Source organism: Manihot esculenta, chromosome 14 (assembly GCF_001659605.2).
Source record: "Manihot esculenta cultivar AM560-2 chromosome 14, M.esculenta_v8, whole genome shotgun sequence".
NCBI classification, from domain to species: Eukaryota; Viridiplantae; Streptophyta; class Magnoliopsida; order Malpighiales; family Euphorbiaceae; genus Manihot; species Manihot esculenta.
The window spans coordinates 24567354-24639442 of NC_035174.2; the positions used below are offsets into that span (position 1 = coordinate 24567354).

The 72089-nt window shown below is 35.1% G+C and overlaps 2 protein-coding genes across 12 annotated transcripts; both read left to right on the plus strand.

Moving 5' to 3' along the window:
- The first annotated feature begins 3841 nt into the window (after positions 1-3841).
- On the plus strand, positions 3842-34216 carry LOC110600192 (ankyrin repeat-containing protein At5g02620). 8 transcript variants are annotated; one of them, XM_043950620.1, is made up of 8 exons: positions 3842-3998; positions 4262-4289; positions 4376-4486; positions 6253-6341; positions 8323-9756; positions 10229-10387; positions 10593-11020; positions 11249-12071. In XM_043950620.1, exons 4-8 carry the CDS (start codon positions 6314-6316, stop codon positions 11903-11905), a joined length of 2706 nt encoding a protein of 901 aa, XP_043806555.1. In that variant the 5' UTR covers positions 3842-3998; positions 4262-4289; positions 4376-4486; positions 6253-6313; the 3' UTR covers positions 11906-12071. The 8 variants fall into 8 exon arrangements, 7 of the variants coding, with proteins under 7 accessions (XP_043806555.1, XP_043806551.1, XP_043806554.1 ...); XM_043950619.1 differs by having other exon boundaries at positions 3843-4167; XM_043950616.1 differs by having other exon boundaries at positions 4262-4486.
- Positions 25093-34216, plus strand: LOC110600193. 4 transcript variants are annotated; one of them, XM_021736986.2, is made up of 8 exons: positions 25111-25231; positions 25822-25849; positions 25936-26046; positions 27741-27829; positions 30541-31896; positions 32388-32546; positions 32752-33179; positions 33408-34216. In XM_021736986.2, the coding sequence occupies exons 4-8, from the start codon at positions 27802-27804 to the stop codon at positions 34062-34064; spliced, it is 2628 nt and encodes an 875-aa protein (XP_021592678.2). In that variant the 5' UTR covers positions 25111-25231; positions 25822-25849; positions 25936-26046; positions 27741-27801; the 3' UTR covers positions 34065-34216. The 4 variants fall into 4 exon arrangements, with proteins under 4 accessions (XP_021592677.2, XP_021592674.2, XP_021592678.2 ...); XM_021736985.2 differs by having other exon boundaries at positions 25093-25231; positions 25822-26089; XM_021736982.2 differs by having other exon boundaries at positions 25093-25231; positions 25822-26046.
- Positions 34217-72089: the final 37873 nt, after the last annotated feature.

Sequence of the window (72089 nt, forward strand, 5' to 3'; positions counted from 1 at the left end):
ATACCAGTGCTAAATGAATCTTAAGAAGTATACCTAAAATTTTATAGAAGACGCTTAAGCTTGAAGTTATATGAAAATACATGAATCTAATATGTTTTGTGATACTATAAACAAGTACTAATACTGGACTGATTAAGACCTTATTGAGCAACTTGTAAAGAAAAATACATAACATAAGATAGAGTGATCAGATTTGCATGAATTATACCTTGTTGGAAAAATAAGACATAAATGTACATTCGTTATGAAGAAACTGAAGTCAAATTATAACTCTAAACTGCTTGAAAAGTTTATGCAATACATGGTAGAATGTAGTTCTCTCAAATTGGAATGCATAAAAATTGATATGCTTGCTTAATCGGTAAGAATTATGCACGTGCTTGCTTATCGTACTTGATTTTTGCACGTACTTACTTGATAATAAAACCTATTTGTGCATGATGATTTGAGTAAAATTGTCATTCTTTATTTGTTAATATGATGAAATACAAGAAGTGAGTTGACTTGACGCAATATCAGAATGCTAAGTCAACAAAGTTTTGCACTATTTGCCATGAGTTCCTCATCTTGTTAACCTTGGCATATGATATATGTACTTTGGAAATGATTTCAAGTAGCTTCAAATGACATGCATTTACGTTGAACAATTGATACATTGAATTAATGATACTTGGCCCTGATAAACTTAATAGGAGTCAAGGTTAGCTTAACGGCATGACATGCCATATAAACATACAGAGTTCAAAATACTACTACCGATACATGATCTATATTTGAGATTACATATCAGGTACCTCATAAGCATGGCCATAGAGCCCTGCTATCATAATTTTGGCCTCTGAGCCTACCATTTAGCGCCCTGTGCCTACTGTTATAACTCCTTATCTACCTAGTTGACCCTACTATGTGTTTATAAGGGCTAAAAACCTAATTAAGATTGATACTTGATTTTGTGAAATTATCAGTGAATATTAACATGTCTGCATCTATTGCATGCACTAAGCTATGATTATTTGTTATAAATATAAAATGTGCAATAAAAAGGCAAAAGAAGATATTTTTATTGAATGTAAAGGAAATTCTTATTGTGCATAAGAATACATATGGCACTCATATTTTATACCAAAAGTTTGACAAGTATGCTTTGTATCATGTCAACTATATTTGACAAACTTGTAATTGTTTACTTAATTATTTATATACATGAATATGTTTACTCTTTTTTATTATTTGTTTGCAATCACTAACTGAGCATTAGCTCAGCGTGTTGGTTTTTACCTCACGCAGGTTGTGGATAAAGTAGGCACAGCGGAAGTCATCAGAGGTCTACATTAGACATCAAGGCCATTATCATAGCTGGATCTTTTTAGTCTCTAAGTCATAGTATAGTTATATTTTGGCATGCACATATTAAATAAAGTGGGTTATGATGCTTATATAAATTAATAATGTAATTATGTTTAGATAAAGAAAAAGAGCTAAGCGTTTGCAGGAGATAATGTTCATGAAAAAATAAGTGGTGATGTTGTTGTGAAATGTGTGCTAAATTAAAGAATAGTGAGATATCAAATGACAGTTCATAATATAATTATAAGAGTGATTTTCATATGTACTGCAGGTTAAAATACTGATAAAATAGAGGAAATTCTGCTAAAATTTTGGTTTAAAATCTTATATTTACTTTAATTACTTTATGAAATTTACTTGAACTACCTAATAACTTGGTAATTACAGATAAAAAAATTGTTTAGTTTTGATATATCTAAAAAAGTATAGTTTGTGACAGTTCTTGCTATATCTACACTTTGATAGGGTAAGGGGTGTTACATATTTAGCTCTCAAAGGAGGACAAAGAGGTTTGAGACCTCAAAATAATTATTCAGCTCTGAGATGACAGAAGGTTCTTCAGTTCATACCCATGGTTTGAAGATGATTAGGTACATAGAGAAATTGGCCTGATTAGATTTTGTCATAGGCCATGAGTTAAGTGTTGACTTGGTATTGCAATCACTACCATCTAGTTTTGCTCAGTTTATTATGAATTTTAACATGCACAAGCTAGATGCTGAACTACCTGAGTTGGTGAGTATGCTTGTAACTGCTGAGAAATCCTTTAAGCAGGAAAAAATATCAACTCTTTTAATTAAATCTTCTAAGCTAAAAAAAAGCCCAAGGAGAAGCAGAACAAGAAGAAAGCAAATATAGCATTAAAGCCCACTGGAGGTGTCAAGAAATATAATGGTACCTGCCATCATTGTGGCATAGAGGGACATTGGAGAAGAAACTGTAAGGAGTATCTTGCTACTGTGAAGGCAAGGAAGCTTGGTGAAACTTCTACTTCAGGTATATTTATGATTGAAATTAAATCTTTTTACATTTAATTCCTATACTTGGGTATTTAATATCGAATGTGCATTTAATTCCTGTACTTGGATATTTGATATCGAATGTGATTTTCACATTTACAACAATGTGTAGGAACTAAAGAGTAGTAAAAAGTTGAGGAAATGAGAAGAGGACCTATGAGTGGCAAATGGAGCAAAGGGTTGCTGCATTAACCGTGGGAACTTATCATCTGCCTTTATCCTTAGACTTAGTATTAGAATTAAATAAATTGTTATTTTATTTCAATACTTAGCAGAAACATTATTTCAGTTTCATACTTAGGTTTGAATAATGGATTTAAATTTATTATTAAGAATAATATTTGCTCTTTTTAATAAAGACATTTGTTATAGAACTGAAGTTTATATTGATGGTCTATATAATATTTCTTCTGAAAGTCTATTTTTAACATAAATAATAATAAACTCAAAATGAATAATCAATTTTTATTTTATTTTTGGCATTGTAGACTTGGTCACATAAATGAAACAAGAATCACTAAGTTACACAAAGATAGATATCTCGATTCATCTGATTATGAATCATATAAATTTTGTGAAGTTTGTTTAATGGATAAAATGACCTAAATACTTTTTAAAAGAAAAGGTAAACCATCACAATAATTATTAGGTTTATACATACAGATGTATTTTAATCGCTTTGTATTTTCTCATTTAAACGTGATTCATATTAAAAAAAATTATTTTTCTATTTTTTACAGCGTTCAGCCTGATTAAAATTCAACCCACTGTCAATAAAAGTATTTATTTTTTTATTTGTGTGTTTAGAGTAATCAATAAGTTCTATTACACGATTCCAAATTATGCTCCAAATTAGTTCTAATAAAGTAACATTTCTTTTTCGAGTAACATGTCTTACTTCAAAGAAGAAAAGTTAATTAAAAATAAAGTTTACATTTTTAACTTCTTTTTAAAATGGATTCCGATTTTCAAAATACGGCAAAAATTTAAATTTTATTTTATTTATTTAATTTTAAAATGTCAATATTATCTTATTTATTTAATTTTAAAATGTTAATGTTATTTTCATCTTTAATTCTTCAAACTTTAATTTTCAATAATTTTAAATTTCAAATATTCAAGGTTGAATTTTTAAATTTAAGCAATCTTTTAATTTTCTTTTGCAAAATTTATTTTTAAAATTACTTTTATTTTTCACTTCAAATTGCTGTTATTTTCTCTCAAAATTTGCCCGTCTATCAAACTTGTAAGCTTTTTTTTAAAAAACATTCTTACACATTTTTTAAATAAAAATAAAGCAAATGGAATCAAATATTTTTAAATTTGACTTAGTTGACTGAATTTATCGGGATATGAATTTTAAAAGTAAGTTTATTTTAGGAATAGGGAAGCTGTTTAAGTGGGGTCTGTCTGTTGACCCTTGACTTTGAAACATAACATGTTCACATTTCTATTTAATTGATTGAGCTTATCATAACTCTATTTCCTTTTCATGAGATCATTTCCTGCCTTTTTCTTCAACCGCATATCTGTCTCTAAATCTGGCAACAAATTTCTGTCCACCAGCTGAAAACCCCTTCCAAACCCCATCGAATATCTGGCAAACAGTTTAGCAAATCTTGGAAAGTGTAGGTAAGGATAACAATGAAATGAAAATCACCAAAAACTGAGTTGAGGTATGGGTATGATTTAAGCTTTCCCAATGACATCGCCTTTGTTGACATTTATTGATAATTTGAATGCTAAACCAGTCCAGCTTCACATATTCTCGAGTGTTTTTATGATTGGGAGGAAATCAATAGTAAGACGTAGATTTGTTTCAATTTTATGGGTTTTAGCGTGTTCATTTGATAAAAGGAAAGATTAGATTCGCATCCTCATTGCTGGTTTTGCAGGAGAGTGAATGATTGGAAGAGGAAAGAGGTAGTGAATTTTGATAAAAGGGAAGATTAGATTTGTGCTTCCAGTAGCATTCGGCTACCTCAGGTCTTCTCTCTCGATTTTGGCAGCTGTCTAAGTGAACTGAGAAGATCAGCTGCGTGAAGTAAGCTTGTTCGGTTCGCTGAACGAAGCCTGTGAACTGGGTTGCTCGGTCCATCGCTCTGCTCTCAACTTGTTCGGTAAAATGTCGACAAAGTTTTTCTAATTCTCTCAATATGCCAGGTTGAGATGTGAATTATTGATTTAGAGTTTTTAGTTTTTTTTTTTTTTTTAACCGGCAAATCATTAAATTATAAATTACATGACTGCCTAAAAAAATTCCTAAAAAAAATTCAAAAAATTATAAAATTATCCTTTACTTTGTCGTCCTTTCGTCCCACTACTGGACCTGTTCTTATCTATCACTTTTGACTTAATTCCCTCCCCCATGTTTCCGCCATGTCGCCACCGCCAACCTCTTTAGAGTTTCTAGTTGATTACTGGATTCTTTTATTATATGTTCAATTTCTTTTTCTTGCCTTTTGGATTAAGGGCGTCAATTATACTCTTTTAAGAATCAGAGCCAATTTTTATTCCTTTATACTCTTTTGAGAATCAGAGCTAATTTTTTTTTTCAAAGAAAAAATAGAACCAAAATTAACTCTTCATTTCAAATCGGAATCATAATAAAAATTTTGTTTAATTTTAAGAATTTTATTTAATTTCATTTTTAACATTTCAATATAGGTTTATGTCTCTATTTAAAATTATAATAATGTTATTGTAATTTTTTAAAAAGAATAAAAATATTATGTTTAATATTAAAAAATAATAAAATTATATATTGTTAGCAGTACAAAAATAACAATACTAAAGGTGAGAAATATATTATACTTGTAAAATTAAAAGTGATATGGTAAAAAAGGAAATGAAAATGCTCTTACACTCTGTAAATGTAAATAAGAGAAAATAAGATGGTTGGTGCTTATGAGCAACTATTGCGAAATTCAAATTAGTAAATTATTAAAGAAGGTGAATGTATGTAGATTGCTTAAGGTTAAGATGAGCATAAGAATGCGTATTTTGAATCCTGTGTGTATTTTATTTTTTATACTGTAAAAAAACAGAATTAGTTAGTAATTTTTATAGAAATTTAACTAGTACTGGCTAATGAATAAAATATCCTACAATCGTGCGTAAGAAAATCTATTGTATAATATTTTTTAACGGTAATTTAGATGTCATGAGAGGTTCGACTTTTTGGGCGAGTCTTTTACTGTTTCGAATGTTGACCATATGAATGACCGAATCTCTTTTTTTATAGGTAAAATTTGTATGATCGAGTGCCATGAGATATTAGGATTTTATTACTTGGCTCTGTTGTATGATGACAACACATGACACACTTTGAAAAATAATGTATAATATCAAAAAATTTATTTAGATGTCTAATTAAATATTATAAAATTATTTAAAATATTGATAATTAAAGAAATTAGAAAATAAAGAATAAAAGATAATATTGCCGCTAGTTGGTGTAAAACATTAAAGTCTCAAGATTGAATTACCTTCTAATTCTATGGTGCATCAATTACTGTCTAGCTCATCATACTTTTATTAAATTATTATAAAATTAAAATTTGAAATTATTTTCAATTTGATCCTGATATAAATCAGAACATATTCAAAATAGAAAATATAAATTTAAATGGTAAAAAAGTGTGTGAATTGTGACTATTGGATTGAAATTTATGTTTTAGGGTTGAAGTTTATGACGAGAAATATTGAATTCTTTTTAATAATTTTTTTTTATAATTTTATTCTAGTCGAATTATTGATGAACTAAATTCAGTTTGCTAAGAAAAAACACATTAAGTTTTTATTTTAATAAAGTTAAATTTTATTTTATATATATGTATAATATTTAGATCAAGAATACTTATTATAGGAGTATTGATCATTGCAGGATAGGAATATCGATCATTGAAGGCTTTCTTATTTATAACAGCTTAAATTGGGCAATCGACATGGCTACTAATGAAGGAAACAGAAATGGTATGACTTATTTACTTGTCTATAATATTGTGCAAATTTTATTGGACTTTTAGAATGAAATTATTTTATTTTTAATGTTTATTTACAATTTTTTATAATTTCATTATTCAATTTAGTCATTGTGTCTCTTCTTATGTCTTTTATCTCTTAAAATGTAACTAATAATAATTACTTGGTGATTATTGTTAAGAATTTGGTCTTTTTTATAACAACTATTTATAATAAATCATTTTATTGGTAATTGACTTTTTTTATTTTTCATACCAACTCATTTTAAGCGTTTAGTAATTATTTATATGCAATAGCAGCCTCCTTCGCCCAAACTTATCAAGCCAAAGGAAAAAGCAATAGGAAACAAAACAACAAAGCATTCTACCAGTCAATCAAGCATCAAATAAACCCCCATCACAGCAAGCAAGGTGTCATAATATCAGAGAAAAAAACTAAGAATTGAAAGAGATGGGAGATTTGATGAGATTGTGGTGAGAAGAGACTACAAGAAGTAGGAGATGAGAAAGAGATAGAGCTGAGAGAGAGAATTAGAAAATCAGACGTCAGACCAAATTGTCACAATAACATTATTCAGCTGGCTGGAGAAATGCTTCCAGCTGGTATTTATACAATAATTATTGTAACTGATTTCTTAACAACCAAAGCTATCGGAGCCTATTTCCCTCCAAAACTCAAATCATAGTTTTCCCACCACTCTGTTTTTATCAATTCCCTTTTTCTTCTTTCTATAATATGTGACACAAGGCTAGTGCAGGAACCCAAACTCCTTGTCATCAATAACCTCTTTATAGAATATCAAACCAACGCATAAATTGCAGGCCTCATTACCATCACAGTTGTCATGGCTTATTCTGTACTACACCCACCCAAATCATTCCCAAATATAGGCACCACAAAAGTCAAACTCCATTTCAGCAATCACACAGAATTTCACAACATCAATAAATAACATCCCTTTCAACAACAATAACCATAAAACACCCAAAAGACATTCCAACATCAGACATACAAGCAAATGGGAAAACACATCATTTAAAACCTGAGCTTGCAGCATTTCACCATTTATCTGCATAATATGGTGACCCAGCCTCAATCCAAAAAAATACAGCACATCAAACTATTCCAAAGTTACCCTTCAGAATAAAAGCCCAAGAGAGATCGTCCACTCTTATGTCCACCTGCTCCAGTCAATTACACTACTGCTTGCCCCATCCTCTGTCATTAACTTAATTTCACTACACTTGCTACTTTCTTTACAACTGATCCTGCATCAGCTACTAATGGTTAAAAACAACCTTATTCTTCTCCCACCAACCACATTACATAGTGGCAGTAAACACAATTCTTCTTATAGCAGCTAGCAGGGATTTCCCAGTAGCTCTTCGTGTAGGCCAATTAATTTCCTTTCTCCACCTCATAGGGCCCCTCCTAATCTCACCTCTCTATAGCACTTCCTTCCAAACCCTATTAGAGAAATTACAATCAAAGAATAAATGCTCCACTGTCTCCTCATGAACATTGCAAAAGCGGCATTTATCATCAGACACCAACGTCCATTTAACTAGTTTATTATACAATTTGCATGAAAGACAATTCATGGACCCGTGTCGATGTAAATTGGCATTAATGGAGATTATATAAATTAAATGTAACAGCTCATAAATTGTTCTCAATTTACTATGAAAAATTTATACACATGAACTCTGCATTTTATTTTGCTGGAAAGTATTTTTGAAGCAATTCAGAAATATGTATTGTGGAATATAATAATTCAACACATTTAAAATTATTCAGAGAATAAGTTTAATTTTGTTGTCTACAAATTACTTTGAAAAAGAAAATAATAATTAATTTATAAAATTTTAATTTAAATACGCATCTGTTGTTGCATGGTATAATTTAACAATTTTCTCATTTTTGTTACTTTCCTTATCATGATTTGCATTTTCTTTTCAATTCAACTTGATAGATGAAGGAATTAAATTGGCACTGTATAAAGCTGCGATAAGTGGTGACTGGGAGAAGGCTGCATCCTTACAACCAACTAAAAGAACGCTCAATAAGCGAGGGGAGACTGCTCTCCATATTGCAACGGCAGCAAGCCACACTCGTTTTGTGGAAAAGCTTGTTGGTATGATACCCGAAAGTGATAAAGAGTTTTTAGCTATTCGAACTATACCAACTGCAATTGCTCCTCAAACTTCATCTCTAGCTCAAGCCGTAGTAGCAGCTCCAACTGCATTCGAAATAAGAGAGGACCTAACCACAAGCAGAAGATCAATTGTAGCCGCATTGGAATCTGCAAATGCAAAAGCGCATGCAGCTCAACAAGGAAATGCCCAAGCCACAACCTTAGTAAGAATAGAGCGACAAGTAGGGTCCCCAGTCCAAGCTGCCAACACAGCAACAACTTCCAAGGCAATTGCCCCTCAAGCTTCATCTCCAAGTGAAGCCATACCAGCAGCCCCAACTTTATCCACCATTGAAGAGGACCCATCCACAAGCGAAGCTCAAGCTGAATCTGCAACCACAAACACAAATGCAGCTCAACAAGAAAATGCCCAAGCCACAACCTTAGTAACAATAGAGCGACAAGTAGGGTCCCCAGTCCAAGCTGCCAACACAGCAACAACTTCCAAGGCAATTGCCCCTCAAGCTTCATCTCCAAGTGAAGCCATACCAGCAGCCCCAACTTTATCCACCATTGAAGAGGACCCATCCACAAGCGAAGCTCAAGCTGAACCTCCAACCACAAACACAAATGCAGCTCAACAAGAAAATGCCCAAGCCACAACCTTAGTAACAATAGAGCGACAAGTAGGGTCCCCAGTCCAAGCTGCCAACACAGCAACAACTTCCAAGGCAATTGCCCCTCAAGCTTCATCTCCGAGTGAAGCCATACCAGCAGCCCCAACTTTATCCACCATTGAAGAGGACCCATCCACAAGCGAAGCTCAAGCTGAATCTGCAACCACAAACACAAATGCAGCTCAACAAGAAAATGCCCAAGCCACAACTGTAGTAACAGTAGCGCAACAAGTAAGGGTCCCAATCCAAGCCGCAACCTCAGCAACAACTTCAACAGCAATTGCATCTCAAGCATCAACTCTAGGTGGAGCCGGAGCAGTAGCCTCAGAATCAGAGGATCAGGGAAATACAGCCTTTTGCTATGCTGCTATATCTGGAAATGTGAAAATTGCTCAAATTATGAGGGAGAAGAAAACTGATTTGCCAAAGGTCCGAGGTGGGAAAGGTTTCTTACCTATTTATATGGCAGCTTTGGCTGGCCATGCAGAAATGGTGCGGCAACTGTACAAGCTTCATCGTGACGACAACCAACTAAAACTAGAAGATGGCGATCTCGTTAGTTTACTTATCGCTTTGGTGGAGTCTGATATATACGGTAAGGAACTTCACACAAAAATAATGCGATTAATCTCTAAAAAATTTATTGATGGTAAACCAACTGAAACTAAATGCTTTTATTAATATAAATTGAAATTAGCTACTGGGTTCAATAAATATGGATGAAATTAGTACATTTTCGATTTTGTGCTTAATTAATCATAATTGTGTTTTTAAATGCAAGACATTATATTTGAAAACTTGTTTTTACGACTGAAAACTAAAATTTCTCGTTCCAAATATTCAGTTGACAATTAAAATAACAATATATTTTAGTACTAATTTTAAAATAGTAAAAATTAATCGCAAGTTATCTCTGGTGCTCCATGTTTTGTTTGTCTTTAACATTAATGTTAAAACTGCCTTTTTTTTCCTTTAGTTTTGTCTAATTTTAATTCAACTGAATAATTTGAAAATTCTAAAAAGAGTAAAATTATAAAGTCAGGCTAACATTAGTAATTTGTTTTTAGATATTGCACTTGAGATGATAGAAGATCGCCCTGAGTTGGCCACTAAGAGGGATGAAAAGAATAGACAGGGAGAGACAGCACTGCATGCGTTTGCTCGAAAACCTTGTATACCTTCAATTCAAACATCTACAGGGATCTGGAGCTACTGCAGAAACTTCTGTTAGTATTCTATCTTTTAAACTTAACTGCTGTGATTGTATCTGGTACTATTCATTTGATACATTAGTTGATACATGACTGTTAATCATTAATGGTATTAATCATATGATGCTATGAAATTCTTTTTATTTTATATATTAAAGTTTTGAATCACCTGAAAAAGCAAACCCAATTAAATTTAGTAGATTTGTTATCTCAATTGCAGTTTCTGACAGACGTAAGCATGAACAAGGTCTTAGGCTAGTCCAAAAGCTTTGGGAGAAAGTAATATTACTGAAGGAGCATGAAGTTTCTGATCTTATGATTCTACCTTCTGGGAAACGACTAATATTTATTGCAGCTGAAAATGGAAACGTGGAGTTCTTAACCATACTTATACGTCAATATCCAGATTTAGTATTGAAGGTGGATGATAACCAATATACCATTTTTCATATAGCTGTTTTGAATCGACATGAGAAAATCTTCCGGCTCATCCTTCAGTTGGGTATGATGAAAAATTTGATAAACTTGCATGAAGATGCGAACGGGAATAACATATTGCACTTGGCTGGAAAGTTGCCACCACCGAGTCGACTAAATATTATACGAGGAGCAGCTCTCCAACTGCAGCATGAACTACTGTGGTTTGAGGTAACCTATTATTAGTTCTTTCTGCGTGGATAACACTCATAGGCATCATACTCACTGATGATAAATAATATTTTCATTAGAAAAATGTGTAGACACATCTTATAATAACAAGCATAATATTATAATTGTTATTAATAAATATATTGATTTTAGAAGCCTAAAAAATTATCTATTAGGATCTAACTCTTTATGCCTCTCAAACATGATATCCATATGCGAAAATTCTAGGAAGTGAAGAAGGTTGTTAGACCAGGGCAAATTGCTGAGAAAAATCTAGCTGGCAAGACTGCAAGGGAGGTATTCATGGATGCTCACGAGGATCTACGGAAAAAAGCAGAGAAATGGATGATAAATACAGCAAATTCATGCATGCTTGTGGCAACCCTGATTGCCACTGTTGTTTTTGCAGCAGCTTTTACAGTCCCTGGTGGCAATGGACAAGGTACTGGAATTCCTATTTTTGTTCGTGATACCTTGTTTAAAATCTTTGCCATAGCAGATGCAGTGTCTTTAGCTTCCTCAACCTCTTCTATCCTCTCCTTCTTGTCCATTCTTACTTCTCGATTCTCCATGGATGATTTTCTCAAATCATTGCCGAGGAAGTTAATCTGTGGACTCTTATTCCTTTTCGTAGCAATAATAACAATGATGGTTGCCTTTGTTCTAGCCTTTTTCTTTATTTTCAAACATGGATTGATCCAATTTGCTATTTCTATTTCTGCACTTGCTTCTATCCCAATCGTTTTGTTCATTTGGCAGCTCTTTCTTGTTTATGAGATGATTCGTTCTACCTACATGTGCTCCTTCGTCTTCTGTAGCAATAACGAAACTCTCTTTCCTACAAAATCAAAATTTCCGAGAAAGCTATGTTGTTCCTTCAATTAGCTCCATTTTTATTCTTCTAGCCTATCTTCAGTTGTGCGCTTGTCTCTTTTCCTACTTGTTTGAGTGTGCAAAATAAAATCATTCTTGTATTATATTCTTCTTGTATAATGAACGTTAAATGGAATAATATGTTTTTCATAATAATAATCTCCCCTATTTTTAATTATTTTAATTAATCTTTTTCTGGCAGCTAACGTATTATACACTCAGTTTGAATGATGTTTTTCTTTTACTTGATAATGATATTTCATAGGCTAATAATTTTCATTACTTTCAATTTTAATAAAAATATATCATTATGCTTGACGATAGAAAACGGTATAGAAAATCGTTAAAACAAGATGACTAGCTTAAGCATGAAAACCACTCTTGTATACAATAGCTATTTCCATTTCGTCAAACTTTTGGTTGTTTCATGCAACTTGATCTAAATGTAACAGTTCCTTTTTTTTTTCTAAGAAAAATTTACGGTCATTACAGTACTCGGAATAAAATTAAAAATTTTTTCTCGAAATATATGCGTGTTGATATCTTAATTGTAACGTACTCAAATTAAAATTGTTATTAATGCTGGAGTTAAAATCAATTTAACGTTATCGTCATCGGAGCATATAGTAAGTTTATCATAATTTTTATATACCTAATTTTGTTTCATATTCTCAAAAGATTAAATACTTATATAGAAATCTTTAAACATTTACTCCATCAAATAATGTATATGTATGATGGAGTTTAAAATTCAATACACAAATTTCAATATACCCTTGGAGATCAATTTATAAAATCAATATAAAATTTCATGGTGTCAAGCACGGTTACTCTAAATCTCCTTATACAATTACATGTCTAACTATTACAATAAGAAACCAGAATAATACTATATAACTTAAATCTAATGTGCACCGTCAGATTTGGCTTCTTTTCCTTGTATTTGGATTCCTGAGTTAAAAGGGAAAGGTTAAGCTAGTATTTAACTAATTAAATTTAACTTGCATGCATCATAAATGTTGAACACACCACAAATTCAAAAAAGACAATGAATATATTATATTCATGAATCTAAATGTATACAACACAAATATTATAATAATATACTAAATTCTAGTTTATAATTTAAATAAATGAGTTTAATTCTGCTCTTCTGTTGTAGATAACGAGACACCTTGCTGATTAAGTTTAAGCATCTTACTTTTGACCTGTCGAATCTTTTTAAGTTTGATTATGGACTTGAATGATAAACTAATTCAAATTACTCCTAAACTATTTCTAAGAAACCTTTAAAATATTGGGGAAACTTATAAACAAGCACGTGTAAAAATTGAACAAAAAAAAAATTTAGTGGTATATTTTGACGGCTTAAAATTTTAACATCGAGCAAAAATTTATTTTTTAGCAACCACGTCTTTGGCTATTAAATCTGCCTTCTTAAGGAGAATTTTTGGTGGCTGAAACTATATTTTGATTGGAAATCAAACCTAACATGAAGAAAATAATATGCCTCAAAATCAAAGCTTTTTGCCTTTTGAAGGCAAAGAAAATATATTATTCCAAGGTAATATATTATTAGTTTGAATACTTGAAGTTCATAATTGCTTAGGTTATCAATAATAAGTAACAATTATTGTAATTTACTAAGAAATTGCATTATCTAACTTAAACTCACAATGCAGTTTGGTTTGTTGGTTAGCATTGGATCTCTCTAATTTTTAAGGCACTTGATAAATAAAATTTTAAAAACGTTCTTTGAGTGATTTATTGGGTAGAGTTAATTAGCGAACATTTCTTAATTAATTTAAACCTACAGAGAGATTGGTTATGTGGAGCGTCTTCCATAACTATAACTAATTTATTGAAACGAATAAATATATTTTTGTTTTTATGATCAATTCCCAAACTGAAATGAATTCTAAACTTCAACTAGAACTTGTTTAGATTAATTTTATTCTCTTTTGATTACCGCTTTCTTTAATTGTTTTAATCTTTATTTTAACTCATTATCAAAACCCCCATTTATTTTTATTTTTTATTTTTCTAGTCATTATTTGAAAATTTTTAGTGTCAATTCCCTGTAAATTCGATCATATTCTCCCTATACGCAATTCATATTTATTGGTTTTAAATATATTATTTTTTATAGTTTTAACACCCATAAAAAATTAGCGCCGTTGCCAAGGAATTGATTTAAACTAACTTATTCTTTTAATGACCAAGTTGGGATGTAAAGAAAATATCCTTTACGATCCAAAAATTGAACGTACTGCCAATAACTTGAGAAGACGAGCAAATTCGAAGAACTAAGCCTCAAAACCATCTTCATCCACAATCAATGAGGAGATAGTAACAGTTTTGGATCCTGCTGCACAACCAGTTGCAGAGGTCCTAGGTCCTACCGTGGCTGGCACAACAGTTGCTGCACTAGAAGTACCCCACTAAATACCTGCAGTAGCAATTGAGTTTGAAATTGAACACTGACTGTCGGTTGTCGAAGCCGGTCAAAAATAATATTTTTAGTTATCAACAATATTACAACTGCAGATAGTGGTGAAAGGATCGAATCCACAGGGAATTAATACTTATCTATCTTTCCTATCAAGACCAAGAAAATAGACTGAAAGTAAACAAACTGAAATCAAAATAAAAATAAAGTGCAAGTAAAGTAAAAAAGGGGGGGTTTGAGATTGATTCAATTGAACTAAGACTGAAGGCAATAAAATAAGCGAATAATTAAAATAAAGACAATCAAATATGATAAAGGTCTAGTTGAAGAATTAGATCCACTTCAGTTGTTGGGATTGATCATTGATACTTAGGTTCTTTTGTTTGATTCAATAAATTAGTTATGAAGGTGGAAGACGCTTCTCATCACCATATCTCTCCTTAGGCATAAACCAATTAAGGAACGTCCTCTAATTAATTACTAATCAACAAGTTGCCAAGGAACGTCCTTGGGCCTTAGGCATCAAAACAACTGTCAATTGCATTAAGAAATAGAGAGACCTAATTCTAGCTACCCAAACGCATGGTGATATTGCTAGATTATGCAACTTCCTTAGTTTTTACACCAAGTGTTCTTGTGTTTGAACAATCCAAGCAATTACGGACTCAAAATTATTCAAACTAACAATATATTACCTTGCAATCAAGAATCAAGTGGCCACATTGATCAAAATAACAAAGCAATAATGGAATCAAGTATGAAATTGCATAAATATTGAATAACCAAAAGATAAACAACTTATGTTTAGATCTCCCAATCCATAAAATAACCAAAGTATCACCTAATCGTCAACTAGAATAAAAGGTTTTAGCCACTCATGGCTGAAACAAAAACCAAAAACAAGAAAAGAAGAAGAAGAGAAGGAACCGAAGCCCTTGGAGAAGAAGCCTTGTGCGCCGGATGCAGAGAAGATGGGGAGAGAGTTTCTGGAGAGAGATCCGGCGCCTTTGAAGAGAGGCTTATATAGCCTTTGAGTGTTGCCCTAGTTGCTGCCCAAGTTGCTGTCCAAGTCTCTCTCCTTGCCGCCCATATCCTTGCATTGATGAGGTGGAGCCTCTCTTTTGCATTTTGAATTTTGAATGTGCAAGACTTGAGGTGGCATGTGTGTCTTCTTTGGCTTCCTTGACAAGCTGAATTTGAATTTTAAATTTGAATGTGCATGTTCTAGAGACTTGGCTTCTTCAATAAGGAAAAGAGGTTCTTGAAGATTTGAATTTCAAATTACTCTTGCACTTTCCTTGTTTGCCACTTTTCTTATTTAGCACTTTCCTTAATAAGCCGAATCTTGGATTTTGAATGCTCTTGGAGATTTGAAATTTGAATTTCAAATTACTTTCCTTATTTGTCTCCTCTTCTGGTGCAACTTGGCATGCTTGCTCTCCTTTGTTCTATTTTAGACAGTTTTAGAGGCATTTTCTCCAAATCGCCTCTTTACACCGTTTTCTGCAGAATAAGATCAAAATCACAAAATTAGGTAGAAAAAGTGTAAATTAACACCAATAACATCATGATAAAGTGGTCTAATTTTGGACTGATCAAATACCCCCACACCTAGCCTTTTGCTTATCCTCAAGCAAATAAACTTAGTCAAATAAGCTCTCTTTGCTAATTGATCCTTTATTTCCACTTAAGCTCTCCCTCTAGATACCTACTTTGAAGCATTGCAGTGCAGAATGTATACACTAAGGTTACTCACCTTCTTTCCTTGTCTCCCTTTACCTACCATGGCTAGTATTTGTTTTCCTCAAGCAATTACGGACTCAAAATTATTCAAACTAACAATATATTACCTTGCAATCAAGAATCAAGTGGCCACATTGATCAAAATAACAAAGCAATAATGGAATCAAGTATGAAATTGCATAAATATTGAATAACCAAAAGATAAACAACTTATGTTTAGATCTCCCAATCCATAAAATAACCAAAGTATCACCTAATCGTCAACTAGAATAAAAGGTTTTAGCTACTCATGGCTGAAACAAAAACCAAAAACAAGAAAAGAAGAAGAAGAGAAGGAACCGAAGCCCTTGGAGAAGAAGCCTTGTGCGCCGGATGCAGAGAAGATGGGGAGAGAGTTTCTGGAGAGAGATCCGGCGCCTTTGAAGAGAGGCTTATATAGCCTTTGAGTGTTGCCCTAGTTGCTGCCCAAGTTGCTGTCCAAGTCTCTCTCCTTGCCGCCCATATCCTTGCATTGATGAGGTGGAGCCTCTCTTTTGCATTTTGAATTTTGAATGTGCAAGACTTGAGGTGGCATGTGTGTCTTCTTTGGCTTCCTTGACAAGCTGAATTTGAATTTTAAATTTGAATGTGCATGTTCTAGAGACTTGGCTTCTTCAATAAGGAAAAGAGGTTCTTGAAGATTTGAATTTCAAATTACTCTTGCACTTTCCTTGTTTGCCACTTTTCTTATTTAGCACTTTCCTTAATAAGCCGAATCTTGGATTTTGAATGCTCTTGGAGATTTGAAATTTGAATTTCAAATTACTTTCCTTATTTGTCTCCTCTTCTGGTGCAACTTGGCATGCTTGCTCTCCTTTGTTCTATTTTAGACAGTTTTAGAGGCATTTTCTCCAAATCGCCTCTTTACACCGTTTTCTGCAGAATAAGATCAAAATCACAAAATTAGGTAGAAAAAGTGTAAATTAACACCAATAACATCATGATAAAGTGGTCTAATTTTGGACTGATCAAATACCCCCACACCTAGCCTTTTGCTTATCCTCAAGCAAATAAACTTAGTCAAATAAGCTCTCTTTGCTAATTGATCCTTTATTTCCACTTAAGCTCTCCCTCTAGATACCTACTTTGAAGCATTGCAGTGCAGAATGTATACACTAAGGTTACTCACCTTCTTTCCTTGTCTCCCTTTACCTACCATGGCTAGTATTTGTTTTCCTCAAGCAATTACGGACTCAAAATTATTCAAACTAACAATATATTACCTTGCAATCAAGAATCAAGTGGCCACATTGATCAAAATAACAAAGCAATAATGGAATCAAGTATGAAATTGCATAAATATTGAATAACCAAAAGATAAACAACTTATGTTTAGATCTCCCAATCCATAAAATAACCAAAGTATCACCTAATCGTCAACTAGAATAAAAGGTTTTAGCCACTCATGGCTGAAACAAAAACCAAAAACAAGAAAAGAAGAAGAAGAGAAGGAACCGAAGCCCTTGGAGAAGAAGCCTTGTGCGCCGGATGCAGAGAAGATGGGGAGAGAGTTTCTGGAGAGAGATCCGGCGCCTTTGAAGAGAGGCTTATATAGCCTTTGAGTGTTGCCCTAGTTGCTGCCCAAGTTGTTGTCCAAGTCTCTCTCCTTGCCGCCCATATCCTTGCATTGATGAGGTGGAGCCTCTCTTTTGCATTTTGAATTTTGAATGTGCAAGACTTGAGGTGGCATGTGTGTCTTCTTTGGCTTCCTTGACAAGCTGAATTTGAATTTTAAATTTGAATGTGCATGTTCTAGAGACTTGGCTTCTTCAATAAGGAAAAGAGGTTCTTGAAGATTTGAATTTCAAATTACTCTTGCACTTTCCTTGTTTGCCACTTTTCTTATTTAGCACTTTCCTTAATAAGCCGAATCTTGGATTTTGAATGCTCTTGGAGATTTGAAATTTGAATTTCAAATTACTTTCCTTATTTGTCTCCTCTTCTGGTGCAACTTGGCATGCTTGCTCTCCTTTGTTCTATTTTAGACAGTTTTAGAGGCATTTTCTCCAAATCGCCTCTTTACACCGTTTTCTGCAGAATAAGATCAAAATCACAAAATTAGGTAGAAAAAGTGTAAATTAACACCAATAACATCATGATAAAGTGGTCTAATTTTGGACTGATCAAATACCCCCACACCTAGCCTTTTGCTTATCCTCAAGCAAATAAACTTAGTCAAATAAGCTCTCTTTGCTAATTGATCCTTTATTTCCACTTAAGCTCTCCCTCTAGATACCTACTTTGAAGCATTGCAGTGCAGAATGTATACACTAAGGTTACTCACCTTCTTTCCTTGTCTCCCTTTACCTACCATGGCTAGTATTTGTTTTCCTCAAGCAATTACGGACTCAAAATTATTCAAACTAACAATATATTACCTTGCAATCAAGAATCAAGTGGCCACATTGATCAAAATAACAAAGCAATAATGGAATCAAGTATGAAATTGCATAAATATTGAATAACCAAAAGATAAACAACTTATGTTTAGATCTCCCAATCCATAAAATAACCAAAGTATCACCTAATCGTCAACTAGAATAAAAGGTTTTAGCCACTCATGGCTGAAACAAAAACCAAAAACAAGAAAAGAAGAAGAAGAGAAGGAACCGAAGCCCTTAGAGAAGAAGCCTTGTGCGCCGGATGCAGAGAAGATGGGGAGAGAGTTTCTGGAGAGAGATCCGGCGCCTTTGAAGAGAGGCTTATATAGCCTTTGAGTGTTGCCCTAGTTGCTGCCCAAGTTGCTGCCCAAGTCTCTCTCCTTGCCGCCCATATCCTTACATTGATGAGGTGGAGCCTCTCTTTTGCATTTTGAATTTTGAATGTGCAAGTGGCACGTGTGTCTTCTTTGGCTTCCTTGACAAGCTGAATTTGAATTTTAAATTTGAATGTGCATGTTCTAGAGACTTGGCTTCTTCAATAAGGAAAAGAGGTTCTTGAAGATTTGAATTTCAAATTGCTCTGCACTTTCCTTGTTTGCCACTTTTCTTGTTTAGCACTTTCCTTAATAAGCCGAATCTTGGATTTTGAATGCTCTTGGAGATTTGAAATTTGAATTTCAAATTACTTTCTTTATTTGTCTCCTCTTCTGGTGCAACTTGGCATGCTTGCTCTCCTTTGTTATATTTTAGACAGTTTTAGAGGCATTTTCTCCAAATCGCCTCTTTACACCGTTTTCTGCAGAATAAGATCAAAATCACAAAATTAGGTAGAAAAAGTGTAAATTAACACCAATAACATCATGATAAAGTGGTCTAATTTTGGACTGATCAAATACCCCCACACCTAGCCTTTTGCTTATCCTCAAGCAAATAAACTTAGTCAAATAAGCTCTCTTTGCTAATTGATCCTTTATTTCCACTTAAGCTCTCCCTCTAGATACCTACTTTGAAGCATTGCAATGAAGAATGTATACACTAAGGTTACTCACCTTCTTTCCTTGTCTCCCTTTACCTACCATGGCTAGTATTTGTTTTCCTCAAGAGAGAGATTGCACATGCACATATTATTTGTTCAATTAAGACTTCTTTCTAGCTTTCAGAGTGATTTTCCCTTATCTTGAAGTACTCTATTCGGCCTTTTGCACTAAAATCTTGCTTGAAAAAATCACCAACCTTTTGATGTGAAGGTATATATTTTCAGTTGGTCATATGTGCAAGTGGCTACTAGCTCTGTTCATAGCCTTTTGACCATTGGAACAGTTTAAAATTTGTGCTTTGAAGTCTAAGCCTTTGCCAAATTTCCTATCTCAATGGATTTGGGCAAACCATCACCAATTGCTAAAACAAGTTATGTTAAGTTCATTCACACATCTTTCAATTTATTCTCTCTAATGAGCAATATATATTTTTCTCCATGGAAAGTTCAAAGATTCAATTCAAAAGGAAATTTCCAAAAATGAATACAACTCACTGCAATTGATTCAACATAGGTTTAAAGAGTCATCACATCAATGGGGTCATGGAAAGAAAGCTCATCCAACATAGTCTATGTGTTTGAGTAAAGCAAACCAAAACAGAAAAAAGAAAAGAAAAACTGTGGCTACATGTGTGTGTATTGAAAGCAAAAATAACAAAAATGAAAAAAAAAATTCAAACTGTGGCTATTCAGACTAAAAATTAAAGCAAAAATGGACTGAAAAGGTATGCACCCCCACACCTAAATCATGCATTGTCCTCAATGTATTGGAAATATTAAAATGCAAAAGAAACTGAGTACTCCCCTAGTGTGGTGTGCATGGTGCGATTACCTAGGCAGACTGAGAGACGAACAGATGTTCGTCTGGGAAGTCTTTCTTAACTGGACATGGTGCAGAGCTAGAGGGAAGCCGGCTTAGGTGATCAACCACTAGATTCTCCTTCCCTTTCTTGTCTCTTATCTCCAGATCGTACTCTTGTAATAGCAGAATCCACCGAATGAGTCTCGGTTTTGCCTCCTTTTTCTTGATCAGATATCGTAAGGCTGCATGGTCAGAATAAATGATGACTTTAATCCCTAGGAGGTATGGTCTAAATTTCTCCAAGGCAAATACAACAGCCAAGAGCTCCTTTTCTGTTATTGAGTAGTTGCTTTGGGCAGCATTTAATGTGCGAGATGCGTAGTGAATCACGTGGGGTGAATTCCCCACATGTTGCCCCAAGACTGCCCCCACTGCATAGTTGCTTGCATCACACATGATTTCAAAGGGCAAGTTCCAGTCAGGTGCTTGAATGATTGGGGCAGTCACAAGCAATTCCTTCATCAGATCAAATGCTATCTTGCAATCTACATCAAAATCAAATATTACATCCTGTTGGAGCAATCTGCATAATGGCAGTGTGACTTTGGAGAAGTCTTTTATGAATCTTCTGTAGAATCCTGCATGGCCAAGGAAAGAACGGACCTCTCTAACATTTGTGGGATAAGGTAGATTTTTGATGGTATCCACCTTGGCTTTGTCCACTTCAATTCCTTTAGCTGAAACAACATGGCCTAAGATCAAACCTTGGTTAACCATAAAGTGGTATTTTTCATAATTGAGTACAAGATTTGATTCAAGGCATCTTTGTAGGATCTTTTCAGATTGGCTAGGCATTCTTCAAAGGAGTTACCATATACTGTGAAATCATCCATGAAGACCTCAATGATTTTTTCTATATTTTTAAAACATTATTGATGATTCTTCTTTAAAAAACAAAAGAATTGTATCACTTGGAATGGTTGTGTACTGCCATTTACTCACAGATATTGCCTGCAGTAATAAGATTTATTAGAGAAAACCAAATAATCTTAAGGAATTAAGAGCAAAGGTATTAAATTTTGAAGATTGATTTTAAATTAGCACATGTTAACATTAGTCTGATTTAGTTTTTGTTAGTCGTTTTCTATTCAAATTTTTTAGTTTCATTTCCTTTTATAATAAGCCGCATTCATAGGGTAATTATCTTCTCATTTTTATTTTAATATTTTATCTTCTCATTTTTATTTTAATATTTTATTAATTTTTTTATAATATCTATTTAAAAAGTACTAAATTACTAAATTAGCATTGTAATGGAGAACAAATTAGACTATTATATACTATCAAATATATTTCATTATCTTAATAAAGTCGTCGGTTTTCAAATTTAATATATTAATTTCAGTTAGTTATATTTTTTAGTTATATTGTATGTTAATTAATTTTATTATCTGTCAAATTTGGATAATTAACTTTATTATGGGACCATAATGTCTTCTATGGAAACATCATGTTTCATGCAGATGAAACATATGTTTTAATAAAATGATCAAATTGTTTGATTTTATCATTAAACTGTTTGATTTTATCATGGATGAACCTTGTATACAAGAAGGTTAATGGAAGTGGAGTTGTATTTCTTATTTTATATGTAGGTGACATATTAATAATAGGAAATAATATTCCATTACTACAATATGTAAAGACTTGATTGTTCAAGAATTTCTTCAAGAAGGATTTGGGAGAAGCCGTTTATATTCTACGAAATAAGATCTATAGAGATAGATTTAAAAGGTTGCATGGCTTATCTAAATCTACTTACATTGACAAAATGCTAAAATGGTTTAGCATGGAGGAATTCAAGAAGGGATTCCTGGCTTTGTTACTTGAAGGGACTAATGAACTCAAAGTTCACGAATATTTGGATGCGAATTTTCAATCAGATTTTGATGATAACAAATCTCAATCTGGTTACAATTTTACTCTAAATAGTGGAGCAGTGAGTTGGAAAAGTTTCAAACTAGAGTTTGCTGTAGATTTTATAACAAAAGCCAAGTACACTTCTGTATCGTAGGCAACAAAGGAGACAGTTTTGGATCAAGAAGTTTATTTCTGAACTTGGTACGGTTTCTAGCATTATTAATCTAGTTACAATGAACTGTGATAGCATTGGAGCCATTGTATAAGCAGGGGAACCCAGGTCTCATTAAAGATCCAAGTATATACTTAAGTGATTCCAAATGATCACATAAATCATTGAAAGGAAAGATGTGGAGATAAAACAAGTTTCACTAATAACAATCTTAAAGATTCTCTTACTAAGGCATTATTCCAATAGAAACATAATTACTTCCTTTGTACTTATGTGATAAGTCATATAGGTGATTGGTTTTAGTGTAAGAGGAAGACTGTTAGTAATATGCCATATAGCCAATCTATTGTTGTAGTTGAATATTATTATTTGTGTATTTTAAGTATTTAAATATAATTTTACAAAGGCAGTTATTTATCTTTAGTGTTAATTTAATTGAATCTCGAATAAAGATAAAGTCCATGGGACTATTTATTGTGCAAAGGAAATTATAATGTGGTTATAATTGTGAGATTCCTATTGCATTTAAGTAATATATCCAAATGTTCTTGGCCGATATTCTTATCATGATTGGACAATGATTAGAGCTGTTGAGACTGATACATATTATGTTTTTTCTTTTAGAGGAAGTAATTGATCTCATAGATTGAGATATCTAGAATTAATATGTAGGTACTTATTTTATGAATAAGTGCACTGAACTGACCTGGCTGAGAAATCTATATGGAAAATAATGTGTGTCTATGAATTATTTAAGTGATGATTGTGTAAGTGATCATTTAACTTGAAATCAATAAATAATCTTATATACGGATTGTTATGTTTTGATTTATCTTACACGTTACTTGGTTCATGAGTAACAAATAGGGATGAATTGAATATATTAGAAACTATATAAATGTATTTATATAATTGAAATAAGATTCATCATTCTATGTTAAATTAGGGATGTTTCATTTGTTCTCTACTAGCATTGATCATGAAATCTTTGCACAAGGTGGAATTAAATTAGCAAATGATATTTGAAATTTCATTCAATAGGTCAATGGCTATTAAATGAGAACTAATATGATTTAATATTGCAGACACGTTTCATGCATCAAATGTTAAATTGAAATATTTGTGATGAAGGAATATTAATTACACTGACAAACTATGCACTGAAAGGTTAAGTCAAATTACTTTTGACATTCCGAATATTTGGATAGTCTTGACATGTTGCTAGACGATATTCTTGACATTTAAATTAATTAATTAGTTAATTATATTTATTGTTAATATATTTAAAACGTAATGGGTCACACACATAAATAATTAGATGACAAAATAAAATGAAAAATTAAATCAAGTAGGATTTAATTGTATATAAATTGGCATTGAGATAAAATTATAATTTGAAAAATTTACGATTTTGATCTAATTAATTAAATAGAAACTTAATTAAAACTGTTTAAAATTTATATGACTTACTTATTGAAGTTCTGGACTGTAGTTATAATTTATTTATTTAATTAGTTAAATAAATAAATAAATATTATTACAGTGAAAGTCTAGAGTTTTAGTATAAAAAGGCACTCTCGTGAGAAATCCTTTTGAGAGTCTCTAAAATTTGTAGGAAGGCATAATTAGCACTCAAAACCTCTCTCTTCTTAATCTTTAAAAACTGTTCTAAGATTTTGTGAGTATTCTGTATGGAGATGAATAGAGATCGGATACTTGAACTGTTTGTGGTTTGTAACAATTCAACTAAAATGACCAATCTTATGTTTTGCTGCAAAGAAAATAAAAGATATTTATTTTCTATTTAATCACTTGAACGGTTTGTGATTTGTGACAATCCGATCAAAATGATGGATTTCATGGTTTGTCGTAAAAAAATATTTATTTTCTATTTAGTTATTATTGTTTTTCTTATTTAATGTAATATATTTTGGAGAGAAATTTTATTTTATTTTATTTTTTATATTGCATTTAATTAGATTAAAATCTAACCTATAATCAGTAAAAACATTTATTTTTTTATTTGTGTGTTTAGAGTAAAGAATAAGTTTAGCACCACAAATATAATACCTTAATTATTTAGATTTCAAGAAAGTTAGACATTTTTCACTGCCTGTCAGAATCTGTAGGGATTGAATCACACCCCTCTATAACGGTGTTTGCGATTTTAGAGAATGGGAAATGATGGAGTACCAATTGTTTATGTCTTTACTGCATGTTTAGATTTTATATTAATAATTTTTTTTTTGCTATTATGTTGCATCCTTCAATAATAAATAAAAAGTGAATAAATAAATATATATATAGTACTCAATTCCAAATTGTTATTTTATTTATTTAATTTTAAAATGTTAATGTTATTTTCATCTTTAATCCTTCAAACTTTAATTTTCAATAGTTTTAAATTTCAAATATTCCAGGTTGGATTTTTAAATTTAAGCAAAATTACTTTTATTTTTCACGTTCTCTCAAAATTTGCCCATCTATCAAACTTGTAAGGCTTTTTTTAAATAACATTCTTACACTTTTTAAAATAAAAATAAAGCAAATGGAATCAAATATTTTTAAATTTGACTTAGTTGACTGAATTTATCGCGATAAGAGTTTTAAAAGTAAGTTTATTTTAGGAATAGGGAAGCTGTTTAAGTGGGGTCTGTCTGTTGACCCTTGACTTTGAAACATAACATGTTCACATCTCTATTTACTCTGCAGCCGGCAGCCCTCGCCTATGAGATTATTCTGTTCACAATTAGGGGTCTGCTGTATCCGAGAGTTCTCTTTCATTTCCAGCTTTTGGTAAGTGTCCATTTCTGGCTTCATCTCCTCTTTATTTCTGGGATATTAATATTCCCTCCGAATTTTCACTTCCCTTTTTTCCTTAAAACTTTAATTTTGGGTTCTTTCATTATGTGAATCTAATGAATCTCCTTGAGCATTGACTTCAATTGATTGAGCTTATCATAACTCTATTTCCTTTTCATGAGATCATTTCCTGCCTTTTTCTTCAACCCCATATCTGTCTCTAAATCTGGCAACAAATTTCTATCCACTAGCTGAAAACCCCTTCCAAACCCCATCGAATATATGGCAAAACAGTTTAGCAAATCTTGGAAAGTGTAGTGGTAAGGATAACAATGAAATGAAAATCACCAAAAAACTGAGTTGAGGTATGGGTATGATTTAAGCTTTCCCAATGACATCGCCTTTGTTGACATTTATTGATAATTTGAATGCTAAACCAGTCCAGCTTCACATATTCTCGAGTGTTTTTATGATTGGGAGGAAATCAATAGTAAGATGTAGATTTGTTTCAATTTTATGGGTTTTAGCGTGTTCATTTGATAAAAGGAAAGATTAGATTCGCATCCTTATTGCTGGTTTTGCAGGAGAGTGAATGACTGGAAGAGGAAAGAGGTGGTGAATTTTGATAAAAGGGAAGATTAGATTTGTGCTTCCAGTAGCATTCGGCTAACTCAGGTCTTCTCTCTCGATTTTGGCAGCTGTCTAAGTGAACTGAGAAGATCAGCTGCGTGAAGTAAGCTTGTTCGGTTCGCTGAACGAAGCCTATGAACTGGGTTGCTCGGTCCATCGCTCTGCTCTCAACTTGTTCGGTAAAATGTCGACAAAGTTTTTCTAATTCTCTCAATATGCCAGGTTGAGATGTGAATTATTGATTTCGAATTGCCATCTAATTCATTTTTCTGCTTTTTTAAGTTGAAAATGATTTAGAGTTTTTAGTTTTTTTTTTTTTAACCGGCAAATCATTAAATTATAAATTACATGACTGCCTAAATAAAATTCCTAAAAAAATTCAAAAAATTATAAAATAGATGCTAGTTCTTGAGGATTAGACACAACCCAATCAAAAGTTAAACTATTCCACAAACAAAATTTAGCTATCATATTAGTAACTCTGTTATCTTGCTGATACATACATAAACCAAAATTAATTTTTCTTTTCAAATCGGAATCATAATAAAAATTTTGTTTAAATTTTAGTTTAATTTTAAGAATTTTATTTAATTTCATTTTTAACATTTCAATATAGGTTTATGTCTCTATTTAAAATTATAATAATATTCTTGTAAATTTTTTTAAAAAATAAAAATATTATGTTTAATATTAGAAAATAATAAAATTATATGTTGTTAGCATTACAAAAATAACAATACTAAAGGTGAGAAATACATTATATATGTAACATTCTAAATAAATATGTTGTATTTTCTTCTACTTGTAAAATTAAAAGTGATATGGTCGAGAAGGAAATGAAAATGTTTTGACACTCTGTAGATCATAGAAATGGTTGGTGCCTATGGACAGCCACCGCGAAACAGTAAGTTATCAAAAAGGACAAATGTATGTAGATTGCTTAAGTTTAAGAAGAGGCAAGAATGCGTACTTTGACTTCTGTGTATATTTTGTTTTTGTACTATAACATGATAGAATTATTTAGTAATTTTTATAGAAATTTGGCTAATAACGGCTAGTGAATAAGAGCCTAATGGGAAATCTATTGTATAATATTTTTTAATGGTAATTTAAATGTCATGAGAGGTTTGACTCTTTGGACGAATTTACTATTTTTTCGAATGTTGACCATCATGAATGACCGGATCTCCTTTCCTATAATTAAGATTTGTATGATAAAGTGTTACGGGATATTAGAATTTTACTATGTGATTCTGTTGTATCCACTGTATGATGACAACGTATAACACACTGTAAACACATAATGTATCGTATTAAAAAATTTGATTTAGTTGTCTAATTAAATTTTATAAAATTATTTAAAATATTGATAATTAAAGAAAATAGAAAATAAAGAATAAAAGATACTATTGCCGCTAGGTGGTGTAAAACATTAAAGTCTCAAGATTGAATTACCTTCTAATTCTATGGTGCATCAATTACTGTCTAGCTCATCATACTTTTATTAAACTATTATAAAATTAAAATTTAAAATTATTTTCAATTTGATCCTGATATAAATCTTGACAAAAATCAGAACATAATCAAAATAGAAAATATGAATTTAAATGATAAAAAAGTGTGTGAATTGTGAATATTGGATTGAAATTTATGTTTTAGAGTTGAAGTTTATGACGAGAAATATTGAATTCTTTTTAATAATTTTATTCTAATCGAATTATTGATGAACTAAATCCAGTTTGTTAAAGTAAATTTAGTTATAAAAGAAAAAATGCATTAAGTTTTTATTTCAATAAAGTTAAGTTTTGTTATATATATATATAAATAATATTTAGATCAAGAATACTTATTATAGGAGTATTGATCATTGCAGGATAGGAATATCGATCATTGAAGGCTTTCTTATTTATAACAGCTTAAATTGGGTAATCGACATGGCTACCAATGAAGGAAACAGTAATGGTATGACTTATTTACTTGTCTATAATATTGTGCAAATTTTATTGGACTTTTAGAATGAAATTATTTTATTTTTAGAATGAAATTATGTTGATTCAAATTAATTTTAGGTTCTTGTATCTTTTAGTTTTTGAAACTTGAAGCTAGGGAAAAATGAAATTGACCTTTCAATTTACTTATATGTAGAAAATATTTTTTATAAAAAATACCTTTTAAGAAAATAATTTATTTTTAGTGTTTATTTACAATTTTTTATAATTCCATAATTCAATTTGGTCATTGTTTATCCATTCCCCTTCCCTTGTCTCCTTCAATTCTCTCCTTGTGTCTTTTATCTCCATCACAGCAAGCAAGGTGTCATAATATCAGAGAAAAGAACTAAGAATTGAAAGAGATGGGAGATTTGATGAGATTGTGGTGAGAAGAGACTACAAGAAGTAGGAGATGAGAAAGAGATAGAGCTGAGAGAGAGAATTAGAAAATCAGACGTCAGACCAAATTGTCACAATAACAGATAAAAGAATTATGAATTGAAAGAGATGAGACAGTGATGAGATTGGGGTGAGAAGAGACTCAGAAGAAATAGGAGATGAGAAAGAGATAGAGCTAGGTAAGGGAGAATTAGAATTGTAGAGGGAGGGGTTGTTGTAAACATTATTCAGCTGGCTGGAGAAATGCTTCCAGCTGGTATTTATACAGTAATTATTGTAACTGATTTCTTAACAACCAAAGCTATCGGAGCCTATTTCCCTCCACTCTGTTTTTATCAATTCCCTTTTTCTTCTTTCAATAATATGTGACACAAGGCTAGTGCAGGAACCCAAACTCCTTGTCATCAACAACCTCTTTATAGAATATCAAAACAATGCATCACCAACGCATAAATTGCAGGCCTCATTACTATCACAGTCGTCATGGCTTATTCTGTACACCCACCCAAATCATTCCCAAATATAGGCACCACAAAAGTCAAACTCCATCTCAGCAATCACACAGAATTTCACAACATCAATAAATAACATCCCTTTCAACAACAATAACCATAAAACACCCAAAAGACATTCCAACATCAGACATACAAGCAAATGGGAAAACACATCATTTAAAACCTGAGCTTGCAGCATTTCACCATTTATCTGCATAATATGGCAACCCAGCCCCAATCCAAAAAAATTCAGCACTTGCTACTCTCTTTACAACTGATCCTGCATCAGCTACTAATGGTTAAAAACAACCTTATTCTTTTCCCACCAACCACATTACATAGTGGCAGTAAACACAATTCTCCTTATAGCAGCTAGCAGGGATTTCCCAGTAGCCCTTCGTGTAGGCCAACAAATTTCCTTTCTCCACCTCATACGGCCCCTCCTAATCTCACCTCTCTATAGCACTTCCTTCCAAACCCTATTAGAGAAATTACAATCAAAGAATAAATGCTCCACTGTCTCCTCATGAACATTGCAAAATCTGCATTTATCATCAGACACCAATCTCCATTTAACTAGTTTAATTTTACGAGCTAACCTGTTTAGAATATCCATCCACACAATAAAGTCATGTCTAGGCAACCCATGCCTATCCCATACCAGTTTCCACAAATTAACTTTGCCAGTTTTATTCCTCACACATCCTAAATACATGCTATTGTATAACTGCCAGAGTTAATTAGTCTCCATTCAATTTTATCTTCCTGGTTTTCCCACATCCTATATCTCTTCTCCCCATTTAATGCTTTCTTCGTCATTCTGCCTAAAGGGTTAGGTAATCTCCACTACCTTTCTTTTTAGAGTTCGTTCACCGTTGTCTTTGGAGGAATATCAATGTACTCAATTTTAATGGAAGGGAATCTATCAAAAATACTATATTCATCCGTCCAGGGTCAAACCAGAAGAAGTCACCCTTCCCTAACGTGTACCTATAATAACGATACCAACCAAGTGCCTCTAAGCCCAACTTGCGTCCATTAGCTTAATTATCCCCCAGTAGCTCAGTTGCTTCAGCTTATTCTATACTACCCACTTTGCCCATAAATCTCTTTGAGGTCAACAATTTCCATATTTGTTTTCCAACAGCTGCAACGTTCAATGTCCCAGTCTTTTTAACCCTGAATCCTCCTTTGACACATATAAAGTCCTAGGCTACTGCTCCTTTTTTATCCCTTTCCAAAGCCACAGTCCAAAAAAGTTTTCTACATCTCTGTCAATTTCCTGAATAACAACTTTAGGAGTAATTAATTTTTTTGTTCTTTCTTGTTGAATAAAATATTCTATATATAAAAAAATTCCTTCATCTATGTTTCCTTTACTTAAAATTTATTACACAATTTGCATGAAAGACAATTTATGGACCCGTGTCTATGTAAATTGGCATTAATGGAGATTATATAAATTAAATGTAACAGCTCATAAATTGTTCTCAATTTACTATGAAAAATTTATACACATGAACTCTGCATTTTATTTTGCTGGAAAGTATTTTTGGAGCAATCAGAAGTATATATTTTGGAATATAATAATTCAACACATTTAAAATCATTCAGAGAATAAGTTTAATTTTGTTGTCTACAAATTGCTTTGAAAAAAAAAAAAATAATTAATTTATAAAATTTTAATTTAAATACGCATCTGTTGTTGCATGGTATAATTTAACAATTTTCTCATTTTTGTTACTTTCATTATCATCACTTGCATTTTCTCTTCAATTCAACTTGATAGATGAAGGAATTAAATTGGCATTGTATAAAGCTGCGATAAGTGGTGACTGGGAGAAGGCTGCATCCTTACAACCAACTACAAGAAGGCTCAATAAGCGAGGGGAGACTGCTCTCCATATTGCAACGGCAGCAAACCACACTCGTTTTGTGGAAAAGCTTGTTGGTATGATTCGCGACAGTGATAAAGAGGTTTTAGCTATTCGAACTATACCACCCAAAGCCATAGAAACAACTGCGACTGCAATTGCTCCTCAAACTTCATCTCTAGCTCAAGCCGTAGTAGCAGCTCCAACTGCATTCAGAATAGGAGAGGACCCAACCATAAGCAGAACATCAATTGCAGCCGCATTGGCATCTGCAAATGCAAACGTTATACCACCCAAAGCCATAGAAACAACTGCGACTGCAATTGCTCCTCAAACTTCATCTCTAGCTCATGCCGTAGTAGCAGCTCCAACTGCATTCAGAATAGGAGAGGACCCAACCATAAGCAGAACATCAATTGCAGCCGCATTGGCATCTGCAAATGCAAACGTTATACCACCCAAAGCCATAGAAACAACTGCGACTGCAATTGCTCCTCAAACTTCATCTCTAGCTCAAGCCGTAGTAGCAGCTCCAACTGCATTCAGAATAGGAGAGGACCCAACCATAAGCAGAACATCAATTGCAGCCGCATTGGCATCTGCAAATGCAAACGCGCATGCAGCTCAACAAGGAAATGCCCAAGCCACAACCTTAGTAACAATAGAGCGACAAGTAGGGTCCCCAGTCCAAGCCGCCAACACAGCAACAACTTCCAAGGCAATTGCATCTCAAGCTTCATCTCCAAGTGAAGCCATAGCAGCAGCCCCAACTTTATCCACCATTGAAGAGGACCCATCCACAAGCGAAGCTCAAGCTGAAGCTGCATTGGCATCTGCAACCACAAACGCAAATGCAGCTCAACAAGAAAATGCCCTAGCCACAACTGTAGTAACAATAGCGCAACAAGTAAGGGTCCCAATCCAAGCCGCAACCCCAGCAACAACTTCAACAGCAATTGCATCTCAAGCATCATCTCTAGGTGGAGCCGGAGCAGTAGCCTCAGAATCAGAGGATCAAGGAAATACAGCCTTTTGCTATGCTGCTATATCTGGAAATGTGAAAATTGCTGAAGTTATGAGGCAGAAGAAAACTGATTTGCCAAAGATCCGAGGTGGGAAAGGTTTCTTACCAATTTATATGGCAGCTTTGGCTGGCCATGCAGAAATGGTGCGGCAACTGTACAAGCATCATCGTGACGACAACCAACTAAAACTAGAAGATGGCGATCTTGTTAGTTTACTTATCGCTTTGGTAGAGTCTGATATATACGGTAAGGAACTTCACACAAAAATAATGCGATTAATCTCTAAAAAATTTATTGATGGTAAACCAACTGAAACTAAATGCTTTTATTAATATAAATTGAAATTAGTTACTGGGTTCAATAAATATGGATGAAATTAGTACATTTTCGATTTTGTGCTTAATCGTAATTGTGTTTTTAAATGCAAGACATTATATTTGAAAACTTGTTTTTACGACTGAAAACTAAAAGTTCTCGTTCCAAATATTCAGTTGACAATTAAAATAACAATATATTTTATTACTAATTTTAAAAAAGTAGTAAAAATTAATCGCAAGTTATCTATCGTGCTCTATGTTTTTTGTCTTAAAATTCAAAACTGCCATTTTTTTTTCCCTTTAGTTTTGTCTAATTTTAATTCAACTGAATAATTTGAAAAATACTAAAAAAGAGTAAAATTATAGTCAGGCTAACATGAGGAGGGCTTTTTTTAATTATTATTAATAATTTGTTTTTAGATATCGCACTGGAGATGATAGAAGATCGCCGTGAGTTGGCCACTATGAGGGATCAAAAGAATAGACAGGGAGAGACAGCACTGCATGCGTTTGCTCGAAAGCCTTGTATACCTTCAATTCAAACATCTACAGGGATCTGGAGTTCCTGCAGAAGCTTCTGTTAGTATTCTCTCTTTTAAACTTAACTGCTGTGATTGTATCTAGTACTATTCATTTGATACATTAGTTGATACATGACTGTTAATCATTAATGGTATTAATCATATGATGCTATGAAATTCTTTTTATTTTATATATTAAAGTTTTGAATCACCTGAAAAAGCAAACCCAATTAAATTTAGTATATTTGTTATCTCAATTGCAGTTTCTGACAGACGTAAGCATGAACAAGGTCTTAGGCTAGTCCAAAAGCTTTGGGAGGAAGTAATATTACTGAAGGAGCATGAAGTTTCTGATCTTATGATTCTACCTTCTGGGAAACGACTAATATTTATTGCAGCTGAAAATGGAAACGTGGAGTTCTTAACCATACTTATACGTCAATATCCAGATTTAGTATTGAAGGTGGATGATAACCAATATACCATTTTTCATGTAGCTGTTTTGAATCGACATGAGAAAATCTTCCGGCTCATCTTTCAGTTGGGTATGATGAAAAATTTGATAAACTTGCATGAAGATGCGGACAGGAATAACATATTGCACTTGGCTGGAAAGTTGCCACCACCGAGTCGACTAAATATCATACGAGGAGCAGCTCTCCAACTGCAGCATGAACTACTGTGGTTTGAGGTAACCTATTATTAATTCTTTCTGCGTGGATAACACTCATAGGCATCATACTCACTGATGATAAATAATATTTTCATTAAAAAAATGTGTAGACACATCTTATAATAACAAGCATAATATTATAATTGTTATTAATAAATATATTGATTTTAGAAGCCTACAAAATTATCTATTAGGATCTAACTCTTTATGCCTCTCAAACATGATATCCATATGCAAAAATTCTAGGAAGTGAAGAAGGTTGTTAGACCAGGGCAAATTGCTGAGAAAAATCTAGCTGGCAAGACTGCAAGGGAGGTATTCATGGATGCTCATGAGGATCTACGGAAAAAGGCAGAGAAATGGATGATAAATACAGCAAATTCATGCATGCTTGTGGCAACCCTGATTGCCACTGTTGTTTTTGCAGCAGCTTTTACAGTCCCTGGTGGCAATGGACAAGAGACTGGAATTCCTATTTTTGTTCGTGATACCTTGTTTAAAATCTTTGCCATAGCAGATGCAGTGTCTTTAGCTTCCTCAACCTCTTCTATCCTCTCCTTCTTGTCCATTCTTACTTCTCGATTCTCCATGGATGATTTTCTCAAATCATTGCCGAGGAAGTTAATCTGTGGACTCTTATTCCTTTTCGTAGCAATAATAACAATGATGGTTGCCTTTGTTCTAGCCTTTTTCTTTATTTTCAAGCATGGATTGATCCGATTTGCTATTTCTATTTCTGCACTTGCTTCTATCCCAATCGTTTTGTTCATTTGGCAGCTCTTTCTTGTTTATGAGATGATTCGTTCTACCTACATGTGCTCCTTCGTCTTCTGTTGCAATAACGAAACTCTCTTTCCTACAAAATCAAAATTTCCGAGAAAGCTATGTTGTTCCTTCAATTAGCTCCATTGTTATTCTTTTAGCCTATCTTCAGTTGTGCGCTTGTCTCTTTTCCTACTTGTTTGAGTGTGCAAAATAAAATCATTCTTGTATTATATTCTTCTTGTATAATGAACGTTAAATGGAATAATATGTTTTTCATAATTTTTTTTTTATTTCATTTATTTACAATTGGTACTCTCATTTAAAACTTAATAATTTTAAAAATAACATTAATACTTTACCCTCACAGATTTAGCATGGTGGTAAATGCATCTGAATAAATTTGAGAAGTCTCACGTTCTACCCGTTAATCACCAATCCCCAATTCAAAGAAAAGAAAAAACGTTAATACCATAACTATACCAAATAATTCTTATCCATTTTTCTATATTTTTAAAGCATTATTAATGATTCTTTTTTTAAAAAACAAAAGAATTACATGCAGTAATAAGATTTATTTGAGAAAACCACATAATCTTAAGGAATTAATAAGAGCAAAGGTATTAAATTTTGAAGATCGATTTAAAATTAACATATACTTAATATTAGTCTGATTTAGTTTTTATTAGTTATTTTTTATTCAGATTTTTTGAGTTTCGTTTCTTTTTATAAGTCACGTTCACACAGTGACATTATCTTCTTATTTTTGTTTTAATATTTTATTAATTTTGTAATATTTATTTAAAAGGCACTGAATCACTAAATTAGTATTATATTATATTGTAGTGCATAATAGATTAGACTACTAGATGTATTTCAATCTCTTAATAAAGTCATTAGCTTTCAAATCCAATATACTAGTTTCAATTAGTTATATTTTTTAGTTATATGGTATGTCATCTAATTTATTATCATTCAAATTTAAATAGCTAACCTCGTTTATGGGATCGTCAATTCCTTTTTCAACATTAAATAGTTTTATTTTAATTAATCAACAGACATGTTAAATTTATCAAGAGACTCATATATTTTAATCTCTTAATAAAATCGCCAATTTTTAAATTTAATATATTAATTTTAATTAGTTATATTTTTTTAATTATATGATATGTTATTTAATTTTAGTACCATCCAAATTTAAATAATTAATCTTATTATGGAATTGTTTATTTATTTTTTAACATTAAATAGCTTTATTTTAGTTAATCAACGGACTCATTATGTCAAATTCATCACAGACTCACATGTTAAATTCAAGGTCCGTTTGTTTTTTTTTTTTTTTTTTTTTTTTTTTTTTTAACTTTTTGTTATTTTTTTTAAATTAATTCATGGTCTGCTTTAGTTTCCGAAAAAGCTGAAACTAGCTGAAACTAATTATTAACATTTTTGGAAAAATATTCCATAAATCTATGTTACGTCTGTTCTAGAAAAGGAAACTGTGTTGGACAACTTATTTTTCCAATTTATTTTCTATTATCATAGAAAAGTATGTCAATTTGCTAATCTAATTTTGTCGTGTCATAAAAGTTAACCTATTAAATTAGGTCATTACTCGAGCAATGTATTTTAATTTTTCATTTATTTTAAAATTTTTATAATAATAATCTCCCCTATTTTTTATTATTTTAATTAATCTTTTCCTATCAGTTAACGTATTATGCACTCAGTTTGAATGATGTTTTTCTTTTACTTGATAATGATATTTCATAAGCTAATAATTTAGTTGGGTAATTTTCATTACTTTCCATTTTAATAAAAATATATCATTCCGCTTGAGTATAGAAAACGGTATAGAAAATCATTAAAACAAGATGACTAGCTTAACCATGAAAACCACTCTTGTATACAATAGCTATTTCCATTTCCTAAAACTTTTGGTTGTTTCTTGCAACTTAATCTAAATGTAGCAGTTCCTCACTTTGTTTTTCTATGAAAAAATGTATCTAAAAAATAATTGCATAAAATAAATTATTACAGTAACACTTACAGATTTAGTCTGGTGATAAATGTATCTGAGTAAATCTGATAGATTTCAGATTTTACTCTCCCGATCTTTAATTTCTATTTCAAAAAAAAAAGAAAAAATCAATACAGTTAGGGGTGAGCATTCAGTCGGTTCGGTTCAAAATCGAACCGAACCGAATAAATCAAAAATCAAAATTTTAGTATTTATAAAAGGGAAAATTACTTTTTAGTCCCTGAGATTTAACGTAATTAACACTTATGTCCCTCTATTTTGGCGACCCAACACTTAAGTCCCTCACTTTCTCTTCTGTCCAAATTCATAGTCCTTCCATCCAAAATAGCCGTTTGGGACACGTGAATTGACAAAATTGACCCTCACTAAAAGTCCCGCTATTTCAAAATCATGAAACCCAAACCCAATGCTTCTTCACTGAAGATTTTTCTTCTTCTTTTTCTTTTTCTTCTTCTTTTTCTTCACCATAACTCCTACCATTTCTGCAACTTCTTTTTCTTCTTCTTCACCATAACTCCTACCCTTTCTGCAACTCTCAAATAATGCTTCAGAGAGAAAAAAGATGGAAAAGAGAAAAAAAAAATAGAAAAATCAACAATGTCAAAAGGAAATAGAGAAAATATGAGGGAGAATAAAGATGAAAAATAGAAAAAAAAAAAAGAAAAATCAACAATTTAAAAAAGAAATAGAGAACATATAAGGGAGAAAAAAGAAAAAAGAAAAATCAACCATGTCAAAAGGAAATAAAGAAAATATGAGAGAGAAGAAAGATGAAAAAAAGAGAGAGAGAGAAAAAAAAGAGGAGAATTAACAATGGATAAAAGGAAATGGAGAAAATATGAAAGAGAAAAAAGATAGGGATTTCACGTTGAGAGGAGGGTATTTTTGGACCTGTCACCTTTGACTCTTTGACCAAACGGTTTAAATGGACGGAAGGACTACAAATTTGGACGGAAGAGAAAGTGAGGGACTTAAGTGTTGGGTCGCCAAAATAGAGGGACAGAAGTGTTAATTACGTTAAATCTCAGGGACTAAAAAGTAATTTTCCCTTTATGAAAACCGAATCGAACTGATTTTAGTCAGAAATTGAATCGAACCGAACCGATATGATTCGATTAGATTTGATCAGTTTTATTTTTAATAAATTTTTTATTATTTACACTTTATTTTTAGTATTTTAAAATTTAATTAAAATATTTTAATCTTAATATGATTTAATTTCTCTATATTATTGAAAAAAAAACATATTATTATCACTAATCGGTTCAGTTCGGTTTTTTCAATTCTTTTCTTATCAAAACCAAACTGAACCGAAATAACCGAAAATTCTAAAATTAAAAACCGAATAGAATCAAAATAAATAAAAAACCGATCAAATTTTCAAATTAATTCGATTCGGTCGATTTTTTCGGTTTGAACCGAATACTGCTCACCCCTAAATACAGTACTCGAAACAAAGGAGCATATAGTAAGTTTATCATAATTTTTTATACTTAATTATATTCCACGTAGTCTCAAAGATTAAATACTTATATAGAGATCCTTAAACATTTACTCCATCAAATAATGTTATATATATATGATAGAGTTTAAAATTCAATATACAAATTTCAATATAACCTTGGAGATCAATCGATAAATTCAATATAAAATTCCATGGTGTCAAGCACAATTACTCTATATCTCCTTATACAATTACATGTCCAACTATTACAATAAAAACCATAATAATACTATATAACTCAAATCTAATGTCCACCTTGAGATTTGGCTTCTCTTTCCTTGTATTTGGATTCCTGGGTTAAGAGGGAAAGGTTAAGCTAGTATTTATAGCTTATCAAGTAGCAAAACATTATAACTAATTAAATTTAACTTGCATGCATCATGAATGTTGAACACACCACAAATTCAAAAGGGTCATGTACAGGTAGATTTGTCACCAGTACTCTTCCTAAATTTTACGTGCCCAGCCTTCATTGGAACTTCTTAAGTCTTTCACTCCATATAATACAAACATAGTCCATGGATACAGGAGTATAGTCAAAGGGTTCATATGCTCTTTCTCTTAACAGTGTTAGAGGCATAGTCATAGGCATCACTTAGCCTACATCAAATTATATATAACTTACAGGAGCCTAGTAGGTTATCCGTGGTCTACTATGCACAGACAAAGAAGTAAATATAATATATTCATGAATCTAAATGTGTAGATCACAAATATTATAACAATATACTAAGCTCTAGTTTATAATTTAAATAAAGAAGTTTAATTCTGCTCTGTTGTAGATAACAAGACACCTTGCGTATTAAGTTTAAGTATCTCACTTTTAGCCTTTCGAGTCTTTTTAAGTTTGATCATGGATTTGAATGATAGACTAATTTAAATTAGTCCTAAATTATTTCTAAAAAATCCTTAAAACATTGTGGAAACTTATAAAAATCACAGGTAAAGATTGGATAAACGATTTCTAGCGATATATTCGGCGGCCTAAAATTCTAATATCGAGCAACATCTTTGGCTATCAAGCCTGTCTTCTTAAGGAGAATTTTTAGTGGCTGAAACTATATTTTGATCAGAAACCAAACCTAACATGAAGAAAATGATATGCTTCAAAATCAACGCTTTTTGCCTTTTGAAGGCAAGAAAAAGAATATTATTTCTTAAATCTTGGTTCTAAAAAAATTATTTTCCAAATCAGAGTGAATCCACCCTCTAATGCACTTTTGCAGTGCGATACCTTCTAGCAGTAAATGAATTATTTTTTTTAAAAAAATTAAATGTTATCGAACTTTAAATGTGCTATAATACTTAGACTCTGAGAGTGATTTTATTATGCTTTAAAAGCGCAATAGAATTTTTGTAGAACTGTTTTATCAGTGTCACCTTAATAGGAGGCGTGCACACCTCTTGCTGAGACAGCATTTATATCGCATTTTAAAAGCGCGATATAAATGCGTTGACCAACTGCCCTTTGCACAAAGAGAGTCATTGATCACCCTCTACTCCGCTCTTCTTTCTCTCTATAAATACTCCTTCCCCTTCCCTCTTTCTCCCTTCCCACTCTCCTGTTTATTTAACTTTCGACTCCCATCTTTCTTCTAATTATCTATAGGGTAAAATAGTATTTTTCATCAATATAGATACGTATTTTATTTTTATAAATTTTAGTTTTAATCAAATTGATATTAATGAAAAGATATAAATAAAAACAAAAGTTCGTGTTTTATAATTTTTAGCTATTTAATTGGACGAGATAATTTATTAATGGATGTATTTATGCCATGATACTTTATTGTTTGTAATTAATTAATAAATTTATATTTATATAAAAATTATAATTTATATGTAAATTAATAAACCCTTGCGTTGAAAATGATATTATAAATGAGTTTTGGGCAGATATTTAATAAGAATTTAAAAATTATAAAATATGTATTCAATTGAAGATATAAAATAAATTTGTTATTTTATTAATTTGTTATTAATTTTTAGATATAAATAAATTTATTATTTATATATAAATAAATTATATAAATTTTTAGATATAGATAAATTTTTAGATATGTTGATAGAAAAAAATTACATAGTAATAATTTTTTTAAAAAAATTAGATACTTATTTTTATATGAAATTTTGTATTAGTGTTTATTTGAAAAAAGGAAATATTATTAATTATTATAATTTATTTTTATTATTTGTGATTATGTTGAAATATAATTAGGATCGTAAAATTTGTGTCAATAGAAATAAATTTATATTAAATTTTAATAATATTTAATAAATAATATATATATCAATTTACAAATAGATTATTTTAGTTTTTAAATGTGTTGTCAAAAAAAAGTTGTATAGTGATAAATTCATAAATTTTAGATATTTATTTTTGTGAAATTTTTTCTTAGTGTTTATTTAAAAAAAGATATTATTGATTTTTGTAATTTATTTTTATTATTTATGATTATGTTGAAATATAATTAAAATTGTAAAGTTTTTTCAATAGAAATAAATTTATATTAAATTTTTTTAAATATTTAAAAAATAATATATCAATTTACAAATAGATTATTTTACTTTTTAGATATGTTGTTATAGTGATAAATTAAAAAAAAAATTAAATATTTATTTTTATATCAAATTTTTTTGTTAGTATTTATTTAAAAAAATTATTAATTTTTGTAATTAATTTTTATTATTTATACTTTTGTTTAAATATAATTAGGATTGTATACTGATAGATTCACAAAACTTAGTTATTTATTTGTAAAGAAAAACTATAGTACATTCATTCGTTTCGTTTGTAATTTTTTAAATTATAATTCTTTAGTAGTGAATTAAGAAGAAAAATGACTATTTAATGTCATAGTACTGTGGTTTGGGACGGACATATAATTAATTCTGGCGTGGGTATGATTATGTCTATAGACAGTTTAAAACGTTTCGCATTGAAAGGAAATTAACTTATGAAAAATTAGTGATGAAAATCGTTCGTGTTATTAGATTGTCAACTCGTGATGAATTGATTACAAAAATATTTTTAGATAACCGATTTTTAATAATGGTATCATGAAATATGAATTAGCACAATTAAGTGATGACGAAGATGTCGACATGATGTTTGATTATGTGTCGACAATTAGATCAGTAGATTCAATTATATTATATGTAGACATTTTATATCGTCATGGTACAATACAAGTTGGAGGTGTTAGTCCTACAAATAGTAGTCAAATCGTTGTTGATGGTGAGGGTAAAGAAAACAATTGGGATGATAATTGTCCGGTTATAGGCATAGGTACTTGTAATGAAGTACACGAAAATGAACAATTGTTTGAGCACGGTTGTAATACCCGGCTAGAGTCCGGCACCGGAATTCCTGTTGTCTGGTGGAATCCGGGGTGTCGAAATTCTATAACCCAGATAGGATTTATGTTTTATTCAGTGATGTGATTTGTGTTGATGTTTTAAGGTTACTGGACGAGAGTTTTGAGTTGCAATGACCTAAAGCAGTTGAGCCAAGTTCGGCCGCCGAAGATAAGTTCGGCCGCTGAAAGTGCCCAATATTCGGCTTCTGAAGTCAGGTTCGGCCCCCGAATGTTGCATGGTCTTGCATGCGATTCGACAGCCGAAGCTGAGTTGGCCAGCCAGTTTTTGGGCAGCCTTAGTCAGCATTTTGGACAGGTGTTATGTCCAACTTGTTGCCAGAAGCTTGGCCACGTCTCCCCTGATTTATTTGCTGAGTTTGAGCAGCTCATGCAGAGTGTTTGGATAGTTCACACGGTTTTGAAGCAAAAAGCTAAGTTTGTGCGAGTTTGAGCGTTTGAGGAGAGTTGGTCCGTTTTCCTTAGTTTAGAGTGGTCAGCTTCTTGCTTCAGGAGGTAAGTGATGCTCTTGACCATGTTTCTATGTTTTCTGTAGGTTGTAAGGGAGTTGGGGAGAGAGAGATGCATGTTTAGGTTTGAAATGGGAGTTTTGATGAGTTATGCATGTATACATGTTTCTGTGTTATGTTTGATTTGTTGTTTGGGGTTATTAGATAGTTTTGGACCCCTGTGAACATATACTTGAGTATATGTGAGTTGCGTAGATGAGGTATGCATGTTTGGAGAGATTGAAGGGAAGGAGGAGATGGTTTGCCGTTGAGGCTGAGTTCTGGATGAACTCAGGTTCGGCAGCCGAAGGTTCATTCGGCCGCCGAACCTCTTGCATGGTGGCTTGGCTGCCACAGCCTGTTTTGCATGTTCGGCTCTGTTTGAGGGATTCGGCCGCCGAAGGTGCCGTCGAAGGTGCCGTCGAAGGTGCTTGAGTTTCGTCTCTGGAGAGGACATTCGGCCGCCGAACCTGCCGCCGAAAGTGTCCTGTCCAGTTTTCTTTTGCATGCTTTGCATGGATAGTTGAGTAAGTTTAGGAGATTTTTGGGGAAGTTTAAGAGAGTTATTTCTACGTTTGTTTGGTCCCTCATTTGAGTCCATCTGTATAGGTACAGACCAGAGGAACCAGAGAGAGCAGCAGTGAGTACTGCTCCAGAGGTTCAGAGCCTGCAGAGTCAGTCAGTCCAGATAGCCAGAGGTGAGTGGAACTAAACTTATGACTTTTAATTGAACCACAAACTGCTTTTAGCATATCTCATGCATCATGTTTCTGCCATAGGTTGACTGCATTAGTATTCACAAATATGTTGCATTGCATCGTTATTTGGTGATGTGAGTGAATGCTGAATGATCCAATAGTCTCAGACAGGAAGTCCAGGAGCCTTTGACTACGCCCTGGCAGGTATAGCAAAGTCCAGGAGCCTTTGACTACGCCCTGGCAGGTATAGCAAAGTCCAGGAGCCTTTGACTACGCCCTGGCAATGGTAAGTACAGAGGTGTTATATACACATATACATATATGACAGGAAGACCAGGTGCTCGATTCTACGCCCTGGCACAGAGTTACTGGGACTATGTGGTGACAGGTTTACTCTTGATATGGCTTGTCTGTGATGTGGTGCATTCCATGAGATCATATTTTACTGAGATGTTTTACTGTTCTACTCACTGGGCTATAGAGCTCATCCCACTCCCTTAACCCCAGTTTTGCAGGTTCAGTGTACAGTGTACAGGGACAGTCCAGCAGAGTACAGGAAAAGTAAAGAGATCTGTAATAGCTTAGAGTGGACATGTAATATTAAAGAGATGTAATAGTTATTGCTTGACCTAGTGATGTATGTTTTGTACATGATCTGTATATGTATATATGTTTTCCTGTATGTGAAAACCAGGCTTAACAGGTATGAGTTAACCCTTCTAGAGCAAGCTCTAGTCAGGGATACAGAGTACAGAGTACATGAGTACAGAGTACAGAGATAGTGCATGCACAGGTTAAGCCTTGGTTCAGAAAAGAGTTTTATTTTCACAGAAAATGTATGATCATGTATGAGGTTTACAGGTACACAGAGAGTATAGCAGGCTTGCTACGGGTTCTGGCGGCCTTAAGCCGACCTGAATCCTAGCGCCGGTGACGGTCCATTTTGGGGTCGTTACAGATTGGTATCAGAGCCCTAGGTTTACATGATCGGACCTATAGAGACAGTGTTGGGCCCAGACAGGGTAGAAGTGGTCAAGCACAATAGGAAATCATGTCCACTAGGATAGGGTCTTGAGTCCTATCTGCTATGATATGCCATGAGTGTTGTATGTGTATGCTTGATATGTGATGTTTATGTGCTAAAGTGGTATGTTATATGTTGTGTTTCCAGAGTAAAGATGCGAGGAACTCGTCGATCAGCTCGATTGACTGGAGTCCCACCAGAGAATGAGAGACCAGCTGCTCGTCCTCCTGCATTGCCAAGGGCAAGGTCTCAGAGATCTAGCAGGGAAGGTACGTCAATAGACCCTAGAAGGTCTGTCGACGAGAGCAGAAGAGGAACAGCTAGGGGAGGAAGCTCAGAGGAAAGGAGGGAAGCGATGGAGATTGATCAGTCTAGAGATGACAGCATGGGTATAGGCAGTTTTGAGGAAGGTATGGGAGAGTCGCAAGGAGGTGCTCAGACCTCAGGTTTTGGCTATCCAGAGTATCCGATGGGAGGTATGTCGGAGTACTCGAGTTTTGTGCCATATCCTCCTTATATGCCTTATATGCCTTATCCTTACTATCCACCATATCCTATGTATCCCTCTTCCCCTACCCATCCAAGTACAGCACACCTAGAGCCAAATGAACCAGTACTACCACCAGAACCAGTAGCCCTTATTGTTGATAGACATGAACCTAGCTCATCTGGAGGTAAAGTCCAAATGACGGAGTACTTGAAATTGGATGCTCCTAAATACAACACGGGAGATGATCCATTTGATTACCTCAGAGCAGTTAGGATGATAACCAGTGAGTTGGGAGCAGATGATAGGAGAGCCATTGAGATGGCAGGTTTCACATTAAAATGCAAGAAAGCCAGAGAATGGTTTAAGAATTATGTGGAGCCTCGAATGGACAGCATGTCATGGGGAGAGTTCGCCAATGAGTTTGCAGGGTGGGCTTTTCCTGACAGTTCGAGGGAGATGAAAGTAATTGAATTTGAACAGTTGAGACAGACAGATGAGATGAGTGTTGATGAATTCACCGATAAGTTCCTGGATCTGCTTCAGTACGTGGGTCAAGCCTATGATACTGATCAGAAGAAAGCAAGGAGATATACTATGAGACTGCATCCCAGGTATGCTTCCTTGATTCTTCCAGCAGAAAAGGAGAATTTCCATACCATAGTAGACGCAGCCAGGAAAATGGAAGCTAGTGCCAATATTCATAAACAGTCAAAGGCACAGGCTTCGGGTTCTAAAGCCCCCACACCAAGCAGTAAAAGATGGGATAGAGCAAAAGGAACAAAGAACAAGTTCTGGAGTAAAGTCAAGTCAGGTCTGGGAATAGGTAATGGCTCAAGCTCTGGCACAGCTCCAGTCTGCAGACGATGCGGAAAACCACATGGAGGAGTTTGTCGGTTGGGATCTACAGCTTGTTTTCGATGTGGACAGGAAGGGCATATTGCTCGGGATTGTCCGCAGATGACTTTTGCACCATCCCAGCAGATGAGTTCAGGCAGTGTGGTACAACCAGTTGTACGGCCAGCAGCTCCAGTCATGCCTCAGACTAGTGGCAGAGGTAGAGGGAGAGGGGCAGCCTCTACTTCAGCAGCAGGTTCCCGAGGTGGAAATCCGATAGCCCCAGCACGGATTTTCACAGTGACACAGGAGGAGGCTAACACGTCGAACACAGTGGTGTCAGGTAATCTCATCATTGGGTGTTCAGATGTGTATGCTTTGATGGACCCCGGTGCTTCTCATTCCTTTATTGCTTCGAGAGCCATAGAGCGATTGGGTTTGATCAGTTCTGAGTTACAGTATCCTCTCTGGGTCAGTGGACCTAGATGTGACCCATCAGTGGCAGTGTCAGTCTGTCGTTTCAGTCCAGTATTCATAGAGGGTAGATGCCTTCCAGCTGACCTTGTGGTTCTAGATTTGACAGATTTTGATGTCATTCTAGGGATGGATTGGTTATCTACATATAGTGCTACGTTGGACTGTCGAGAGAAGCTAGTGAGTCTCAGAGACCAGGATGGGTCAGAGTGTGTCTTTAGAGGAGACAGGAGAGGTACACCCAGAGGTATGATTTCAGCCCTTCAGGCTCATCGTTTGCTTAGGAGGGGTTGTCAGGGGTTTCTAGCTCATGTGAGAGAGCTAGACAGTCAGGTGAGGGAACCAGCCACAGTACCAGTAGTCCGAGAGTTTCTCGATGTGTTCCCAGACGATTTGCCAGGACTACCACCTGATAGGGAGATAGGGTTTGAAATTGAATTACTGCCAGGTACCAGACCTATCTCTATTCCTCCCTACAGGATGGCGCCAGCTGAGTTAACAGAGTTGAAAGCACAGTTGCAGGACTTGGTAGATAAGGGTTTCATCCGCCCTAGTACCTCACCTTGGGGTGCTCCAGTGCTCTTTGTCAGAAAGAAGGATGGATCCCTCAGACTTTGTATCGACTACAGACAGTTGAACAAGGTCACTATCAAGAATAGGTATCCCTTACCTCGGATTGATGATCTATTTGACCAGCTAGTTGGAGCAGGTTGTTTCTCGAAAATAGATCTGAGATCTGGGTATCATCAGTTGAGAGTCAGAGAGGCAGATGTGCCTAAGACAGCTTTCCGGACCAGATATGGGCATTATGAGTTCTTAGTGATGCCGTTCGGGTTGACTAACGCCCCTGCAGCATTTATGGATCTCATGAACAGAGTATTCAGTGAGTTTCTGGATCACTTTGTCATTGTGTTTATCGATGATATCTTAGTGTATTCCAGAGATGCAGAGGAGCATGCCCAGCATCTGAGGATCGTTTTGCAGACACTGAGAGAGCATGGTTTGTATGCCAAGTTCTCGAAGTGTGAGTTTTGGTTACGGAGCATTGCCTTCTTGGGACATGTGGTATCAGCAGAGGGTATTGAGGTAGACCCCAAGAAGATAGAGGCTGTAGCTAACTGGCCCAGACCCACGACAGTGACTGAGATTAAAAGCTTTCTAGGATTGGCAGGTTACTACAGGAGGTTCGTTCAGAACTTCTCAAAGATAGCAGCTCCTATGACCAAATTGACTCAGAAGAACCAGAAGTTTATCTGGTCAGACCAGTGTGAAGGGAGCTTTGAGGAGCTCAAGAGGAGATTGACAACAGCACCAGTGTTAGCTCTGCCTGTCGATAATGAAGAGTTCACAGTGTTCTGTGATGCATCTCGAGTGGGATTGGGTTGTGTATTGATGCAGAGTGATAGAGTAATAGCTTATGCTTCTAGACAGTTGAAGAAGCACGAGTTGAATTACCCTACCCATGACCTAGAGATGGCAGCAGTTATCTTTGCACTTAAGATGTGGCGGCATTACCTCTACGGGGTGAAATGCGAGATCTTCACTGATCACAAGAGTTTACAGTACATCTTGAGTCAGAGAGAGCTGAATTTGAGGCAGCGGAGATGGGTAGAATTGCTCAGTGATTATGATTGTAAAATCCAGTATCATCCGGGTAAGGCGAATGTTGTCGCAGACGCCCTAAGCCGGAAGTCACTAGGCAGTTTATCCCATATAGCAGCGGAGCGGAGACCAGTTGTGATGGAGCTTTATCAGCTCTTTGACGAGGGATTACAGCTAGAGTTGTCTGGTACAGGTGCGTTGATAGCACAGATGAGAGTGACACCTGTGTTTCTAGAGCAGATAGCTCAGAGACAACATGAGGACCCTGAGTTGATGAAAATTGCCAGGACTGTTCAGTCAGGCAATAGTGTAGAGTTCAGATTTGACAGCAAAGGGATCCTTCGCTATGGGAGTCGACTTTGTGTACCAGATAGGGGCAATGTGAAGGAAGACATTATGAGGGAAGCTCATAATGCGAGGTATAGTATTCACCCAGGAGCCACCAAGATGTATCAGGATCTGAAAAGGGTCTATTGGTGGCCAGCCATGAAGAAAGAAGTGGCGCAGTTCGTGACAGCCTGTGAGGTTTGTCAGAGGGTGAAATTAGAGCATCAGAAACCAGCCGGTATGCTTAACCCATTACCGATTCCAGAATGGAAATGGGAGAACATAGCCATGGATTTTGTAGTGGGTTTACCAGTAGCGTCCAACAGGATAGACTCGATATGGGTGATTGTGGACAGACTCACGAAATCTGCTCATTTTCTTCCAGTACGGAGTAACTATTCTGTGGATAAGTTGGCACAGGTCTATCTGGATGAGATAGTGCGATTACATGGAGTGCCAGTGTCTATAGTTTCAGACAGAGGACCTCAGTTTACCTCCCGCTTTTGGCGGAGTCTGCAAAGTGCGATGGGCACGAGATTGGATTTTAGTACTGCTTTCCACCCACAGACTGATGGACAGTCAGAAAGGACCATCCAAACCATAGAGGATATGCTTCGACTATGTGTGTTAGACTTTGGCGGTTCTTGGAGGCAGCATCTACCTTTGGTGGAGTTTGCCTACAATAACAGCCATCATGCGAGCATCGGGATGGCTCCTTATGAAGCTTTGTATGGGAGGAAGTGCAGATCCCCTGTTTGCTGGGAAGAGGTAGGAGAGAAGGCTCTTGCAGGGCCAGAGTTAGTAGACATTACCAGTAGAATGGTGCCCATGATCAGAGAGAGAATCAGAACAGCACAGAGTAGACAGAAAAGTTATGCAGACGTTCGCAGAAAGCAGTTAGAGTTTCAAGAGGGTAATTGGGTATTGCTGAAAGTGTCTCCAATGAAAGGAGTGGTTCGTTTTGGAAAGAAAGGTAAATTGGCTCCACGGTACATTGGACCCTTTGAGGTGTTGCAGAGGATCAGAAATGTGTCGTATAAGCTGGATTTACCTGCTTCTATGGAGAGAATTCACCCGGTATTTCATGTTTCTATGCTACGACAGTTTGTGTCAGATCCGAATCAGGTTCTGAGTGAGCCTGAGGTGGAGATTCATACGGATCTCACCTATATCGAGCAGCCAGTGCGGATTCTGGACACGCAGATCAGACAGCTAAGGAACAAGGAGATTTCGATGGTGAAAGTTCTATGGAACCACCATAATCTAGAAGAATGCACCTGGGAGACGCGGGAGTCTATGCTCCAGCAGTATCCATATTTGTTTTGAGGTTAGTTTCCTCCTTGTGTTTTGTTTTTGTTATTTGTTTTCGGAACATCCGAGGACGAATGTTCTTAAGGGGGGGAGAATGTAATACCCGGCTAGAGTCCGGCACCGAAATTCCTGTTGTCTGGTGGAATCCGGGGTGTCGGAATTCTATAACCCAGATAGGATTTATGTTTTATTCAGTGATGTGATTTGTGTTGATGTTTTAAGGTTACTGGACGAGAGTCCCTCATTTGAGTCCATCTGTATAGGTACAGACCAGAGGAACCAGAGAGAGCAGCAGTGAGTACTGCTCCAGAGGTTCAGAGCCTGCAGAGTCAGTCAGTCCAGATAGCCAAAGGTGAGTGGAACTAAACTTATGACTTTTAATTGAACCACAAACTGCTTTTAGCATATCTCATGCATCATGTTTCTGCCATAGGTTGACTGCATTAGTATTCACAAATATGTTGCATTGCATCGTTATTTGGTGATGTGAGTGAATGCTGAATGATCCAATAGTCTCAGACAGGAAGTCCAGGAGCCTTTGACTACGTCCTGGCAGGTATAGCAAAGTCCAGGAGCCTTTGACTACGCCCTGGCAGGTATAGCAAAGTCCAGGAGCCTTTGACTACGCCCTGGCAATGGTAAGTACAGAGGTGTTATATACACATATACATATATGACAGGAAGACCAGGTGCTCGATTCTATGCCCTGGCACAGAGTTACTGGGACTATGTGGTGACAGGTTTACTCTTGATATGGCTTGTCTGTGATGTGGTGCATTCCATGAGATCATATTTTACTGAGATGTTTTACTGTTCTACTCACTGGGCTATAGAGCTCATCCCACTCCCTTAACCCCAGTTTTGCAGGTTCAGTGTACAGTGTACAGGGACAGTCCAGCAGAGTACAGGAAAAGTAAAGAGATCTGTAATAGCTTAGAGTGGACATGTAATATTAAAGAGATGTAATAGTTATTGCTTGACCTAGTGATGTATGTTTTGTACATGATCTGTATATGTATATATGTTTTCCTGTATGTGAAAACCAGGCTTAACAGGTATGAGTTAACCCTTCTAGAGCAAGCTCTAGTCAGGGATACAGAGTACAGAGTACATGAGTACAGAGTACAGAGATAGTGCATGCACAGGTTAAGCCTTGGTTCAGAAAAGAGTTTTATTTTCACAGAAAATGTATGATCATGTATGAGGTTTACAGGTACACAGAGAGTATAGCAGGCTTGCTACGGGTTCTGGCGGCCTTAAGCCGACCTGAATCCTAGCGCCGGTGACGGTCCATTTTGGGGTCGTTACAACGGTGACACCGAAGATGATAGTGATTTGTAATGATCTTGATATTGATAGAGATGATAACTTGGATTGATGAGAAAGATGATATTTCTGGTGGTCAATTTAATGATGATGATGTAAATTTAAAAATGTATTTTAGTAATGGTTATGAAATTTCTATTAAACCATTGGTATATCCACCACAGTATTCTAAAATTGACTCTGATGTAATTAGAGTTGATTCTTATGGAAAAGGATCCATCAAATTTATTTTGGAATAAATTGAAAGGATTCTCGATTGAAATGATCTTTAGATCTCGAGAAGCTGTTGCGACATCATCAATTTTGTTATGATGAAATTAAGAGCAGGACATATTCCATTAAGTCTAAAGATAAGTCATTTGGTTGTTAATGGCACCTTCGTCCATCCTAGAAAGAAAATATCAATGTTTGGAAGACAACAATATATGATCTGCACACATATAGAAATGCATGTATAAGTAAAGATGATAGGAACCTTAATTTAAGATTTACTTTTACATTTATTTTACCTGTAATTGAACAACTAGATATGAAGATTTCTACTCTTCAGGCTAAGATCAAAGATAAGATTGGATATAAACCATTTTATTAGAAGACATGGTTGGAAAAACAATTTGCAAGTGCAAAAATTTTTTGTACTTGGGAGGAATCATATGATCGATTGCATAGTTCATAAATGCAATTGTTTGTTTCCATCCTGAAGCAATTGTCATAATTGAAGATAATCCACATTGAATTGAAAATCATTTAGATGCAAATGTTAGAGTTTTTGTTAGAATGTTTTGGGATTTGACAGAATGTTTTGGGCATTTAAACAATCAATTGAAGGATTTAAGTTTGATAAGCTAGTAATATTTGTTGATGAAACTTTTTTATATGACAAATATAGTGGTTGTATTCTTTATGCTACTAGGCTTAATTGAAATAATATACTATTTCCATTAGCATTTGGTTTAGTTGATAAAAAGGATAGTCAAAACTGGGGATGGTTCATTGATAAATTGTAAAACTCATCACTTTTTTCATATTAATTTCCTTAATTTTGTTATGATTTTGATGGTAAACAATTATATTTTTATTTGGATTTTGATTTTGGATAGATTTGGAGTTGAAAGTGTGAAAAGAAACCAATAAATGTTGTTTTAGAGTTGTTTTGGACTGGAAAGTTCTACCTTATCCAAGGCTGTGACCCAAGTGTTAAGAATTGAACAATCACACAATTTAAGACTAAGCACGAAAAGAAATCAACATATAGATTTAACGTGGTTTACCACTTTGGCTACATCCATGGCAGCTAGAGTTTTCTTATTTCTCTGTGTGTTTTTGAATAAAATACACTAGGGGAATATTATATATTTATATGCTCAGGAAAAATACAAAAAGACAAAATAGTTCTCAGAATACACCAAGTTGAATCCGTGATCGTGGAATATGGTGTACAATCCATAGTATATTATTAGGCTCCATATCTTAATAATTCTCCCATTTGGAGACTAATTCAGTCAATCTAACCATTTTCATTCTCCATGCCAATGTATCCAACAAAAACACCTAGATGCAAACATCTTCCATACTACTGTAAAAGACCAACTGATACCTTGCATAGCGCCCAGCTCTCTAGCATTAACATCTTTAGTCAATATGTTTGCTGGATTCTTAATACCTTCAAGTTTCTTCAAACACATCTCACCTTCTTCCACCAGATTGCGAGTGAAATGGTACCTGCATTGGATGTGTTTTATTCTGAAGTGATACACTAGGTTCTTCATCAACTGTATGACACTGACTATCAGAGAAAATGTAACGACCCGAAAATCCGGACCGCTACCGGCGCTAGGATCCAGATCGGCTTAAGGCCGCCGGGAACCGTAGCAAGCCTGACATAACCTGTAAACCTGTTTAATTCCCATACATGATCAACAAATCTCATAAATCTGTAAACATTCTCATATATCAACCAAGCTCATCCTGTACATTAGCATATACATAAACATAAACCTCCACTGGAGCCCTCATCAAATACTCCAATGGGGTATCTCATCATACACAAGAACTTGGTTGACTCATAACATCAAAACTTATAAACATAAAGATCATGTATACAAAGGGGATAACCATGTTCAAAAGGGGTCAAGCACAAACTCTAATCTTCAATATCATTAATACATTACATGACTTGCACATTACTCTTAAATTACAACATTTATCATGTCCACAACTAACTATTACAACACAGGCATGAATCTACTCTTCCTGACCTCTTGGCCTATCCCGTACCTGCACACCTGGGGGTTAGGGGAAAGGGGTGAGCTACAAGAGCCCAGTGAGCAGAATAATAAAACATCACATTTTTGAATTCATGCTTTCATGAAATGCGTCACATCACAATCAAGCCACATCAAGGGTAAACCTGTCACCAGCTAGTCCCATCGTCATAACTAATGCCAGCGGCGTAGTCAAAGGCTCACTGGACTTCCTGTAAACATAACATAACTTACACTGCCCCAAGGCCTTATTAGGCACTTGGTCTTGGCGTCCCATAGTGCCAGGGGCGTAGTCAAAGGCTCCCTGGTCTTTCTTTCTCATAGTGCCAGGGGCGTAGTCATAGGCTCCCTGGTCTTCCTGCCAGGAACTAGTGGATCATCCAGCATTTACCCACATCAACAACATAATATGCAATGCAACATATTCGTGATGTCTAATGCAAGCAACCTAGAATATCACATGGCAATCGTGATGCATGAACGTGCTCAAAATTATATTTCATTGATTTAAAGCTTATGAGTTTATTCTACTCACCTTTGGCTGAAGCTTTACTGACTCGGGAGCAGCTGAACTCACTGCTGAGGTCCTCGGTTCCTCGGGTCCGAACCTACACAGGTGGACTCAAATGAGGGACCAACATACTATAACATAACTCTAAAAACATCCCCCAAAAACCCCCTAAAACATCATGAAAACATCATATAAAAACATGCAAGAAATGGCTGAACAGGGCACTTTCGGCGGCAAGTTCGGCGGCCGAAAGTCCCTCCAGAGCCGAAAGTCAGGCACTTTCGGCGGCACCTTTGGCGGCCGAAAGTCCCAGACAGATCCGAAAGTCTTCTTTCGGGGGCAAGCTTCGGCAGCCGAATGCTGCCTCCACAAGGGGGTTCGGCGGCCGAAAGTCCCTTCGGCTGCCGAACCTGGTTTCTCCCAGAATGGCAGAAACTTGGTTCACACGAACCTCTTGCCTCCCAAAACTTCAAATCATGCATAAAACTCAACTAAAACATGCATACAAGTTCCTAGGGGTCTCAAGACATCATATACCCCAACTACAACACTCCAAACATACTCAAACAAGCCACATTGTTCAAAATATCAATATTAACCCATAAACTCAACATATATCCTAACATGCATTTCTACCCAAAGAACTCATCAAAACTTACTTAAAACACATAAGGAGCTTAAGATCGGCCCTTACCTCTTGAAGATCGAGAGAGAGACGACCTAAACTTGGAGATCCAAGAAAATAAGCTCCTGGGTTTCCAAAGCTCCAAAACTTTGTTTAAAAGCTCAAAACTTGCAATGTGGGGTTAAAACTCAAGAAAAATGGAGAAGATTTGGAGAAAGAACACAAGATTTGGGGAGAGGGAGGTCGGAAGCTAACTGTGGCCGAAAATGGGAGAAAGCTCGCCCATTTCGGCTAAGTGCCCCTTTTATAGGTGGCTGGCCAGGTCACGTTCGGGGGCCGAAAGTGCCTCCGCATCCATGCAATGTTCGGCGGCCGAACTTGACTTTCGGCGGCCGAACCTGGGTTTTCCTCCAAAGACTTTTCATGCAAAAACTCATTTTATTACATACTTAAAACCATTAAAAACATGAAAATATTTTATAAATACATGATTTTACCCTTTCTAGAGGTCTCCGACATCCGAGATTCCACCGGACGGTAGGAATTCCGGTATCGGAGTCTAGCCGGGTATTACATTCTCCCCCCCTTAAGAACATTCGTCCCCGAATGTTCCTCAACTAGCACATGCAAAGCATACATCATAACATACATACAAAACACATAAATACTAACCTTAAAAGAGATGGGGATATTGCTGGAGCATGGACTCCCGTGTCTCCCAAGTGCATTCTTCCATATTGTGGTGGTTCCAAAGGACCTTCACCATCGGGATTTCCTTGTTCCTCCACTTTCTGATCTGGGTGTCTAGGATCCGTACTGGCTGCTCAACATAGGTGAGATCCTCTTGGATCTCCACATCTGGCTCACTAAGAACCTTGCCCGGATCCGACACAAACTTTCTTAACATGGAAACATGGAAAACCGGATGGATTCTTGCCATTGAAGCAGGTAAATCCAGCTTGTACGATACATTCCCAATCCTTTGCAGGACTTCGAAGGGTCCGATGTACTGTGGAGCCAGCTTACCTTTCTTTCCAAATCGAACCACTCCTTTCATTGGAGACACCTTAAGCAATACCAGATCCCCCTCCTGAAACTCTACTTGCCTTCTGCGGATGTCTGCACAACTCTTCTGTCTGCTTGTAGCTATCTTGATTCTTTCTCTGATTAAGGGTACCACCCTGCTGGTGATCTCTACTAACTCAGGCCTTGCCAAGGCCTTTTCTCCAACTTCCTCCCAGCAAACAGGTGACCTGCACTTCCTCCCATATAAAGCTTCATATGGAGCCATCCCGATGCTAGCATGATGGCTGTTGTTGTAGGCAAACTCCACCAAAGGTAGATGCTGCCTCCAAGAACCGCCAAAATCCAGCACACACATTCTAAGCATATCTTCTATGGTCTGGATGGTCCTCTCCGATTGCCCGTCTGTCTGTGGATGGAAGGCAGTGCTAAAATCCAACCTGGTACCCATGGCATCCTGCAGACTCCGCCAAAACCTGGAGGTGAACTGGGGCCCTCTATCTGACACTATAGAAACAGGAACCCCATGCAGTCTGACTATCTCATCTACATACACCTGCGCCAACTTGTCCACAGAATAGCCACTCCTGACAGGGATGAAGTGAGCAGATTTGGTGAGTCTGTCCACAATCACCCATATGGAGTCCAATCTGTTGGACGCTGCCGGTAACCCCACTACGAAGTCCATAGCTATATTCTCCCATTTCCACTCTGGAATAGGTAGCGGGTTAAGCATTCCAGCCGGCTTATGGTGTTCCAGCTTCACCCTCTGACATACTTCGCAGGCGGACACAAACTGTGCCACTTCTCTCTTCATAGCTGGCCACCAATAAACCTTTTTCAGATCTTGATACATCTTGGTGGCTTCGGGGTGAATGCTGTATCTTGCATTATGAGCCTCTCTCATAATGTCTCCTTTTAGCCCTATGTCATCTGGTACACAAAGTCGACTCCCATAGCGGAGGATCCCCTTATTGTCGAATCTGAACTCACTGTCCTTGCCTGACTGAACAGTCCTGGCTATCTTCACTAACTCTGGGTCCTCATGCTGTTTCTGAGCCACCTGCTCCAGAAACACGGGTGTCACTTTCATCTGGGCCACCAAGGCACCTGTACCAGATAACTCCATCTGTAAACCTTCCTCAATGAGCTTGTAAAACTCCTTCACCACTGGTCTCCTCTCTGCCATGATGTGGGATAGACTGCCTAGTGACTTCCGGCTTAGGGCGTCTGCCACAACATTCGCCTTACCCGGATGATACTGAATCTTGCAATCATAGTCACTCAGCAACTCTACCCATCTCCTCTGTCTCAAATTCAAGTCTCTTTGACTCAGGATGTACTGCAGGCTTTTATGATCTGTGAAGATCTCACATTTTACCCCATAGAGGTAATGCCGCCACATCTTGAGTGCAAAGATTACTGCTGCCATCTCAAGGTCATGTGTGGGGTAATTCAACTCATGCTTCTTTAGCTGCCTCGAAGCATAAGCAATCACCCTCTCATTTTGCATCAGTACACAATCCAGTCCCACACGGGACGCATCACAAAAGACTGTAAAGTCCTCATCACTAGATGGCAGAGCTAAAACTGGTGCTGAAGTTAACCTCTTCTTAAGTTCTTCAAAACTCTCTTCGCACTGGTCGGTCCACAGAAACTTCTGATTCTTCCTGGTTAGTCTGGTCAGAGGAGCTGCAATTTTCGAGAAGTCCTGAACGAATCTCCTGTAGTAACCTGCCAAACCCAAGAAACTCCTGATCTCCGTCACTGAAGTGGGTCTAGGCCAGTTAGCCACAGTTTCTACTTTCTTGGGGTCTACCTCTATACCATTCTCTGACACTACATGCCCCAAGAATGAAATGCTCCTCAGCCAGAATTCACACTTAGAGAACTTGGCATACAAGCCATGTTCCCTCAAGGTCTGTAGAACCATCCTCAGATGATGGGCATGTTCCTCTGCATTCCTGGAATACACCAAGATATCATCTATGAAGACAATAACGAAGTGATCCAGGTACTGTCTAAATACTCTGTTCATGAGATCCATGAATGCTGCAGGGGCGTTAGTTAACCCGAACGGCATCACAAGGAATTCAAAATGCCCATATTTGGTCCTGAAAGCTGTCTTTGGCACATCCTCTTCCCTTATCCTCAGCTGATGGTACCCCGATCTCAGATCTATCTTGGAGAAATAACCCGCTCCTGCTAGCTGGTCGAATAGATCGTCGATCCTCGGCAATGGGTACTTATTCTTGGTAGTGACTTTGTTCAACTGCCTGTAGTCGATACAAAGTCTAAGGGATCCATCCTTCTTTCTCACAAACAGCACTGGAGCACCCCAAGGTGAGATACTCGGTCGGATGAAGCCCTTGTCTACCAGCTCTTGCAACTGCTCTTTCAACTCTTTCAATTCTGCTGGCGCCATCCTGTAAGGAGGGATAGAGATCGGTCGGGTTCCAGGCATCAGTTCTATCTCGAACTCTATTTCCCTAGCAGGCGGTAAACCTGGCAGCTCGTCTGGGAACACATCTAAGAACTCTCTAACCACTGGCACCGAGGCGGGCTCTCTGACCTGACTGCTAAGCTCTCTCACATGAGCCAAATACCCCTGACATCCCTTTCTAAGCAACCTACGAGCCTGAAGAGCTGATATCAGACCTCTAGGTGTACCCCTCCTGTCTCCCCTGAAGACAACCTCTGACCCATCCTGACCTCTGAACCTGACTACCTTGTCCCTGCAGTCCAAGGTAGCACCATGGGTAGATAACCAGTCCATCCCTAGAATGACGTCAAAATCTGTCAAATCTAGAACCACTAGGTCGGCGGACAAGCATCTTCCCTCAACAAACACAGGACTACACTGGCAGACTGACTCTGCCACTGATGGATCACACTTGGGTCCACTGACCCAGAGAGGACACTCTAACCCAGAAGTCATCAGACCTAACCTCTCTACGGCTCTCGGAGCAATAAAAGAATGAGATGCACCAGGGTCCATCAAGGCATAAACATCTGAACAACCAATGATTAAGTTACCTGCCACCACGGTGTTAGATGCATCTGCCTCCTGCTGTGTCATTGTGAAGATCCGTGCTGGAGCTGATGGACCTTCACCTCTGAAACCCGCTGAAGAAGAGGCTGCTCCTCTCCCTCTGCCTCTGTCACTGGCCTGAGTCATGGCTGGAGCTGCTGGCTGTGCTACACTGCCTGAAGCTGTCTGTTGAGACTGAGCCATCGGGGCTGCTCTTGGACAATCTCGAGCCATATGCCCCTCCTGACCACATCTGAAGCAGGCATTCGTCCCAAACCGACATACTCCCTTGTGTGGCTTACCACACCTCGCACAAACTGCATTATTCGCGCCAGAGCTTGAGCCACTCCCTAGTCCCAGACTGGACTTAACCTTATTCCAGAACTTATTCTTCTTCGACTTCTTGAGACCTCTGTCCCACTTTTTACTGCCTGAAGCTGCTGCACCCAGAGAAGAAGAGCCTGGGATCTTAGAACCGGAAGGCTGTGCTACTGACTGCTTGACTTTCCCCTCAACGATAGCACTAGCCTCCATCCTCCTAGCCATATCCACTATGGCATGGAAGCTCTCCCTATCTGCGGACTGAATCAAGGAGGAATACCTAGAGTGAAGTTTCATGATATACCTCCTTGACTTCTTCTGGTCTGTGTCAAGAGTTTGCCCTGCAAACGGCAACAACTCCAAGAATCTGTCGGTGTACTCCTCCACACTCATTTCATCCGTCTGTCTCAACTGTTCAAACTCTATCATCTTCAGCTCCCTTGAACTATCGGGAAAAGCCCATCCTGCAAACTCGTTTGCAAACTCTTCCCAAGTCATGCTGTCCACTCTCGGGTTCACATAATTCTTGAACCACTCACGGGCCTTTTTACATTTTAATGTGAACCCAGCCATCTGAATGGCTCTACTGTCATTTGCCCCTATTTCATCTGTAATTATCTTGACCCGCTCCAAGTATACAAACGGATCATCACCGGTTCCAAACTGGGGAGCACCCAACTTCATGTAGTCGGTCATCTTGACCTTGCTCCCACTGGCTGAGCTAGATCTAGGAGGTTGAGTAACTGGGGCTGCTGGTTCTGTAGGTGGTGGAGGTGGTGCAACATTTTCTGTGGTAGGATTTTCTGGATTTGGATAGTAGGGTGGAGGTGGATGCATTGGGTACTGTGAGTATGGTGGGTAGTATGGTGGGTATGGCATCTGTGTGGGATAAGGGGTGAAGCTAGGGTAATCCGATGTACCTCCCATCGAATACCCGGGATGTTGTGAGAAGTGTGGGTAGTGGGGTGGCTGAACAAATCCCGAGGCCTGAGTGCCTCCTTGGGACTCTCCCATTCCCTCTTCTGACATACTAACTCCCAAACTGCCATCCCTCCTCTGCTCTACATCCATATCATCCCCCATGTCTTCTGACAATCCTCCCTGAACTGTTCCCCTCACTGATCTGCTTCTACCCAGATCCAAAGACCTTCTAGGGTCTCTTGCTGCTCTTTCTCTGTTAGACCTACTAGACATTGCCCTAGGCAATGCTGGAGGACGGGCGCTCATGCCCTCATCCTCAGGTGGTACTCCAGTCAATCTTGCTGATCGACGAGTTCCTCTCATCCTGTTTTCTGAAAAACAGTACACATCAAGCCAGCATTAGCATCATATGGTTCATGTGGGCACACATGAACCCTCATCACATACACATCACATTCATATCATAGCATAGCATATCATTAATGCACATGCACAGCGTCATGGCAATTCACATCATCACGCAAGACAGGACTCCACATCCTATCTTAGTGGACATGATCTTTCCTATTGTGCTTGACCTCCTATAACGTCTATGAGCCCGACACTCTAGGTCCGACCATATGAACCTAGGGCTCTGATACCACTCTGTAATGACCCGGAAATCCGGACCGCTATCGGCGCTAGGATCCAGATCGGCTTAAGGCCGCCGGGAACCGTAGTAAGCCTGACATAACCTGTAAACCTGTTTAATTCCCATACATGATCAACAAATCTCATAAATCTGTAAACATTCTCATATATCAACCAAGCTCATCCTGTACATTAGCATATACATAAACATAAACCTCCACTGGAGCCCTCATCAAATACTCCAATGGGGTATCTCATCATACACAAGAACTTGGTTGACTCATAACATCAAAACTTATAAACATAAAGATCATGTATACAAAGGGGATAACCATGTTCAAAAGGGGTCAAGCACAAACTCTAATCCTCAATATCATTAATACATTACATGACTTGCACATTACTCTTACATTACAACATTTATCATGTCCACAACTAACTATTACAACACAGGCATGAATCTACTCTTCCTGACCTCCTGGCCTATCCCGTACCTGCACACCTGGGGGTTAGGGGAAAGGGGTGAGCTACAAGAGCCCAGTGAGCAGAATAATAAAACATCACATTTTTGAATTCATGCTTTCATGAAATGCGTCACATCAAGGGTAAACCTGTCACCAGCTAGTCCCATCGTCATAACTAATGCCAGCGGCGTAGTCAAAGGCTCACTGGACTTCCTGTAAACATAACATAACTTACACTGCCCCAAGGCCTTATTAGGCACTTGGTCTTGGCGTCCCATAGTGCCAGGGGCGTAGTCAAAGGCTCCCTGGTCTTTCTTTCTCATAGTGCCAGGGGCGTAGTCATAGGCTCCCTGGTCTTCCTGCCAGGAACTAGTGGATCATCCAGCATTTACCCACATCAACAACATAATATGCAATGCAACATATTCGTGATGTCTAATGCAAGCAACCTAGAATATCACATGGCAATCGTGATGCATGAACGTGCTCAAAATTATATTTCATTGATTTAAAACTTATGAGTTTATTCTACTCACCTTTGGCTGAAGCTTTACTGACTCGGGAGCAGCTGAACTCACTGCTGAGGTCTTCGGTTCCTCGGGTCCGAACCTACACAGGTGGACTCAAATGAGGGACCAACATACTATAACATAACTCTAAAAACATCCCCCAAAAACCCCCTAAAACATCATGAAAACATCATATAAAAACATGCAAGAAATGGCTGAACAGGGCACTTTCGGCGGCAGGTTCGGCGGCCGAAAGTCCCTCCAGAGCCGAAAGTCAGGCACTTTCGGCGGCACCTTTGGCGGCCGAAAGTCCCAGACAGATCCGAAAGTCTTCTTTCGGGGGCAAGCTTCGGCAGCCGAATGCTGCCTCCACAAGGGGGTTCGGCGGCCGAAAGTCCCTTCGGCTGCCGAACCTGGTTTCTCCCAGAATGGCAGAAACTTGGTTCACACGAACCTCTTGCCTCCCAAAACTTCAAATCATGCATAAAACTCAACTAAAACATGCATACAAGTTCCTAGGGGTCTCAAGACATCATATACCCCAACTACAACACTCCAAACATACTCAAACAAGCCACATTGTTCAAAATATCAATATTAACCCATAAACTCAACATATATCCTAACATGCATTTCTACCCAAAGAACTCATCAAAACTTACTTAAAACACATAAGGAGCTTAAGATCGGCCCTTACCTCTTGAAGATCGAGAGAGAGACGACCTAAACTTGGAGATCCAAGAAAATAAGCTCCTGGGTTTCCAAAGCTCCAAAACTTTGTTTAAAAGCTCAAAACTTGCAATGTGGGGTTAAAACTCAAGAAAAATGGAGAAGATTTGGAGAAAGAACACAAGATTTGGGGAGAGGGAGGTCGGAAGCTAACTGTGGCCGAAAATGGGAGAAAGCTCGCCCATTTCGGCTAAGTGCCCCTTTTATAGGTGGCTGGCCAGGCCACGTTCGGGGGCCAAAAGTGCCTCCGCATCCATGCAATGTTCGGCGGCCGAACTTGACTTTCGGCGGCCGAACCTGGGTTTTCCTCCAAAGACTTTTCATTCAAAAACTCATTTTATTACATACTTAAAACCATTAAAAACATGAAAACATTTTATAAATACATGATTTTACCCTTTCTAGAGGTCTCCGACATCCGAGATTCCACCGGACGGTAGGAATTCTGGTATCGGAGTCTAGCCGGGTATTACAGAAAAGAACCTTATTAAGCTGCTTCTTGCCCAAATCTTTCAAGTAATCAGTCAACCATATCATCTTCTTACTAGATTCAGCAATTGCAATATATTTAGGCTTTATAGATGACATAGAGACACACTTCTAAAGTTTAGACATCCAGCTCACTGCTGTCCCATCTATAGTGTAGACATACTCATATGTGCTTTTGCTTGTATCCACATCTCCACTAAGATCAGCATCAACAAAACCTTTTAATGCCACCTTGCCATTCCCATAACACAGTGATATACTAGTTATTTGTTAGTGTAAGCCTTAGTACCATGTACATCGTAAAGACATTTTATCTACGATAAATAAAGACGAGACATTTGTTTTATCACGTTATTTATTACAGTGCATTTTCAATTGATAAAACATCCTATTCAGTTAGGTCTGTTCAAGTTATCAAGTATGAGGCACTTAGTAGTAAAACCTTAGAACTGTTAGTGTATTTGCCCAAGGCCATTATCTTGGACTTTTTTGTATGTCATTTTGGTTATTAATAAAAAAAGGTTTTATTATCATTATTATTTATTTGTACGTTACATAATAATGATTAATATCCTTAGTTACTTATTATTCTGGTGATAATAATAAAATATGACTAATATGATTATTGATTGATAATCATGAGATGATTATGTATATAATGATATAATTCAATAATTATAGATACTTGTTAGATAACAAAGTATTGGATGGACCCGCATTGAGATCACTACATGTGTCATTGTCATAAGTGAATCTCAAAATAGTTATGTCTTAATCCTTGGACTTGAGATTGTCATAGTTTCTAACATAAGGACTGTTATGTTTTGACATAACCAAACATTATCTTCAATTGGATAATCATAAGGTTATGATTGAGCATAATATTAACATCCTTAGTTACTTATTATTCTGGCGATAATAATAAAATATGACTAGTATGATTATTGATTGATAATCATGAGATGATTATGTATATAATGATATAATTCAATAATCATAGATACTTGTTAGAGAACAAAGTATTGGATGGACCCGCATTGAGACCACTACATGAGTTATTGTCATAAGTGAATCTCAAAATAGTTATGTCTTAATCCTTGGACTTGAGATTGTCATAGTTTCTAATATAAGGACTGTTATGTTTTGACATAACCAAACATTGTCTTCAATTGGATAATCATAAGGTTATGATTGAGCATAATAGAAATTATGTAGAGGATATTGAACAATCAAGATAGAATTTATCCCTCTCTTTAAGAGAGATATCTTTTGGGCCCCTCGATAAGTGAGACTGAGAAATGAATTGCTATACTCAAATAAATTAATAGTGTGATCAATATCATTTGGTTTTATCAATCTACTTAGAGAGCGAGAAATCATAAGTTTGAATATCATAAGTTTGACATTGACCATGACTTATGTTCAAACTAGATATCGCGTGATAAATGAATTAATACATATTTTATTAGGCTTTATCGGACTATCGATCCTCATATTAATTGGGTAGTCATAATGTCTTGCTAAAGGCCGCTTATGATTTATGGGCCTTGTGGGACTAGGCCTATTGCCGATTAATGTGAGCCTATTGGATCACACACAATAGAATTTTGTTGATGTGCTATGTCATATTAATAGGCTAAAAGCCCATTAGTATAATTAATAATAATAAATATGTTATTATTATTAATCTTAATTATTTATTATTATAAGATAATAATATTTAATAGATTTGCAGTCTATCTGTAACTGTTACAGATAAAAGATTTTTTTGTTTTTCTTTTCAAAATAGACTTATACATAAGATATTTGAGTATCTGCGAGATTGTGATAATTTATTATGAATACAACTCTTTTACGAAAAGAAGTGTGGGAAAACAAAAAGTCTGAAAAATGAATAAAACTTCTTCTGCAAATTATGGGAGTAAGGTTTTGGAGAAATCATTTTTCTGAATTACAGATTGGGGAGCACAAAGCTTATCCATCCATTGAAAGAGCTGGCACTCTAGAATGATAAAAGACGTTCGAATGGATACTATTGAGATTGTTCGTTTCAAAAGCAGTACCATCAGTCCAGAACCATAACTTCTCGATGAGATTAACAGGTTAGTCTCTTATCCTTCCTTTCGAAATAAATAAAGCAATTGGATCCTGGAAGGGAAACAAAGATTTTTATTTTCCGCTGCGTATTTTGGGTTGCAGTAATCTCTGTATTTCCTAACAGGAACTTTAAAGGACAACATTCTAAACTTCCCTAGTTAATCATTGTCATGGGAGTGACATTGAACTAAGGCTATGATAGAGCACATTTTAGTCCATTTTATCTTGATATTATTGATGATTATTTACATAATTTCTGCTTAATTTAGTGCTCTTGACATTATTTTGCAGAAAATGGTGAAATAGGACATTTTGGAGAAAATACCCCTAAAACTGCCTTAATTGGAGCAAAAGAGTGCAAGCCCAAGTTAAAATCAAGTCAAGCTAAATAAGGAAAGTTCTAAATAAGGAAAGTGGCAAAGAAGGAAAGAACATTCAGCCAAAGCAATTTGAAATTCAAATTTCAAATCTCCAAGCAGCATTTTCCTTATTCAAGAAGCCAAGTCTCAAGTTGCCATATATGAGGAGCCAAATAAGGAAAGTATTTTGAAATTTAAATCTTCAAGATTCATATTCAAATTTTGAATTTTAAAATCCAACTTGCTAAGGAAGCCAAATCTTGAAGATCACATGCTTGCCAACTCATACTTTGCACATTCAAAATTCACATGTACAAGGAAAGTCTACACCTTCCTTATTTGTGCATGGGCAGCAACTTGACACTTGGGCAGCCTTTTGGAAGCACTTGGGCAGCCTCTTGAAGATGTATGGGCAGCAAAGACATCTGCACCAGCAATTAAATAATGGGCAGCCCCATTCCTTGCAATTGAGGACCAAACGCACTCACCCATTCACGTGTGCATAAGCATGCATGGGACACGCACATGGACAGCAAATCAAAGTGCACGTGGACAGCAATTGAAGACCTAGGCAACTCCTCAAATCCTATATAAGAAGTCCTTAAGTGGCCGGCAAAAACAATCTCCAATTCTTCCAAGATTCGGCGCAAGGCAGATTGCAATTTCTCTCCTTCTTCGGTTCATCCGCCCCTTTTCTTTTCCTTTTAATTTCTGTTTTAATTCAGCCATGAGTGGCTGAATTCTCCTATTCTAGTTGAAGATTGATTGAAACTAAGGTTGTTTTATGGATTGTGAGATTTGAACATAAACTATTTGTCTTTGATTAGTTCAATATTCATGCAATTGTGTGTTTGAATCCATGATTACTTTGTTGTTTCGATCAAATTGACCACTTGATTCTTGATTGCAAGGTAATTGATTGTTAGTTGGGATAATTTTTAGTCCGTAATTGCTGGAATTATTCTAACATAAGAACACTTGGTGTAATAACTAAGAAATTGTGTGATCTAGCAACATCTCCATGCGTTTGGATAGCTAGAATTGGATCTCTCTATTTCTTCATGCAATTGACAATTGTTTTAATGCCTAAGACCCAAGGACGTTCCTTGGCAATTTGTTAATTAGTAATTGATTAGAGGACGTTCCCTAATTAATTTAATCATAAGGAGAGACGTGGTGGTGAGAAGCGTTTTCCATCTCCATAACTAATCTATTGAACCAATCAAGAGAACATAAGTTTCAATGATCAATCCAAACAAACAAAGTGGATCCATCTCTTCAACTAGACCTTTCTCATATTGATTTCTCTCTTATTTTAATTACTTGCTTATTTAATTGCTTTCAGTAGTTGTTAATCAAATCAACCTCAAAACCCCCCCTTTTTATTTTTATTGCACTTTACTTTTGTTCTGCTTTCAGTTACTTGCTTTCAGCTACACTTTCAGTTAATTCTCTTGATCTTGTTGAGAAAAATAGATAAGTTTACAATTCTCTATGGATTCGATCATTTACCACTATCTGCAGTTGTAAAATTGTTGATAACCGGAAATGTTATTTTTGACCGGCTTCGACAACCGTGAGTCAGGCTAGTATGGTCTCTATGAGATATCATGTTTTACGAGTCATAGGATATTGGATATCAATCAGAGAATATAAATACAAGTTAAGAACGTTGTATTCAGAAACAATCCACTTACGAGAATACTATATGGTTGAAAGTCATAACTGTACCTCTAGTGATACTTGCACTAGAAGTCCTTAGATTGAAAATCTCTATGGATGCCTAAATGAGTCCTCATATACTTTGATTTACACCTAACATGCCCATAAATGGGTTGGCAAGTACAGATATGATTGAGTATGCCACAATTCATGCTAAGCAATATGAGAGAAGTGAAGAGATTACCTCTCTCAAAGAAAGAGAAAAATATCATCGGCCACTTTACTAGTGAAACTAAGAAGAGTGTGGCCACAACCAAGTTTATGATAAGAGTTATCATCAATTTGACTGATTCAATATCACTAATAGTTCAAGAAAAATGATTTAGCGATGAGTAAGGATGATTTATTCCATGCCTTATGCAAATCATGATATTTTATGGCAAAAAATTATACTAGTTCACTAGTAGGGTGATTTTCTAAGCAAATTCATAGCTATTCAATTTGGGTAATTATAATGTCTTGTTAGAGACCAATTATAATTTATGAACCTTAAAAATCCATTGCTAACATTGAATAATCCTACAGGATCACACACGATGAAATTTGGGCAAAGGAGACTTTGGTCTTTTCCATATCTGGCCATTAATAAGTGTTTTGTTTAAAATATTATCAATAGGCTCAAGTGAATTTCAGCACACATTTCTAGGCCCACTTAATGTAGCTTAAGGTCTAATATAATTAGTTAATTAAAAGGTTTAATTAATTAGTTAAGAGAGAGAGCGTCCTAATAGGATTAGAGCTTGTTTTAAGGAAGTTTATTTTGAATTAAATGCCAATATCTAATTGGATTTGAATTCAAATTAAGTCAAATTTTCTCTCCTGAATTTCTACTTCTTTTGGCCGAATTTGGGTGACTAAAATAAAGGAATACTACTCTAATTGGTCTCTCAATAGGCGGCCACATATAAGTAAGAAAAAAGAGAGAGAAACTTATTTTCTTCCTCCTCATCTCTTTGGCCAAACCTCTTAGAGAAAAAGAAGAGATTTTTCTCCTACTTACTCTGAAGTTTTTGACACTAAACATATCAGAAGATTGATAGAGATCAGATCTCCAATTCTCTTCCTAAGCCGAATTCACAAAACGAAAAGAAACAGGCAAATATTCAAGGAGCTAGCAAACTTCCTTTTGTCGACAATTTCAGTGTGTGAAATCATAGAGAGGAGTCTCTATTGGGCAGTCCCTTGGTCACATTTTGCTGTTGGAGAGGAGATTAAAAAGGTGATTTTGATTCGTTTTGTTTTGGTCTAGTCTTGCAAACAATTCAGCAAATGTAACTCTTACACTTTTAATGCCATTGTTGCATGCATCGACTCTTGTTTGTTCTTATAGCTTAAAATTATTTTGTTTTCTCCTATGCCAATCTGATATTAAGCTTATAATATTTCCAACACTGTTCCTTTCAAGCATCTTAGAAGCTACTTCATAGCTTCCCAATGCTCTTTCCCTGGATCTGACATATATCTGCTCACAGCTCCCACTGAATGTGCTATATCAAGTTTAGTGCAGACTATAGCATACATCAAACTCCCAACTGCAGAAGCATAAGGTACTTTTGCCATGTGATCATGCTGCATAGCTGTCTTGGGTGATTGCTCCTTTGACAATTTGAGATAGTTAGCCAAAGGCGTGCTCCTGGGTTTAGCATCATCAACTCTGAACCTAGACAATACCTTCTCAATGGATTGCTCTTGGGACAAATTTAGAATTCCAATAGACCTATCCTGAAAAATCCTCATCCCTATAATCTGTTTTGCTGAACCCAAATCCTTCATCTCAAACTCTAATGATAGTCTCTCTTTAAGATTATTAATCTCCTCCATACTTGACCTTGCAATTAACGTATCATCTACATATAAGAGTTAAATAACAAAGAAGTCAGTAGACTTCTTAATATAACAACACTAATCCTTTTCACTCCTATGAAAATCGTTTCTGCACATGAAAGAGTCAAACTTCTTATACCATTGTCTTGGAGCCTGTTTCAACCCATACAAACTCCTCTTGAGCTTGTACACCATGTGTTCCTTACCAGAAACCTCATATCCCTGTGGTTGCTGCATATAGATCTCTTCCTCTAGATCCCTATGTAAACATGTTGTTTTTATATCCATATGCTCAAGGTGTAAGAAAATCCAGAGATTACTGCAACTCAAAATTACGCAGCGAAAACTAAAAATCTCCATTTTCCATTTTAGGATCTGAGTACTTCATTTTTTTGAAAAGAATGATAAGAGACTAACCTTTTAGACTTGACGAAAAGAGACAGTTTTGGACTGATGGTCCTGCTTCTAAAACGAACACCTTCAATGGTATCCACACGAATGTTTCCGTCTCGAGTGCTAGCTCTCTCAACTGATGGATAAGCTATGTGCTTCCCAATCTGGAACCCAGAAAAATAATCACTCAAAAAACCTTGTTCCCACAATTCAAAGAAGGTCTTTTATTCATTTTTCAGTTTTTTCGTTTTCCCACGCTTCTTTTCGTAAAGAGTTGTGTTCATAACCAACTATCACAATCTCGCAGATACTCAAATATCTATGTGATAAGTCTTTTTCAAAAGGAAAATGAAAATCTTTTATCTGTAACAATTACAAATAGATTGCAAATCTTTTAAATATTATTATCTTATAATAATAAATAATTAATATTAATAATAATAACATCTTTATTATTATTAATTATACTAATGGGCTTTTAGCCTATTAATATGACATACACATCAACAACGTTCTTTTGTTTGTAACCCAATAGGTTCACATTAATTGGCAATAGATTCAGTCCCGCAAGGCCCGTAAATCATAAGTGGCCTCTAGTAAGACATTATGACTATCCAATTAATATGAGGATCGATAGTCCGATAAAGCCTAATAAACAGAATATATATTAATCCTTTTGTCACATGATATCTAGTTTGAACATAAGTCATAGTCAATGTCAAACTTATAATGTTTAAACTTATGATTTCTCGATCTCTAAGTGGACTGATAAAACCAAATGATATTGATCACACTATTAATTCATTTGAGCACGGCCATGCATTTCTCAGTCTCACTTATCGAGGGACTCAGAAGATATCTCTCTAAAAAAAAGGACAAATTCTATCTTGATTGTCAATATTCTCTACATAATTTCTATTATGCTCAATTATAACCTTTATGATTATTCGGTTAAAGACAATATTTGGTTCTGTCAAAATATAACAGTACTTATGTTGAAAATTATGACAATCTCAAGTTAAAGGATTAAAATATAACTATCTTGAGATTAGCTTATGACAATAATTAATGTAGTAATTTCAATGTGGGTCCATCCAATACTTTATTCTCTAACAAGTATCTATGATTATTGATTTATATCACCATAAACATAATCATCTCATGAATATCAATCAATATACATACTAGTTATATATATTATTATCTCTATAATAATAAAAAATCAGAAATATAAATTATTATTATGTGATATGAAAATAAATAAAAATGATAACAAATTAAACCTCTTTATTAATAATAAAATGAATAACTTAAAGGTCCAAATTAATGGCTTAGGACACATACACTAACAAAAATAATGTAATCATATACGAATGAAGAAAAAGAGCTAAACTTTTATATGTGATGATAATCATGAAAAAATACGAGATGATGTTGTTATGAAATATGTGCTAAATTAAAGAATAGTATGATATCAAATGACAATTGAAAGTATAATTATAAATGTGTTTTTTTTTATGTACCATAGGTTGAAATACTAATAATACAGAGGAAACTCTACCAAAATTTTAGCTTAAAATCTCACATTTACTTTACTTACTTTATGAAATTTACATTAACTACCTAATAACTTAGTAATTATACATAAAAAAGAAATGGTTTAATTTTTAAATATTTAACAAAGTGTAGTTTTTTTACTCTTGTCTATACTTAGACAAGGTAACTAGACAAGGTAAGAGGTGTTACAATATTTTTTTTTTTTCAACTCTGAATGGAAATTAAATTTGAGAGCTGATAATATTAAAGACTACTCCAACGCTAATGAAATAAAATCTGTTGATTGTTTAATATCTTTTATATGTTAAGATTTTATCTTGATTAATAATTTTATGGGAAGTTACCTTACATCTACTAATAAATTTTGAAAATTTTGATTAAATTTTATGTATCCATAATAGAATAATATTTTGGCTTGAAATCATGAATAGTTTCATGATATAAGTGATTGCCCTTTTAGGGGTATTAACAGATTACACTTATTCATGCCATAATACTTTGTCTTGTGTAAATTAATTATGAGAGATTTATGATTTAGTCTCTGTATATTGTTATTATTTATAAGTTAATCTCTGCATTTTTATAAATATATTAAAACATCTTTAATCTTTAACTCCGTTAACATTTTAGTTCTTCCATTCAATTTCTCCATTTCTGCCGTTAAAGGATCACAAAATGACCAAATTACACATATTAATTAGTTTTATCTTCTTCCTTAAGCTCGACCTAAACCTTTTCTTCCGATTTCAACAATCAATTTCCTTAAACAACAGCAACACCACCCCACATCCATTTGAAACGCTGGCTATCCAGCCTTTCCCTTCACCAAATCGAGTCTGACCATTCTTTTTCTCTCCATGTCACGCGCCAATAGCCCCACCGCACCATAATGCAACATCTCTTTCATTCTTTTTCGGAGTTGCATATCTGTTTCCTCCTCTCCATCACTAGCACCCGAGGCTCTTTGTGATTATTATGTTTGTGGACCTGAAAGAAGTCTCTGCATAAGGATTTGAACATTGATGGAATGCAAGCCTTTGCCAGAAGTGGTTGAATTGGTTTTCTGATTTAGGGATTGAAATGGTTTGCTGATTCATTCTTAAAGATTTGAAAGCGATAATTGTTAAGGGATGCAACTATAGATCGATGAAACCTAGCCATAAATGTGCCTGAAATAGAGTATTTTGAGCAGTTTATGCACTAATTCACTTTTCCAAACAACTCTTTGTTCATTAATTCATTCATATTCTACTTTTAGTATGGTAAATTTATTTGATTTGTCATTCCAGCCTTGGATTCTGCTGTGAGTTAATTGATTTATGGTTTGGAAGCTAATTCATTATTTTAAATGAATTTATTTGGATAATTTGTCCTTATGATTTTTGGGTAATTTGAATGAAATTTTTTTATGAGCATTAGGGATTAGAACTTTTGTTTGTATTGAATCAGATGGTATGAAATTTCTCCTGTGCATTAGAGATTGAAGTTTTTGTTTGGAAGGTGACTCAGTAATGGTTTATTCCAATAGTGTCTGATTTGGTTTAAATGATTGCGTTGCAATGGAGAAAAATTTGTAAGAAAAAAATTATTAAGAGAAGGGTTGTTGATATTTATAGATTTTGGGATATGATGTTGCTTTTAATTTATAAATTTTAATTAAATTGTTATTGAGGTTTTTAGTTTGAGTTGAAAATATGTATTTTGATATAAAAGAAAGTTTTGATTTTTAATTAGAATTCCATTATCATAACAAGGGTAATTTAGGATTTTAAAACTTTTTTCTCTCCATTTACTATAATTTGAAAAAAAAAACTTGAAATTGGATGAAAAAATTATTTTATTGTCGGAGAAAAAGATAAAAATATTTTAATTAATTTTTAAAAATATAAAGATTGATTTATAAATAATAATAATATTTAAAAACTAAATAGTAAATTTCTAATTAGTTATTTGAGAAATCTTAGCTTACAATAGATACTTATGTCTAATGAGTCGATGGTTATGTGAAACTTTGCAAGTTTTACTTTTGATTTATCATTCCGTACCTGAGGTAGGTTGTTACATAGGCAATTCAATATTTTTATTTATTAAATAATTTCATTTTAATTGTGATCTAATACACACCTAAACTTTAAAAAAATAATATTTTTAAATATAATTTTACTAAATTTATAGTTATAAAATTGTGTTTAAAACTAATTTTTTATATTTATAGTTAAATTCATGGTTTTGAAATTGTATTTAAAAGTAAATTTTTAAATTAAAAATTTTGAAGTTGTATTTAAAAGTAGATTTTTTAAAAGGTTTAGGTATTTAAAATAATTTTTTAAAAATTGAAGTATTTAAAAGTAATATTTTTTAAATTTTAAATGTTTATTAAATTACTATTAAAATTAAATTGTATGATAAATAAAAATAAAAATACTAAAATATGGATAAGTAAATATGCATTTTACAACGAATAAAATTAGTCAACTCTTTAAGCTTGTCCTAATCTTATCTTCATGCATGTTGTAACTCGCTGACTTTCACATGGCTGGTGATGTGCACATTTGGAATGGGTCAAGTCCTGTTTATATATTTTATCATTATTTTCCATGCTTATATCAAATTAAACTCAATTTCATTTGCCGCTATAGTTCTCATGCTCATTTTCTCTTTTATTTTATGAAAAAAATAGCTTTCATTAAATGAATAAAAAACAAAAATATAACGTACAAAATTTATTATTATTATCATATGAATTACGTAATTGATTTATAGAAAATAATAGTTATTATCTTAATTTATAGGACTTCTAGAGCAGTTGAGTTGGTTACAATGTATAATGTTCAACTCTAGAGTCTTTCAAGTCCAATCTGAAACCATTAAACTTTGATATATATACTTTTGATAATAAAAAAATGCACTTCACGTCATTGCACTCCTATCCAAATAAAAACACACTACACCTAGTAATTCCATAATATAGAAAAAAAAAAATTCATATTTACTCTAAAGGAATACAAATATTAAGATATTATTTAAAATGGATAAAAAAATATATATATAAAAAAACAAAAGACATATAAATTTAAATTTAAATAAAAGTTTTTTTATTATAAAAAAATATAGACTGAGTTTTAATTTCAAAATTTGATATTATGTATGATTATTTTAATTAGGCTATTAATTATTATATAAGAAATTAAATAATAATTTGAA

Excerpts from the sequence above, each read along its gene's own strand:
- LOC110600193 (XM_021736985.2), top strand. The coding sequence starts at position 27,802 with ATGGCTACCAATGAAGGAAACAGTAATG. Across the intron at positions 27,830-30,540 it reads CAATGAAGGAAACAGTAATG|ATGAAGGAATTAAATTGGCA; the intron begins GTATGACTTATT and ends TCAACTTGATAG. Across the intron at positions 32,547-32,751 it reads GAGTTCCTGCAGAAGCTTCT|TTTCTGACAGACGTAAGCAT; the intron begins GTTAGTATTCTC and ends TCTCAATTGCAG.
- LOC110600192 (XM_043950616.1), top strand. The coding sequence starts at position 6,314 with ATGGCTACTAATGAAGGAAACAGAAATG. Across the intron at positions 6,342-8,322 it reads TAATGAAGGAAACAGAAATG|ATGAAGGAATTAAATTGGCA; the intron begins GTATGACTTATT and ends TCAACTTGATAG. Across the intron at positions 11,021-11,248 it reads ATGAACTACTGTGGTTTGAG|GAAGTGAAGAAGGTTGTTAG; the intron begins GTAACCTATTAT and ends CGAAAATTCTAG.